The sequence below is a fragment of the Netta rufina genome, assembly GCF_964035555.1.
Source record: "Netta rufina genome assembly, chromosome: 22".
In the NCBI taxonomy this organism is placed as follows: domain Eukaryota; kingdom Metazoa; phylum Chordata; class Aves; order Anseriformes; family Anatidae; genus Netta; species Netta rufina.
In genome coordinates this window covers 8713009-8770851 of record NC_140146.1, presented here as the reverse complement: position 1 = coordinate 8770851, position 57843 = coordinate 8713009, and the positions used below count along the sequence as shown (strand labels likewise).

At 41.1% G+C, this 57843-nt stretch overlaps 1 protein-coding gene across 1 annotated transcript; it reads left to right on the top strand.

Annotated features, from left to right (window-relative positions):
• Positions 1-22781: 22781 nt before the first annotated feature.
• On the top strand, positions 22782-56749 carry PLCH2 (phospholipase C eta 2; the record flags this gene model as incomplete). The annotated part of the gene is given in 23 exon segments (XM_084299989.1): positions 22782-22902; positions 24976-25122; positions 26616-26875; positions 26877-26885; positions 27430-27546; positions 30818-30988; positions 33066-33159; positions 33965-34168; positions 34315-34435; positions 35307-35478; positions 35771-35878; positions 36650-36808; positions 38086-38178; positions 39176-39276; positions 40019-40116; positions 40949-41131; positions 41576-41683; positions 41869-41993; positions 42988-43072; positions 43569-43715; positions 43851-43930; positions 49874-50210; positions 55017-56749. Coding segments are annotated over 23 exon segments (4773 nt in total).
• Positions 56750-57843: the final 1094 nt, after the last annotated feature.

Here is a 57843-nt window from a genome sequence, read left to right as displayed (position 1 = left end):
GTGGAGGGAACAGAGGTTGCCTTTTAAATTAGAGGGACCACCCCACAATGCAGCGTGCTGTATTTTACATACCACTTCGTACTGTTGTTAATCATTGCTATCTGGAATAGAAACCCTTATGCTAATTGCCACAGGGGTCTGACGTACCTGCATCCTCTTGGTGGTTATACAGGAGTTTTGCTTTGTAGGTTCTGCTGATCAGATTTGCTTGTGTTGTCCCTCTTGGCTTAGCTATGGTACATCGTTCATTTAAGCCATTAGCAGATGTTTAAATCAGAAACTTATTCTCCAGCATTGTGTGTTTTCGTGGTTCTCTGTATGCACATGCCAGTTATGCATTTCATGACGAAGCATGTTTGTATAGAGGATGGTGTTACTTGTGTCTTCTGTTTGAGGGCAAATCTATCGCATCTTCAGTGGTGGTTGTTACACTTCAGGTATCGTGTGTGATGAACCACTTTGAGTAGGCAATTAGTCAAGTAAATGACTGACAAGTAAATTACAGCTAACACATGGAACACATCTAACTGTCGAAAGCACCCGCAGGCAGTCAGGTGCTGTACACTGCCAGGTCCTCAGCAAATGCAGAAGGGAGACCAGGGTTTGTTCTGAGCTCTGCGGAATGTGTACTTGCTCTCTTGTGGGGTGTACCGCTGCCTTCTTTTTCTTTCTGTGTCCACAAAACCAGTGACCTTAGGGATATCCTTCCAGAGGACCAGTTCTATTTGTGTTTTTCTTCTCTCTGTAGGTTTTATATATAACATTCCCTACTCTTCTAGCATCCATTTGCCACAGTACTATTGTGATGCTTATAATCAGTCCTCCACTGGGAGAGGCGTTTTAATAGTGCGAGTACCAGATGTTAGGTCCTACAGACATCTTACTGACATGTAGGATACGGATAAAGCCTGTATTCCCTGGGTATTGCAGCCGTGATGGCTCATAAATCAGTTCTGGTATCAGAATGATTTTGCCAGTAAATATCAACAGAGAGTCTGGGCTGGTTTGCTGCCTGGTTTAGACCATAATTTTATTTCTTACAGTGAATTCAGGTAATTTGACTGATAGTTCTGCGTGCAGTTTGCTCTTTGCTTCTCAGTAAAAGTTGTTAGCTGATTCTGAGTAACATCTAAGCTATGCAGCTTTCCCACTTCGATCAGAACAAAAAAAATCAAGGCAGTAATAAAAGTCAGAGGTTGGAGTGAGTTGTGTGACAGTCCTGTGCTATTTTTTCTGTTGTGAAACACATGGCATAGCTAGGTAATTCAGGGACAGCAGGTTGTGCAGTGACAAATTGTTCCACTTCATTTCTGCAACAGAGAAATAAATTTTCTCCAGCACCTGAACAGGTGATGCTTATGCTCTCAGTGGATGAGGCATACTGAAAAAGGAGGCCTTGGCAATTACCTGGACGCACTGTCCTGCTTCAGATGTAATTGCAATGAAACATCCACAGGACAGAACTAAAAGTAGCACTGCCAAGATCAACCTACCTCCGTGGAGGAAGAAAGAAAAATTGCTTATGTGTGTAATGCTGGTAGGGAATTCAACAGACTGGCTAATGATCAGGTATCTTTAGCAACACATCAGAGATTGTGCCCAAGGAATCAACGTAGCCAGTATAATCCACGACTACTTGATTTAGACAGAGCGTAATCAGATAGGGCGTGTAAGAATGAGCCTAATTCCCCTTACCTTCTCTTTGTGACATAAGAATGCTTTCTTCATCCTTTGATCTCTTAGGGAAATTTTGGTTCATTTCAAATCTATTCAAATTTTGGTCTAACAAGCTTTAATTGGATGTTCTAGGAATATACCTCAGGGTCGTTTTATGTGGAGATGCAGCCTAATGCAGTATAGCGTTCACTTTCTCCCCTTTCCAAAGACATTGTTTTGAAATACAGATTTGAAGATGTATTTTAATGTGGATTCTTTTTGCCTGAAGCAGCAGTAAGATCTCTACATAACAGAAATTATAAATTATTTGCACATGTGTTTAGAAATTTATGACATCTCAGAATGAACTACTAAGAATAACAAAGTTTGTGCTTTTACTGGGCATAGCTGCGTGGTTGGTTTGACTGGGTGAATATTGTCAAGGACTGTCTGTGTCTTTAGAATAAGTTTAGAATTACAGAAAATTAGAATGAATTTAGAAGCTTTCGTGAGTAGCCATTTTCCACCTGTGGTTTTATTGCAGGCTTTGTGTTTTCAGATTGCATCACTTCTTTCTTCTTTCTACCCACTTTCTTCATTTAGGGTTTAATTCTTTCCCTGTATTTCTTCCATATATTTTCTGGGCAAGCTTTTATGCCATGCCCCTGCTGTTTAGCCATTCATGTTCATAGAGTTCAGTTCTAGCCCTTTTAAAAAATAAAACCCAGCTGAGGTCAAACCTGATAGTAATGCTTTGATGCTTGCTGCTGTAGCACATCGTTCAAAGTTTGGTCCCCCACAGCTCTCTCCCCTAAGAGGAGTCTCTTCATTTATTCATATATTATTTAGCTGGTGATTTGAGTAACAGATGTGTATAGGGGGGTATTCATAATTTATTACCAAGAATGAACAAACCATGGCCTTTGGATACTGAGGACAGACTAAATTCATTGGGTTGTTGCGGGCAGTGGTTTCCCTTAAAGAGATGGCTGGAGAAGCTTGATGAAGCCATTTATTTGAATCTCTGTAGTTTCACCAAACATGAAATGTTTGGTTGCACATAAGTTGCATTTTACTGTTTTTCATTTCAGATCATACTACAGAAGTATTTCACAATGTTGAAATGAATCTATTTCTTCCGTTTTGGAACTAAACATGTTTATTTTTTGTTGTTCAGAAACATCTCATTTAAGGTTATTTTGCTTAGTATATGTTGTAATCCCGTGTACTTTTAGAGTCAGTAGCTGTTATGACTTGACTATATATAAACCAAATTTTAGCCTAAAGTACATGTATGATTTTGGGCATTTGCTGTTGTAGAAATCACGGAAGAAAACCTTTCAGAATTCTCTCCTGCAGTACTCTTCACTGGTATTTCTGATATCTAAAAAGTGCTGAGAGATATTCTAGGCAAATACCTTTGTTATAAGGAAGGAGATTTGTAACAGGAGTAGAATAAACCACTAATTTGTCCCACTGTAGCATTTTATCTAATCTCTTGTGGTGTTAGTCTGAATTTTGGTTTTGGAGGCTGGTTAATCTTCAGGAATACAGCAACTGATGTCGTATTATTATTATTATTATTATTATTATTATTATCATCATCATCATCATCATCATCATCATCATCATTATTTCAGTTGGGGGCTCTATGTGGTTTGAGAATTATTGTGTTTTCAATTCATCCAGTGGTGTGATGGTAAATCAAACTGAGGATTGCTGAAGCGCTGTTATTTGACGAGGCATTGTGTTACATAAAACCAGTATAATGAGATGATATTAAACTTTGGAATTTGTGGTTTTATTGTACCATTCTAATTGTGCCCTGTAGCTTAAGTGGGATGCAGTAAAACATCATCAAGGTGAATTTCATTATCATCTTTTGGTGTGTTTTTCTTCACTGACATGCTACCCAGCTTTAAGCAGAAAAAATAAGAAACCCCAAGAAGTAGACAGAGAAGCAGCCCTGCTAGTTTGGAACAGGAGTATCCTGGAATATTCAGACCCCAAGCAAGAGCTACGTGCTGTTAGCAGGCATTTTAGCAGTCACCAGGATACTCTTGCATGTCGAGTTTGGGGATGCAAAGCGGTCGGAGTCAGTTGGCAGGGAGGGGTTCATCCTCTTCAAAAGGCCAACCTTGCTCCAAGGTAGTAAAAACAGCGTGGGAAACTCAACCTATTTCCATTCATATGATAAAAAAGTACCTGCTGTTTCCGCGTGGGGTGGCTGTAGCTTTGTGTGGGGTGCTGGGGGAGCTGCATTGCCGCAGGGTGTGATAGGAAACATCAGGGTAATGTAGCATATAAATCTGTCTAGGACTGAAAACTACTCCTAGTACGTATTTTCACTTGGGTCAGATATGCAACAAAGTGCATCAGACTTTTAAAATAGCTGGCTGCTATCACAGATCTCGGATATTTTATTTACATTGTTGAGAGCATCTCAGAGGCTTCTGTGCACTTATGGCACGGTGAGGCATAAAATTGCTGTCATCTATTTTACATGTGGGAAACAGGTATGGAGAAAATCAGGCTAGCTGAACACTTTACTCTCCTACTGGAATAGCTACGGCTCAGGAACTGGAAGAGGTCTGGGACCTGAAGAGATGTTGTTGTGCTTGGTTAAGTACTTATTTTACTCCTGTGAAGTGGCTTTGTTCTGAAGAAGAACCAGAATAAAGAATGTTTTAGTCTACAGCTTGTAGCGTAGGGACAGTCTGTGGGGTTAATGCAAGGTTATCAAGGCAAAAGCAGATTAACTGTAATCTTCAAGTTACTGTACAAACTGTTAGAATGCTTTTTTAACTCTGTTCTCCTCAGCATCTTGTATTCATCCCCACTTCCTAATTCAGAGAGGTAAGGCAAAGATCTCTTCCTCTGGCAGTGACATGCTCTGAGCTGCAGGTAATGTTGCCTTAGTGGGTCACTGTTACACTGTCCCGCACGTCCTGCAGCCCACGTGCCATTAGGTGCAGTTATATTTAAACCAAAACTGAGGCCACTGAACTTGTTCCTGTCAAAGCTGCTGCATGGTCATGGCTATGGGACATGTTGGCTGTGCATGACTGAGGTCTAGAGAGAAAAAAAAAACACAATGCTCTCATTCTGTCATTCAACGTGATAAAATGCCAGCCTCTAGAGCAGCGTCTGCTTGTTGTGCTGCTCCACAAATGATTAATCTTTTTCAGTGTTTTTCCCTGTTGGTGATACTTGGGAGCAAGTTTGGAGAGAATTCCTTTTGTCTTCTGGGATATATTTGAGGTTATACAAAGAAATAAATCTCCTTCAACATGTGTGCCTCCAAACATGCCTCCAGATAAAAGGCCTTACTTGGTGACATTTGTTCTCAGCAGATCCAGTAACTGGGGAGATTGCTCGCAGAGTACTTCCATACAGCTTGCTTTTATTTTTAATACAGCATTTCTCATTCTGGAGATAAAGAAGTCATATTTTGCATATTAATAGAGGGCTTTTTTTTTTTTTTTTTTTTTTTTTTTTTTTTTTTTGATAACAGAGATCAAAATGTCACTTAATTCTGCTTGCATGACAGAATGTGTATTTAAAATCAGTGTCACTTTATGTAATTCTACTTCGGAATCAGAATTAGTACAGTAACAGTGATGTCTGCATGTACATGTCTAAGACAGCAATTACTGAACCACAGCAGCTTCTTTTATGAATGCTTACCTTCTAAAGGCTGAAGAAGGACATAACTCGTTGTCTGAGCAGGGCCTACCTGATTCCTGAGGACCAAACGACAAGGGAGAGCACATCATGAGCTGGAATCCTTGCCGTTCCTTTTCGGCAGCACAGCAGGAGTGACCTGTAAATGGGAGCGAGTCTGCCACTTTGTAGGCAAACTGGCATGGAAGATGTTATGGAGCTGTTTGCAGATGACAGGGCAAATGAATACAATTACTTTCTATAAAATGGACCTGACATTTTGTGGTAATAGTCTCTGACTGACAGCTGGGAGCAGAGAGGAAGGTGAACTAGTTTTCTGCTATAAAACAGAGCTTAAGACATGAGCCATATAACAGTTTAAATTCCACATCTCTCTGCATCTTGCAGAGAAACCTAATTTTTTAAATCTCCACAGGCTTCTCAGAGGCAGAAGATGCTAATTTTAGAAATGTGGCAGCTCGTCTTCCTCCCCACCCCCTTCTATTTGCTGCCAGAATGTTTAACAATCCAGTAAACAAGCTGTAGGGAGGAAAAAAAAATAAAAGGGAAAAAACTCCAGAGCTTAGGGTATTTGCCACTTGTCGTTGGCATTTCTGGGGAAGGGTCTGCTCCCCACTTCCTTCATGTGTCTTGAGTTTGAAAGCTATTTAAAACGAAGGAGTAACAACAGTTCAGCTGACAGCAAAAAGGAGCATTTAAAGGGGGAGTATCCAGGACTAGCAGCCTCCTCCCAGTGACCTGTTTAATTCCGCACCAGTGTTCAGGGTAATTTAAATTAAAGCATTGCAGAAAGAGTTCTTGGAAGTGAAGAATCAAGCCCTAAATTTTCAAGTAGGACTTGGATATCTTATTTTGGATGTTCATCTGTACTCTCACTCTGCAAATTGCACCCTTTTCCGCACATTATCTGTTGAACTGTATACTTTCATTTCTGTGATATCAAAATGCATTGAGACTTTTTGCTCAAAGTCCCTGTCTCTGTTACAAGTAGTTGCAGGTATTTGTAGGCTCCTGTGTTCACCTCTACTATATACAAGTCACAGAGTAATGTAGCTAAGGAATGCGTGAGACCGTCTTCTTTTTGGTTTTGTTATAATTCTGCAGCTGGTGCTGCTACTGGACTTCATTAATATATTCATATTATTCCATTTACATCAACATTTCCTTTCTCTGGCCAAGGTTTTAACTTTTTTTTTTTTTTTATTAAATTATGAGAAGTTTTTGCAACCCAAGTAATAGGAAGATGTTTCTTCTCATGTACAGACAGCCGATATGTTCTCTAGCAGAACATGACCGTGTTTTGTTCCCGCTGTCATTAAGATTGTGTCATTAGCAAAGGTCTATCAATTCACATACACCTGAGTAGCACATACCTAAGTTGGTACCATTGCTGCAAAACTTTATCTCAAGTTTGTCAGTTCAGCAAAGGGGGGGGAGCTCATACCAAGAAAATGGTTGGAAGAAGGCTTACCACTTGAACTGTTGAACTGAAAGAAGGCAATGACAAAAGAACAGGAGTGTAAGTAAATTTGGGACATGAATGCCTTGGAATTCATGGATCCACATTCAGTTGCCACAGGCTGTTTTTCTTGAGCCAACTCATCTCCCCTCTTTATATGCCAAAAGAGTCTGAGCTGGAAGCCAGGTTTGGAGACTTCTCTCTAAATCTTTCCTAAGTGTTCCATGTAGAAACCAGGTACTCAGAAAAGTCAGATTGATTTGGCCTGTCTGCTTTTAATAAGCTGACAAATATGCACGTTGAGTTAAACTGGTGGGAAGTAAATGTGGAATGTTGATACTTCTCTCATTTAGATACACGAATAGGCATTGCTAACTGCATTTTCTACTTATTCAATGTTTAATGGTATTACATTGCAATACTAGAAATGGTATTGGCATATCAGGATAAAATTGTGTAGAAAGTTTCTCAACAAACAAGAAATTCTGTCGTTGTTGATGGAGCTACTTTGCTGTAGATAATGTCAATTCCAGACTGTTCTGCACATTAGCAAAGACAGTGAATTAGTTATTCCATGGAACCTGTTAACACTTCCCACAAAGTACTTTAAATGAAATCTCTGGCCTTTTCATATTTGTGCTGCTATATTTCTGTATTTGTACTTCCATATATCAAGTTGTGCATATTTCATGTATGTGCTCATTGCCCTGCTCCAGGTACACTGGCATGGAAATCTGCATTGTAACAGCTGTTCCTTGTGTTGCTTTCCTTATTCTAACAACAAAAGCTGGATGCTCTAATTAGGGAGCTTAGAATTGTTTGCCTTTCACCTGTAATGTAAAAGTGCAAATTCTGTTGGAGTTTCTTTATCTTCCATTGTAGTAGAGCTGGCTGTGGCAATTCATAGTTGATAATTTCAGCTTCAAAACAAAATCTCACGTGCTTACAAATTCCTAACGCGTCAGGAAGTCTGTTTTATTCTGACCACTGTTGTGGGCACTTGGATTTGTATATGTGTAAACAAAATAAAATTCTAGGAAAACATTTAAATTAGGCATTTGTTGTTACAGATATAATCAGTGTGACTAAATTTGTTGTTGTTGTTGTTGTTTTCTGAAACAACATATAGGTGCATTTTCTCTTTAGGAAGGTTTTTGTATTTAAGCAGAAAATGCAAGACAGCGAAGCATTCATTACATTCAGAGCACGTGGATAATAAATCTGCTCAAATTAACACGCATCATAATCTTAAACACCCTCAAGTGTCTGGAAAGTTTAACAAAGCGTGAAAGCTTTACCTACTTAGCTCTTTTACAGAGCAATGCATTTCTCTTTTTCAATTTGTTTAGAACAATGGAGGTGAGTGCAACACAGCTGCTTTTATATATAAGAACACAGGTCGTCTTCTACTCTTAGTCATTGAGACTACCCCACTATGTAATTTTTCAGCCCTTCCTGGCTTGACTGCCTGAAAACTGCAGTGTTCAGAAATCACAGGAGCAGCTGCAGATTTTGCTCCAACTTCTGCAAAAAGTGTAAACTATCCCACAAAAATGCTTTTGCTTAAGCAAGGTGGAGCAGATGATGTGTCTCTCACTTTCAGGTTTTTACTCATAACTCTGCGAGCATATTGGGCACTTGTTTATAGGACATGGCAGGAAGCAGAAATGCCATGTACAGGCGTACTGGGTGTGTTGCTGGGGCTGTAATGCCACAGACTACTCAGCAAGGTGGTTGAGAGCTCAGCAGGATTGGATAAGTGGGGTAGATAGCTTGGTTCTTAAGGCTGTCTAAGACCTGAGATCCATTTGAACCTGTCTTTTTCGTTTTCTTCTATTGCCTGACCCCCTCTTTGGTTAGGCACAAGCATCTTCTGACTTTGGCCAATACAGATTTTCTCAGATGAACGTGGATTCCCTGAAAACACTGAATGGGCAGATGAATTTGTGGGTCTTGGGTGAAGAAAATCTGCCCATGAAGTATTTAAATTCTTCTCATCTCTAAATTAGAAAAGGAGCTAAGATGAAATTATAGAGCCGGCTCTTGCTGGTTCCTCAACAGCCTTTTCTCTTCCCAGGCTTGGAGGCCCAGGAGTGTAGGGGAGCCGCGAGGGCAGAGCAGTGAGCCTGCCATGGCTGCTGCTGAAAGGAGCGAGCTCTGCTGTCAGTACTGATTATGGGAAGATTGTGCATTAGGTTAGTAGTTCGTTTTCTTGCCTGAAAAATAACACGGGCTGTTCTTGAACCTACAAAATATCGCATCAATAATTTGTTTTCCTCCTGATCTCCAGCACGGTGCTGTTGATGGTTATGATACATTGTGAATTATTAGTATGATACTAAGACAACATCTTTTTCTATTTTGAAAACCTTTTACTTATGGGGTTCCACTCCTGCCAACCCTCACATCAGAGTATTTCTCCCTTCCCTGTCCCAGCAGCTGACCCCTGCCCGTGCTGTCTCCTGTGCACTTCTCCGGCTGCATCCAGTGGCCACTGCCAGCCCAGCATGGGTCAGGGATGCTGCAGGAGATGGAGTGGCTTCAGTAACACTACCACTCTGCTGACAAATGTGGCTTTTACTAGGGACCCTGGGCTAAATTTAAAAGATTCTTTGTGGCCTACAGTAAGCAATGTGGGTTTTAGAAAGACTTTAAAGCAGAGCCTGTTATCAGAGAATCCCGTAGGATTCTGGGAACTTTGAACAAGAGGAGTTGTCTTTAAAACTGATCTAAAAGTTGCACAAAGCAAAAATAGAGATGGATGAAGCTTCACAGCACTCCAGCCACACTGATTAAGTTCTGGTGTGTGCACAAGCTGTTCCAAACCTTTCATTTGCTTTTGATAGAAAAGTGCAGAGCACCGTGTCATGACCTTAGGAGCCAGGCATCTAGGAGAATCAGGGAAATTGCACATCGAATCTGTTCCAGATTAAGTCAAGACCAAATGGAGATTGATTTAAAAGTGTATATATACTGTTGCCTTATCAGCAGTGCCAGAGGGAGAGGATTATTACGTGTGGGGAATTACTATAGGACAAGAAATGAATGGGTACCTGGCAAGCTGGCAGATACTGGCCTTATTTACATTTGCTCTTCTCAAGACTAGATGGTTAGCACAAGAAAATCAAAGGAAATGTGTGCCTCAGATTAAAACAAAACAAACTATTTCTGCACTGGCATGTGCAACCCCGTGGCATCATCAGATACAAGGGCAGAACGTCACTTTACTGCGTGTGGTTGGATTTCCTGTTGACTGAGTAATAAATGTGTGGAAGGATCCTATGGCTTGCTGATCTGATCATGTTCGTCTTCGTAACTGTCCGTAAACATTTGGCAATAAAACCTTTATTTCAAACTTCCCAACTCTTCATATGATAAAAGAATGGAGATTTTGTTCTGTCTTAGCCACCTGCTGTTTCCTCCTGTGGTAAAGTACATTCGTAGCTATGGGAACAAAAACTAAAGAACTCTGACACCCACATGTGCTGAAGTTGATTTATAGAAGGGCTTGAAGTGGTGCCATGAATTGTGAGGTATGGAACTCGCTGGTGTGGAGTTGGATGGCTCTCGGTGAGTGCTCGGTGCCATGCTGTCAGAAGTTACTTGGAAGATCCGTGACGTTGTGGATGTTATGTTCTCCGCTTCGTCTTCATTGCACTAAAGCAATTGAAAAAAAAACAAAACCAAACAAAAACCTGATGAATTGTGCATTCAAATGCTTTGCTGATGCATATTCTGTGACCCTGTTCTAACTGCATAGTGAAGCTTCCAGAGATAAAGTATTTTATTGAATAGGGATGATGTATGTTCAGAATCGGTACTTAGTTATCATTTTCTAGGCTCACATTTGGGTAGTTGACATTTAAAATCAAAACTAAACCGAAAACCAACAAATTTTGATTGAAATTGAGTGGCCGATCAGTTAATTAGCCTTTTTAAAGAAAGGCAAGATCATTTGTAACATTTACATGGATTATTTTCCAACAGCCCAACAAATCAGATACAAATTTCATCACATTTGTGCTCTCAATGGATGTTGATTCATACTCATCATTCATTTTCATGCTGGGTTTCTTGTGGACTTTAAAATAATTGGCATATAGAAATCTGTTAGCTTTGAAAGATGAACTGCTACCTCCTGAATACTTATTTTCTTGGTATTTTACTTTGAATAATGCTTCAGGTATTGAAAGCCAGGTGCCCTCGTGGGCACAGAACTAAATGTGATGTCCCCCATAAATGTGTTTATATCCGTGGGATGCACTGTAGGAAGAGTGGCTCCCGTGAGGATTAGATGTGTTCATTCGGAATATATACAGCTGCTACACGTACTTTGCCTTTAAAATATTCTGGTCTGATCTAGTTTTTGACTTGCTTTTGCTGAGGATTGGTGTATTTTAATAGCAAATAACTCACCAGCGCGTGAAATGTGCACTGCTTTCTGTGTAGGGACTTACCACTGCTTATCCTGGAGTAACTGGTGCCTCGGCAGTCAAGCAGGCTGTGTCTGAAATGATCGTCTCATTCAGGAGCTTGGAGGACGTCTGCCAAACCTCAACCAAGTATGCAGCGTGTGTTTTTTTGTATGTAAAGTTTCATGGTGATGTGTGCAGTATCTTTGTGCCTCCTGCCCCACCATTGTCTTGTATGTTGTCAGCCTGGGTTTGCGTAGTACAGGACAGCAGCGAGGGTCCTGGGTGTTTGCCCTGGGAAGCATATATTAAATTGCAGTGGATGCAACAGAAAGAAAAGGAATGCAATGTGATGGAAATACAGGGTGCCCCAGGGGGCTCCTGCTGTAAATGCTCCTGAAGTGCACCTGAACCGGGTTGCTCTGGAGATGGTATCTCAGGGGATATACAGTTAGCAGTGAAAAAGAGTAAGCAAACGGAGTGTTTTGCTGAGCATAGGCACGGGCCAAATCCTGGAGTTGCTTGTTAGATGGCGAGGACAGTGGAATTCATGCCTAAATGAGAGGTGTAGGGTTTTCATGTCAGGTCCTGCAGACTATCGATCCGTCTGGAATGCTGACTGGTGCCTAAGGTGCGAAGATGAGATAGCATCGAGGCTGAGCAGGGCAGTCTGGCTCTCACAACTGGAAACTATGAACGAGACTTGACATTTCTGCTGTGGAAAGACTGAATCAGATGAAAGGTAATTGTAAGCATTGCACAGCCACTCAGGTACTTCAGCAGATCGAGACTGGAGCCTGACGCTTACAGGGCAGCATGGCGATGTCAAACGTCAGAAATGCATCGACCTCGCTTGCTGTGGTCGGCGTGGAGGGGTAAAGAAGAACAACCGTGTCTAAGAGCTGCAGGATGAAGGGCGGCAGCTTCTCCAGCAGCTGTGCTCTGTGTTTTGAGCTGCCTACTCATCCCTCTCACCCTGCTCCCTTGCATCAGTTTTCCTTATCTAAAAGAAACTACATTTTCCATTCATTTGTCAGGCTTGTTTGTTTAGATTTCAAGTTCTCAAAGGCACAAATTGTCTTACCCTGTGTATTTCAGTGGCACATAAGCAGGCAGGAGCTGTTTCTAGTTGGGATTTCTTAGGCAGCACCCTCATACTAAGATGCACCTTGAGAATTCTCTCTAGAATTTAGGCAGACCTGAAGGTGTTGCCATCTTGTGCCTGGGGACACAGCATGCAGTGATGTGCATCACTTGTTGGCCATTTTCCCTAATTCTTTATTAATCTTTCTCTGCAAGTTAATGAGGGAGATACATTGTCTTTGCCAAGAAAAAGAATCAGAAGTCTGAAGACAACAGCGTGCAAATTTTTAATCAGCAACTGTAGACTCGATTTCTCAACCTAAGCAAGCATGGGAGTATACCTTAGCAGTACGTGGGATGCTGTTTGAACACAGGGGAGGTATTCAAACAAACAGGAGATTATTTTTTTTCCTTCTCAAATGAAGTAGCTCCCCATTAATGTTGGTTTCCTACTGAATGAAAACCATCCCTCAGGAATTACAAGTGAGTTGTCTTTTTTACTCATTTCCTAACATACACAAGCATTTCCTTGAGTGCTTTTTTTTTTTTCTTGGAGTGAAACAAAATAGGTGCATGTATCTTATCTGAGAGTGGGGAAGCAAAGAGTTAATAAAAGATTATCCCAGGTGGCTGAACACTTGAGTTGCAGTGAAAGGCTGGTAACATTCATTTAGCTCCTGTGCTGGTTTCTACCTGTCAGCAGCTCCTGATACACTACTATACAGGGAATAAAAAATGAGCTTGCTCAGACCAGAAGCAGCCAGCATCCTTAGGAACTTTCTGATGTTGCATTAAAGACCAACCTGCAACGTAATTTTTTATGATTTAAAAAAGGCTTTGGAAATATCAGTGATGTACATATGGTCTTTGCTGCTTCCTCTGGTATTTTGTTCACTTGATTCTCTCACTGGAATATGGATGATGCAAGCACCATTAAATGCCTCAGCCCAGATAAAGGTAAGGAGAAATGTTATTTTAACCACCTTAATATTACCTTAAACCACCTCTAGAGCGAGTTACACTATGGAGAAAAATAGAGTTAAGAGAGCTTTTTTGGACGCTTGTTTTGTAATTCAAACTTAAACCCTTAAAACAAATACGTAGCAGTTTCTTAAGGCAGCCTTTTGCTGTACCATACCTTTGCCTCCTGTTACCTCCAAACCTTAAATAATACATGTATTTCCAATGGCTGCTGCTTCCTGCATGAGTGCAAAGAGGCACCAGGTATATTTATGTCCCTTTTCTGCTTGCTGAAGTAGCTAGCTGTCACCATAAAGAAAGGCTTTCTATTTTTAACCATAGACCTTCTGCTACCCACATTAGAAGAGAGAAAAGAGACTCCGGTATTATTGCGAGTCAGCTGTATTGTGTTTAATATGTGATTTGCTTCTAATTAGATGGCTTCTTTGCACCCAGCAAATGAGTGCATAATATCAATTTGGATTGACGTTGTCCCCGGTGGAGTTATACCGGGGATGAATTCAGTCCTCCAGTCCCCTCTGTGATCTGCCTCAGGCTCTCATAACTCTGCTGCAGAAGTTATCTGCAGCTGGAACTTGGAGGCCAAACCTCTGGCTTCTGAAGAAATTTGCAACAATTCAAGACCAATTCTCTAAAACCCTGCTTTTATTTATGAAAAGCTTTATCTTCTAGTTGATTTATTTAGGCAAATATTGGCAAAACCCTTAACTGCGGTATATTTTAATTTAATCAAGTGTCTACTTGCTTGTCTGTGCGTATTTTGTATTTTATGCCTATTAAGCATGTGGTTTTGTGATAGTTACACAACAAGCACTGTGGCTCCGGTGTGTTGAGAAAACCTGCTCCGTGTGTGCTGGGTGCCGTTCTTCCAACACCTGCACAGCTGGGGAAAGCCGAGCAGGAACTGCCTCCCGGTGTTTCCAGATAGTAGAGTACATCGCGACATGCTCCTGAGTATCCTGCTGGATCTGCTGGAGGACACACTCACTCAAGTTTGCTTTCCTTTTGTAATGTTTGCTTAAGGATCCTCACCAATGCTGTGCTGCTGCCAGGTGGTGTCGTTGTAAGCTGGGTGCTGGAAGCACGCTTCAAAGAAATGGTGTGGCTTAGAAGAACAGAGCTTCCAGGAGCTGAAGCTGCAGGCAGAACCTTTAATAGAGTTACTTTTTGAAGGGTGGCCACCTTCCTGCCACTCGTGGTCTCAAGAGGAAGTGCAGTTCGCCTCTCACTTGGTGTGAAGCGGTGGTGATGTAGCGTGGTTGCTGTCCTTGGGGTGAAAGTGGTCTCCACTTCCCCGTATGAGGAGGCCTGTGTTTGTGGTGAGCTGGCATTTGGTTACAGAATCACAGAATCACAGAATTTCTAGGTTGGAAGAGACCTCAAGATCATCAAGTCCAACCTCTGACCTAACGCTACAGTCCCCACTAAACCATATCCCTAAGCTCTACATCTAAACGTCTTTTGCTAGTATTATAATTTACTGATTTGGATCTTTTTTTCACTTGATCCAGCAAATACTTCCTAATATCACCATATTGTAAAACAGTGGGTCAGTGTTAGCAGCTGAGAGAAAAGTAATGTGTTCCTTTTTCATAGAAATCATTAGCTAACCTTGACTGTGCCCTGAGAAGTCTCCCTTCCTTCCTAACATTGCTTGGCTTTATATACTGCAGAGTTCTGAAATCTGTCATTTTCTGCTTGCTTCTACTGACATAGAGTTGGTTTATTCCATTACGAAACATCTCTTCCCATTGCCTTAGTTAGATCTGGAGCTGAGATCTGATGTCTTTCACCTGGAAAACAGAAGCGTTCTGCCTTCAGATCATCTGCTTGACATCAGGGCGACCTTATGAAAGTGACAGGATCCACATCATTTTAAAATTTAAAATTAGCTTATGTGTTGGTGGGTGACCGTATTGCATCGCCCTGGGACGGCCTCGGTGCACTCATTGTCTGTTGATGTTCCTATTTATGAGGGAGAGGAGCAGCTTTTCTTTCATTGATTTAGCAAGAGATTTAGGTTAAATATAATTAGGTCTGGAAGATGAAAATGTGGCCAGAACTCAGCTGAAGAAGCTGATACATCCAGCCTTCTTTGCTCCACGTGTGTGAGTGCAGTGGAGTGAGAGGAACAGTGCACATTGTATATTTGTTATGTAAAGGAAGGATCAGTGAACTAATTAGGTTAAAAAGGCTTATTTTTTTATTTAGAAAACACTTCAAGCCTGATTTCTTACTGACTCGCACCTTGTGCAGTCAATTGCACTTGTAAAAAGCAATTGAAACATGTATCTGAAGCTTAGTTCTTGACTCGCGTCAGTGGAAGAGCTCATCAAGCCCACTTCTCACAAGCAGAAATGACGACAAAGTCGTGCTTTGCAATAGAGATTTGAAATTTGCTGGAATGTGCCTTTGGCTTTCCTTATGCAGTCCTACCCGTTTGTTACTGAAGAAATAACATCAAGTAACTAACATGAGTCTAAAAGTGTGAAACACTGGGAAGTAGAAAATAGGGTTTCTTTCTGAAAGCTCAGTGATTTGCCATACTTTTCACGTAGAGAGACATTTATCCAATTAATAGGGGCCTTTAGCATAGGAAATGATGAATGTCTCGCTCTTAAGACACTTCTAACAAGGAACATTTTAGCCGTGAGTCCTTGTCTAATTCTAGGTGTGTTAATTGGGAATTCTCAGTTGAGGAATTGCGTTGTCCTTGGTATAAATCAAAAGCAGCTTCTGTCTACGGCAAGGCATATGGGAGGAAGGTGTTGCTACGGCTTGATGCACATGCCAGTTCCTTTCAGGACTTCAGGAGGTGAACGTGAACCTAGCTCAGCTAGCAGGGGTGGCAGAGCACAGCTCAGCTCTCTGGCATGATGTGGCCAGGCACAGAGGGCGGGTGGGCCAGCCCTGTACACAGCAAAGTTCAGAAGCATCATTAAATGTGGATCCCTGTAAAACGTTTTCCCAGGAGCTCGCTTTCAGAGGTGAGCCTGCAGGCCAGCTCTTTCCAGCCTTGTAATGCCTGCTCGCCTCCTGGTTCTGCGCCCTGGGGGAGCGAGGCTGGCAGGCTGCTTTGGGTCAGGAGGGAGGGGATAGTGAGACCACAGCTAAAAATAGGAATAACCTTTTCTGTAAAAGCCCAGAAGCAATTACTTCCTGTATCTTTACCCTATCTACTGAGTCCAAGACTAAAAAATATTGGGCAATAAGCAGCACTACTGACCTGCAGCCTTCAGGTGGCCCTCAGCTTGCCAGCCCTGTGCGGATGCTCCCTGGGCACTGCTTTTCAGCTTCCCCCTTGGGAATTTCAGCGGGTGGTTCCTGCATAAAGACAGAACATAATTATGATCATCTTCCAAGCCTGCAGAAAGACTTGCAATTAGCTTCTGAGATGTGCAGATGCTAGGTTCTGTAGAGTGATGTATTTTTGAAAGGAAGATGAGAAGCCGATGAGTGAACATGCTTTCTCAATAATAGTCACAAATGTTAAAAATGTTTACGACAAAAAATGAAATCAAACCAATCTCCTCTCACCCCCCCCCCCCAAAAAAAAAAAGAAAAAAAAAAAGAAAAAAGAAAAAAACACAACTCCAAAGTAATTGGAGTGGAACTTGAGGCAAGGATCTCACATGAAAGTGCATTTGCCTTATTTCAGCCTCCAGAGGACTGTTAACCTCCACCCTGCGCAGCCCACACTGGAGTAACAGGCACCACTGGAAATGTCAGTGCCCTCCATCTCTGAAATCAGGTTTCTGTCTTCATGGCTCAGAGCACTTCATGCTCGTGTTCAGAAGAGAGGCCGACTGCGTGTTGTGGACTGTGGTGTACATTCGGGTAACATAGTGATTGCTTTACCCATTCGTTTCAGTTTAATGAGCAATCAGCCATTAAAATGTTAACAAGGGGCTTGAACATGAGCTTGGTGTTTTCTTACAAGGCAGGAACAAGAAAAAAAAAAAAGCTTTATTTTCTGAGAATAGCTGGTAGTTAATGAAAAGGATGCTGTCACCTCCCCACTACTCCTGCTAGTCTAAGGAAAATGTCCAAAACCATTTAAGTCCCTATGAAAGTGTTTCCTTGTTAACAAAGTTGAAAGCCAAAACGTGGCTCTGAGCTAAATCTCATTTTCTTTAAGTTAGTGTGATACTGAAACGTTAGATAAATAATTCTTGTTCGTTGTGCCTGTTGGCAGAGGCTGGAGCTCTGCCATGGCCCCTGTGATAGGGAAGGGCCATGCCTGATCATCCTGATTCCCAGTAAGAAGCCACAGGGCTGGGAGGCCGATACGTTCCTGTACTGAACTTCCAGGGCACAGGACTTCTGGGCTCCCAGGTCGTTCAAATACAAGCCATCTGCTTTCTCATTTTTACACTGACGATCCGGATAGCTTGCTTTCAGCAACGGATGGGCTGACCAAGGGGCTGCAGAGGAAGCTGGCCACTCTGACTGGTTTGGGAGAAGTTTGGGATTTAGAATGAACTCCTTGTGATGATCCATCTCAGTAGCAGATGTCCTTTCTTAATATCTCTCAGTCTGTCTGGTTTCCCTGCACCACCCTTTGAGTTCTGGATTCTTAAAAGTATTTTCTTAGAAGGTGTTCAGTAATACCGATGGGTATCTTCCCTGCCAACCTGCCTTAATCTCCCTTTCAGTGTTTATGACCCATGGCACTGAACAGATGGTAAAGTGCTGAAAGATCTTTAAATGGAAAGAGTTTAAGCTCTTCTGTCAGCGTGGGGGGGTATTTTCTTGTACAAGCCAGAGGTTGGAAGCAATGACTTTAGAGCAACATCAAGTCTATCTCCAGAAGAAACTTCAAATCTTTATTTTACACTGACATTTGATCTACAGATGTACAAAATGTCATCAGTACAGCTTTGCAAGGAAAAAAAAAATCAAATTTTTCCCATGAGCTCAAGGGAACTGAACACCATGGAGGGAGACGGGCTGGCTGCTGTGATTACATGGGTGCGGGTGCCGCTAACAAACGCTTACTCACACAAATAAAGTAAGAGATTTGCGGATCAGTTCATTTTAATAATGCAGATTTCCAGGGAGCATTGGGAGGCTCTGGACGTGTCCGTGTCCGTGGTTGGTGAGCCAAGGCAGCTGTGTCGGGGCTGGCCCCTCGGGATCCATGGCCTCGCACAGCTGAACAGCGCAGCATTTAGGTAACACCTAATAGCTTGGCTCTGTTCAGAGCCTGTGCCGAAACGCTGCGCTTTGAAGCACGCAGGGTGGGAAGCAGAAGGCAGTAAACAACCGTGCTTCCACCTGCTGCCGCGCGGCTTTAATCCCAGCGGTGGATTTACTGCGCTTAGTGGGCTGCCCAGATGGCCTCGGCCGGCTGCTGTGGCCCCATGCCCACGCCAAAGGTCAGTGGAGCACTTCCCGGGGAGGCGAGGAGCCAGCCGCCCGCCTCGCTCGGGGTCGTGGTGGGGCTGCTGCTGCTCTGAGCGACCCCGGGGAGCGTGGTTCTGACCCCGCACCCATCCCGGTTTTCCAGCCTTGGAAGTCAGCGGCGCCAGCCCAAAGGGATTGTTTGGGGAATTCTTAATGCGGCCAATGTGGGGTTTAGTTGCCTGATGAAAATAGAAATGATGACAGATGTTGTCTGTGCGCTGGCAGCATGTACTCGCTGCATCCCTCGTGCTGGGAGGCGAGTGGTCTTCACCCGGTGTCTGTGGCCCCTCTTGGGGTGTGTTGGGCTCGGAGCTGTGCCGTACCTCGGGTGTTGGTCTAGGCTGTGCTGAGTGATGCGCCTCTCGACCAGATGTTTGCTTTTGTTGTCTGCCTTCTGAAGCATCTCAGCACGTGGTGCTTCAGTGCCAGGAGCAGGCATACCACAATGAAGATGAAGACCTCAGGCAGAGGTACCCAAGGTGCAGCGGTTCTGTGATTGCTGCAGGTTTTCCAGGCTTTTTGCCCGGTGTTTGCAGGAAGTACAAAGGTGAGGAGAGAAGGAAGTGGGGAGAGAGCACACAGATAAATGGCACTGCACCAGATGGCATCAGGAGCTGTTGTTTCCCCCTTTAATTTTAGTACTTCTGCTGTGGGTTTGCAATCGTTTTCTTGTTACTCTGCAGCCATTAGGAGGATGATTTCCCTGGATGGGAAATAGCAATGCCTGTATTAGAGTCCGTATCTGTGTCACTAATTGCTGCCATTGCTGTGTCTCTAAGTACTTTAGAGTCAGCCCTGGTGATGAGGTCAGGTTGGTAATCTGGTGAAGTGGGTCTGTAGTGTGAAGCATGCCTGTGCAAGGCCAGGCGGAGTGCAGAGCTGTGAAGTGACAAGCCTAATCCGGGCGGATTTGCTGGGCAGTTACAGCACCAGGCTGCAATGATCAATGGTCTGGCAGTCAATCTACCGACCATTAAAAACCAAATTATTACGTGCACCTGAGGTACCTTTTGTGCGAACCTCTGTAGCCAGCCGAAGGAGAGGAGTTGGCTCTGCACGCTGGTACCTGATGTACTTCCGGCTGCACTCAGCTGAATTTACCTCTCATGTTGCCTCTCTTTCAGTGCCTCATGCTTGAATCCTGATGTGTAGAAGGCACTAGAGAGAGCAGAGGCTGGACTAGGTATTGACTTTTCCTCCACTGCAATTTTTAGTCTTTTTAAGATGTTTCCCTTTCCTCAGCAGTAAACCATGCATGTTGGAAGTGAATCCACTCGTCCTGGTAGATTGCATTAATCATAAACCCATTGCTTGGTGAGGACCTTCATTTTACTCGCTTCCCTCTCCCAAACCATATTTTTGGCAAGGTGCTGTGTCTGTGTGGTGGAGCCTGGCTCTTCTGCCACTGTTAACGTGAATAAGTTCTTTGACGAGGCCTTTGTCATTGCAGCATTGTTCTCCAGGTCTCCTGAACTCCCCTTTTAGCTAAGCCACAGGGCAGCCTGCAGGCTCAAACACTGTCGGTCTTCAAATCTTTTTGTGCCATGAACACCCTTTGGTAGGTTTGGAGAATAATAAGTTTTTAAAGTGCCATGGGGAAACGTCTTTCATCTGCACATTTTGTCAGGTGAGTGAGACTTTTCTTGGGATGTCAAGTGAGGCAAGAATAGAAACCCGTTTCAATAGGCTTATATCCTAAGTGCTCAGCTCAGTAGCTTAGGAGCTGGGAGAGGGATTAAGTCACGTTTAACCCTTTGTTATTTCCTGTTCCTTTCCCCCGCAGTTACCAATATCCAGCCACAATCAGTACTTAGAAGGGCTTGTTAGAACATTTCATTTTTCTCTGTTTGTGATCATCTTAGCAGGCCTGAAGGATGAGTTGATTGTGTCAGCTGAAAGGATTTACATTAACCTTCTCTTGGTAGGCCTCAGATTGCAAATCTGCCTTTAACTTCAGTGCCAGCTGCTGACATTTTGTTGTGTGTGTAACCTGGAAGGCTGCAAGCAAGCTTTCTGATCAGGCTGCAAGGGGAAAAAAAAGGAGCTAAACAAGCACAGTACTACTGGTTCATCGCAGAAGGTTGCCTTAACTCTGCCTCCTTGTAACTGAGACCATCGGCGTTGAGTTGTATCTGCAGGTAGTTAAGCTGACCTTTGTCAGGTCTCGTTCTGGCCCGTGCTAGACCTGGCTTCCTGCCCCAGAGGGCTGGGATCTGTAGGGGCTCGTGCCTGTAGCGTAGCAGTTTGCAGCCCCACATTTATACACAGCTCAGCGCTGCACAGAAGGCACTCCTCCTCCAATGGCAGGAGGGTGATGGGCTTGCTGTTGTCTCACCAAACTCCTCTTGAGTGAGACATTAGGGGAATGGAAGGCTATTTCCCCAGCGTTGGAACAAAGCTGAAAGCAACAGGGGGGTACACAGGCATATTGCTGCCTCTGATCCTTAGCCCAGACCCACTTTGTTTTTTCTTCAGGATAAATCTGTGGCCGAGCTCTGTGGCCAGCCTAACATCTGATTGCTGGACACAGGCAGTGAAATAAACATTGTGTACTTGGGAGTCAGGCATCTCCACAATTAACTGCAGTACTGCTTTCTCACACTGCGAAAGGAGGAGTGGGAAGCATTTAATGAGTATGTTTTAAACGGGCCATTTGTGTTCAGCTTGTTGAGCTAGAAGCATGTTGGGCTCCTTGTACAGATCACAGATGGCAAGAGCAATTGTATATTGTACTTAATGCAGATTAAGAGGTTGTGATAACGTAAATGACAGATTTCTGTATCTGGAGTGTATTGGATGTGTTTCAAAGGGAATGAGATAGTGACTTAGTGCTTTTTAAAAATTAATACTTACCTGCTTTTCTCTCTGCCAGTTTTCAAGCATTATGTTCCTGGTTTCTGTGAGCAGCAGTTGTTCTGTACAGGGTAGCTGCCTGCCTTGGGTCCTAGGAGAGCATCCTCTATGGCGTTGTCTCAGTTTGCAGAGACATTTCTACACAGATTGTGAGATGGAAAGATGATGCTAACTAAGGAAAGGAAAAAAAAAAAAAAAAAAAAAAACCACCACGCAATTTTTTTTAACCTTCTTATTTTTCTACAGCTGTAACATGTGTCACCTAAATCCCTTGACTGGATAGGGCAGAACACGGCTTTAGGATTAGTGCATACGGTGGATTTAGGATTTCAAGCAAACATGTTGCTTTGTTTCCAGCACGTCTAGTTTTTCCTGCCTGGAGAGAAGTGTTCCTTCTTTTATCAGGCATGCCCGTTAAAATATTGAGGATAACCTTCTGAGGAAAGGTGAAGATTTGTACAGTGATATTTCAAAGAGCTGGATGAGAAGAGGAGGTGATAATTCTTTTGTTTCAGAACTGGGAAGAGAGAGACCGAAGAGCTTAAGCACCTCGACACATTCACAGCGCAATGCAAGGGTGGCTTGGGAGGGCAGGGAGGGGACGGATTGTGCTATTAACTTTGCACTTATTTACTGCGATGGATATTGCTGGTTGTTTCTGAAGAGCAAGTAAAGCCACCAGCAGGAGTGGGACTTGCAACTCCGTCAGTCATCAGATGTCGGAGAGGGATCCGGCCCGCTGCAGAGCCGCTGCTGCCAGGAGGAAGCAGCATGGAGAAGGCAACAACTGTGAGCAGGTTCGGTGGCTCGGTGGCTGCTCAGCACCTGGTAATGTAGCACAGGAAAAGAACGTCATCAGGAGGCCTTTCTGTCCAGAAGTGGGTTTGTCTGCATGCCAGCTTTGTCTCAGGGGCCTGAGTCCAGCCTGGGTTGTCTTTAAAATGCTGAACTGAAACTGAGCTCATCTTCCAAGCTAGACACATGGGCACGTCACCCCGAAAGAAAGGATTTTGCTGGTATTTTAATAGTCTGTACCTGAACTAGGAGGCTTGAATGTATTGTGAAACTGCTCTGTAACAGCCTGAACAATACCACTGGATTTTGGAAATCACAAATTATCCTGTAATGATTTTTCCTAACACTATTCCTATACCATTACACTGAAAAATTTGCAACTACTGAACCTTAATCTCTGCTAAGGCCTGTGGTGCTTGTGTTCACTTCTGAAGCTGCCTTTTGTCTCGGAAATGGATGCTCCAAAAAGTCCCTTGCTTCAAAATAAGTTTTCAGTTGCCCGCCTGGCTGAAGAATTTTTCTGGGTTGGCGGCAGTATCGTCGCTTCTCCTCGATGGAAAATAGGCCATCTTGGTAAGATGCAGGCTGAGCGCCTGCCACTTAATTGCTCAAGACACTATCATCTGGAAGGATTTTATGCTTAAATCTTGTTTAGTGACAACTTGGTCTAGAGCTGGTGGGGAGGAAAATAGGAACTCGAGACAAAGCCCTGGTCCCAAGTTATTTCACAGCATTTAAGTCTTTGCCAGGGTGCTATTCGGTCATCAAGAACCTCTCAGTTATGTTTCCGTTATTGTTTTCTTTTAATTTCTCTGGAAATGTAGCTGCAGTGTTGTACACTTTGGCTTGTGTGGACTTCTGAAATTTTCCATCTTCTCCCTCTCTCTCTGTACCCAGGAAGACAGGTTTGCCCTCTGGTCTTAGTTGGAGAATTTGTACAACTCTTCACTCTGTTTTTTTCATGCAATATTTGTCTTGTCTTCCATCTTTGAAGCAAGCTTTTGGAAGTATTCCTGTTGTCTTCTTCCACAGTAGGCCACTGAAGTCTTGTAAGGTTATTTTTATATATACTGGCGCGTAGTTGCAATGTCCTTAAGCTTCACAACTGTCTGAGAAAGGTCACTTTTTGTTTCCTAGCAGCCTTTCTTCTCTAAAGTTAATAAAAGCAGTACAGCTAGCTGGAAATGGCTAGAGAAATACTATTTTTCCTGTTCCAGTAGATGGATTTTAATAAAAGCCTTCCTGTAACACTCGTGCCCGGTGAGGCCATCTGCAGTGGCCTCAGTCAGGAACACCTGTTGAGCTGGGAGCACTTCTTGTCCCACTTGTCACCAAATATTTTCTCAACAAGAGAGCTGCAGGCATAGACAGCTTAGAAACTAATGGGAACTTCTGCAGGGGCTCAGAGATGCAGAAACAGCGCTGCGGCGTTTCCTCAATCCAGATGGCTGAGGGACTCCAGGTCAGGAGCGATGGAGAGCTGACAGGCTGACTTCCAATTAAGACTTCAATTCCAGCAGGATTTACAGGATCTTTTCTCTCGTTAACGTCTCCTTCTGTAGGGGCTGTGCATTTTCGTGATGGGCTCAGTCTTTTATTCCCACTGGTATGCAGCAAAAACACTGTGCCAACCATTGCTGGCAGAATTATACGGATATGTGTTCTTTCAAAGATATTGTGAGATTACTATGATACTTTCATTTTATTTTTTTGGCCAATTAAAAGAATATTAGAGAGTCCTGAAATTTAGTGAGTCTTGAGTCAGTGAGAGCAAGCAGATGAGTGAAAGTTCTGGCACTAATACTGAGATGGTTGGTTTAAAGGAGAGAGAAGGCCTGCTCACAAGGCTTTAGGAATGCAAAGTCCTGTGTGTAGACAGAAAACGCCTTGAGCTGACTCTTGACTATGCCACTGCTGCGTGACAGTGTCTGGTTGTCTGGGGTGTTTTGGGTTGGTTGGGGGCTTTCTGTTGTTTGGTTGGGTTTTGATTTTTCTGTGTCTCTGTGTGTACCGGACCTTGGTCATGCATCTTTTGACAAAGCTGCTCTGTGTATAAAAATACTCAAGTGACTTAATCCCTCTAACTTCTCCTTATTTTCACATGCTGAAGTACTCCCACACCTCCCCACATGCACACCAACTCCCCAAAACTACAAAAGGACAATAATGCTACTGAACCATAAATAAGTGACAGAGGTGAGAACATCTTTCTAACAATACATGTGAAATGGGGCTTTTTTTCCTTCTGTCAGGATAAATTGTAGGGATTTATGATCTGTATAGTTCTGTTATTATAGTTCTGTTATTAATTGTGTCCAGCAAGACTTCTACATATTGCAGCAGCTCAAATTGAGCACTTGGAATGGGAATGGAAGGATATGTACCTTGTGCCAATTCTGACCTAGGACTTCATACCTATTAATATGAGAATGGAAACTTTCACGTTTACAGAGTAGTTCACAGATGCCAAGAGTCTGTTTGATTTTGTGATCACATCACATAACCTCTTACAGCAGACAGTACAGGAAAGCTTACCCGTTGACTTGAATTGGTAATTGAGCAGCTTGTTGTTTTTTTCTTTCCTGTAAAGGTGATTTTAAGGGAAACAAAATCTGACTGACTGATATCACTTTATTTTCTTTTCAGTGGAAAGATGTATGAGTTCCATGCAAGCTGGCACCCAAATGATCAAGCTCCGTGGCGGTTCCAAGGGACTGGTCCGCTTCTATTACCTGGATGAGCACAAGTCATGTATTCGCTGGAGACCGTCTCGAAAGAATGAGAAAGCCAAAAGTGAGTGTCAGCCACGGAGCCTTTCCTCTGATTCCTCCTAAGATCTTTTAAGCAAGCCAGCATGAAAGGTTTGGTGCAGGTGATCAAGTGAAGTGTACTTGGATTTAAAGAATGTATTTCATAATGATTAACAGTTGATGATTTAGTTTCCTTATTCCATAAGTATGACCTAGTGCAAAAGCAGCAGAAAGCTGCATGTGTTCACAGCTTGTTCACACTTATTTCTTTACATTAAGTTGTCCATTATTTTTATTTCCAGTGCAGTGCAGCTAGGGTTTCCTTGTGCCGTACACTTTGGGAAGAGGTGATGAGAGACAGTACTGGAAGTTGTGTGTGAGTGAGTGTTGGTTCATTGTGATCCCAGTAAGAAATGCTCTCAGACTGCAGTTACTAGGCTATTTAAGGAGATGTGTGAAACTGCATGGGCAAAGAAGCAGTACAGGGGAGATGGCATGTCTGGGTGCAACATCAGCTGAAAATTAGTTTGGGGAGAGGGCCTATTACTGTTCTCTCCCTAGCAACTGCTAGTTACCTACTTTTGGCATAGAGACATTCAATAATGCAATCTTTGTTCTACTGGTCAGTTTTTCCTTTTAAGCTCTAGCCATTTGTCTGTGTATAATATTCTGTCCAGCTGCACAGTAGCCATACCATAGCAAACAGATGTCTGTTCCTTATAATCTCCAGAGAACAATGGAACAAAGCAAAACAAAATTTGTCCTTTTTTTATAAAAAATTATTATTATGATTAGAATTTCTCTTCTCTCAGCTTGGGAACAGGAACATTACAAGAGAAATAAATTGTTCATGCAATTATTAGATACACAGGCTGTGAATGTTTATCATCTGCACATCTCTACATTAAACCAAAAAGTAGAACTGGAATTTACTGATAAGATGAATCACTGTTCTGACCAACTGCAGTCTTTTTTATGCTCTGTTTGACCTCTCAAAGAGGTAGAAATTCTGATCTTAAAGAAATGCGTGGAACTGAATTTTCATCTGTTTTGTCCTTGTACCTAGGGAGGAAGGAAAGTGCCTGTCAGATAAAACCACCTTGCCTGGACTGGGCATGCCTGATCCTCTCTGCCCTTAGCACGAATTAGGGCAGGGATGGTATTCACAGCGCAGTGGACTTTGACTGTGGCCCATTCTGAAGGAAATCTACAAGAAAATGAAAGCTAGAAATATTATCCTGTTGTATTAATTGCAGATTGTTTCATGTCTCAGTTTTCTCAGGCTCAAGTAAAATCTGAATCTTACCTAGGCTAATTTTGTTATAGATGATTTTTCTTTTTGTTCGAATTGGAAGGTAGGCTCATTTGTTATGTTCGTGGCTAAGCACCAGTGTGATTCAGCAGTGTGATTAAAAGAGATAACTTGCATCAAGACAAACAAAAAGGGATTTATTTCTAGGACAGTCTCACTGTAAGCCAGCCTTCATGGATATTCTCCTACAGTCACTAATGAGCTACACGCTTTTGTCATTCTAGTTTCCATCGACTCTATTCAGGAGGTTTGTGAGGGGAAGCAATCAGAGATCTTTCAACGCTATGCTGATGGCAGTTTTGATCCGAACTGCTGCTTCAGCATCTACTATGGAGATCATATGGAATCTCTTGACCTGGTGTCTTCCAGTGGAGAGGAAGCACGCACTTGGATCACGGGTCTAAAATATCTGATGGCAGGAATTAGTGATGAAGACAGCCTCGCAAAACGCCAGAGGACCAGAGACCAATATCCTTTTTATACTGCTTGAAAGAGTATCTCCCAGTGGTGAGGAACAATCAGCAGCATAAGGATTCCTTTAAGTATTTGTTTGACTAAAAACAAACTCTACACTCAAAGCTTCCAAGTGGTTTCTGTTGCAGTCCCTGTTTCCAGAGACAGAAGTGCTTGAAGAGGAGTGGTCTGGGAAAGAGAATGGACTGAGAAAGGTGACTGGGCAAGAATGGACTGGAATACGTACGGGTATATTCCTTCATCTTTTGCTCCCTGTGGAAGGTTGTCCCTTTTATTCGGTTGTACAAGACAAAATACACTGCAATGTTTCAATTTGCTCAGAAATCAAAGTTGTGTGTAACGTTCTTCTTAGTGTGGGTGAATAGCATGTGTTGAATAATGAGCACAACAAATCTGGAAACTGCTATAGATATAACACAAGTGGAATTAGTTTGTGTGTTACCTTGAATTTTCTTATATCCCTAGCCTCATTTACATGAAAAAATTCCTATATACGTAATGTTCTGTAACGTGCCTTGGTATTCCATTATGGTCCTTAACTCCTGTTTAATGTGGTTGAAGCAGACATTTGATGAAGCAGATAAAAATGGGGATGGCAGTCTGAGTATTAACGAAGTGCTCCAGCTGATGCACAAACTGAATGTGAACCTACCCCGACAAAAAGTCAAGCAAATGTTTAAGGTAAGAAATTAAAAGATATTTTTTTCTAAGAGAACGGTGCTTAAGCTCCTGGAGATTTAACATGAAGCCTTAATAGGAGAGCTTGTAAATACCTCAGCAGCTGGTTCGTTTCCACTCTACTGAGAGATGCTATATCGTGCATTTGGTAAATTGAACAAAGTTCCAGAAACACGTCATAAATAAATTGTTATTCATAGAAAAAAGCATTGTACCAGGTACTTTGTAGTGTTATATAACATAAAGACAGTGCAAATGTTGCTTTTTGCTGCATTTGTTGATCTGAAATTCAGTCACGTAGCTTCCTCTGATTATATTCCCTCTAGTAAAGTATCCAGTATCCTCCAGTAACTGGTACTAATGAAACTCCATGTATGCAGTCTTCCATGTCCGTCATGTTTTTTTCCACTGCTAAAACCTATTTGTTTGACATTTGGTTTTCTGCTGGCCTTGACACAGTTTGTTGTGCAACTGAACTGTGAAGTTCTGTGTGCTTTTGAATTCAAAAAGTCTGGTGCGTGAAGGACCCAAGCAGAAGTTGAATCAATAGTTCTTAGTGAACTGCGATGATTTTGTGTCTGAGTCAGGAACATCTTAGCACAGTTTTCCAGCAGCTCTCTATTAAAAAAAAAAAAAAAAAAAAGTATTGGACATGCTGTGAGAGATTGCTTTAGAGAGAACTAAATACTGGGATTTCAGTAGAACTGGAAGGAATCAAATCATATCTGTCAATGGCATCTGGGTTTATTGTTTTGTTGTTTTTTCGAAGTCACAGTCTAAATCTATTTAAGGCATTGTACATAGCTGAATACATAATTTTGGTTTAGTTATTTGAATGGTAGAGAGATGTTATAATCCCCGTTCACAAAGTTGAAGCAGAAGTAAGTGAATTGCCTAAGGTCACACAAAGAGCTGTGGCACAGCAAAGGTAATTCTGTTCTCTGCAGGTGCCTGAAGACTGAACTGTCTTTTATTTTAAACATTTATTGTGGTTGTACAGGTCCTTTGCAGTTTGCAATTGATCTAAGACTGATTAAAGGTTTCTGTAAAGTTTACATCTTCACTTTTACTTGCTATTGGGATGAATGATTGTGATCTCTGCAGCAGTGCTTGCTAATGTGTTAGCTCCTGGTTGTTTCCACGCCCAACTTTGTTACCTCCAGGGTGCAGGCTGTACCCTGCGAAAGAGTATGGGACATGATGACACTGCAGCTGTTTCAGTTTTTCTGATGCAATGTATGGACAGTGTGTATGTATCTTGAGAAACATAATGTACATGTAGGTGCCTGAAGTCTCACAGATGGAATGGCAACTGTTGGAGCACTGCTTCGTGTTTACTACGAAGTCATGCTAGTCTAGTGATCACGTGAATTTAAATAATTAGATCTGGGACACATTCCAGGCTCAAAAACCATTGAGATTTGTGCATGTACTGCCTAAGAAAAACAAGGGTTTTTTGCCTGTTACTTTTTATTCATTTTTTTCTTTTTTTTCTTTCATACCATCAAATGTTACACTTACGGATGTAGCTCAGTGAAGAAAGTAAATTAAAAACTCATTAAAATCAGTAGATTACAGCGACTCTCTTTCCAGTAGGAGCCATTAGGTTTGCTAAATTTTGACTAATTTTTCTATTAGTCAAATAGAAGAAAGCAGGTAAAACTTTTCTGCATAAAAACATTCACTCATTGTATGCTGTGTTCTGGCTTTACTGCTTGTAATCAATGATAACTATTATTCATATCAAGTGCTTTGGAAAACATATTAGCAAGGAAGAATGGATTTGCTTTGTCTCTGTGCAGTACATAATTGAACTCAACTGGTCTCAGCTGAAGACATAATTGCTACTTGATAGCTTAGAATCAGAATATTAAGCAGCCTTGAACTGAACAATCAAATTTTTCTGTTAATGAAATAGCTACTCCAAGTATTTTAAGATAAAAAAAAGGGTACATTATATATAGGCACTGAAAAAAGTTACCTTGAATATTAATTTTCTAGTTAAAAATAAAAATGGTTAAAAAAATCTTGCCATAATTACAATGGGAAAAGTGGATTTTAGTAGCTAATTCTTGCTCATGAGTGCTTTCATATTTTCACCTGGGGCTCTTTTCTAAAGGAGCTCCACGATTCCTTATTCTTCCAGCCACATCCTCCATAGCAATGGCAGCTTCAGCCTTGTAGCTGATACAGGCTCTGAAACTGCTGAAGTGGGAGACTGGAGAGGAGAAAAAATCGTGAGGTCTGTCGAGGTGAAAGAGGGGGGCAGGTGCGGGGTGTGCTTTGGGAACGAGGAGGCTGCATAAGGTTTTAAAATCTCTCTGGGTCCATTAGAATAAATTGCAGGGCTGTAGAAGTACTTTGTGCTTGGGCAAATAACTGTGAAATGCTGTTAGCAAACCAGGGCGGAACTGTGCTGTGAGGGCTGCTCAGCGTTGCTGTCCATGGTTGTGAGAGCTTATCGGCAGCCTTTTCCTCAGCTGATCCGCCTGCCCTTGTGTGGCAGTACATGAAGGAAATTCAGTGAAAAATATGAAGATTTGGTCAGTAAGAAGATGCCTTAATATACTTCTAATTTTCTGGCCTGAAATGTGTTTTAACTTGTCTCCGGTGAGGCTGAGCAAAGCAATATGCTGACAGCTGATTTACTGAGAGCACACGGGAATGCTGGCAAAGCATTTTCAGCAAATATGCAAGTACTGGGTATCCTGCTTGGGAAAGTTGCATCTTTCATTTTCATACTTGTCCCCTGGCAGAATTTCCCATTCATTTTTTCACGCTTTTAGGAAATTTTGCAGATTATTAGTTTACAGCCATGGATTTAACAGAGATCCTCCCAGATCCTGGATATAAAATTCATTTTAGAATGAATGAGTTCTAATGATCCTAAGAAAATAAGAATGGGTAAATCTGCCAGATATGTGCATGCTCTCTTCTGTGTCCCAGGGTACCCTGTCTTACTTCATTGTTACAGATAGAAGAAGCCCTTCTGGGTGCCCCATGGAACAAGAAAGGCCGTAAAAATGGTTTCTTGGCTCATGCACTACTTCATACATTTAAAAAGTTCAAAGGGGAAAGCATTTGTATGACAAACATCAGTCTGTAAATCGGTCTGTTCTATCAGACCCTGCAGTGAGTAGCCATGTCAGGCAGCAACAACCTGCATTTAATTTCAGTGTTGCTTACCCTTGTGCAGGGGTTTGTTTATTTAAAGTTTGCTCAGGCTGCAGCTGGGCAGTTGGGTATCTCATTGCTGTATTGCTGTGTGATGCAGGAGGCCGACACAGACGACAACCAAGGCATGCTGGGCTTTGATGAGTTCTGCACCTTCTACAAGATGATGTCAACACGACGTGATTTGTACTTGCTGATGCTCACCTACAGCAACCACAAGGACTACTTGGATGCAGACGATCTGAGGCGCTTTCTGGAGAATGAGCAGAAGGTAGGCCTGACCCAGGAAAAGCACTCCAGTCTACGTGCCTGTCTGTCTGCCCCGGGCGTGCCTTGCCTTTCTAAAAGGCTGGGAACATATATGAGAACAGTGAGCAGCTACTCTGATTTTAGCAGCTTCGCTCTGGAGGGCGTGAATGTTAAAAATAGCCAGTTAGATGCCTCTTGGTTTTCACCTTGTAGGCTGGGAAGACTGTTTCCTGAATCTTCTTGCCCTCACTACTTCTTTCTTCTTGTAGGCTCTTTGATTGTGTCCAGAACTGTAATGTCTACAGTTACTTTATTTATCTTGTGTTCTTTTAGGACAGTCCCATCAATATCTTTCTCCAATGTTAAACGTCCCAGTGCAAAGATGTTGCTTCTGGCTCTGCTTTTATCTTAGGGCACAGTCTGCGATGAGACACTGAACTACGTTGTCACCCTTTCTCAGTTTGCAAAGTAGTAGATTATGTTCCCTGGAGCTGCTGAGAGGATTATTTATGTCTGGGGAAGTGTTTTGAGGATATGTAGTAGTGCAAATTAGGTTCTCTCTTAGTGCTTTAACATTGCATGGCTGGAGTGAGTCTTAAAGACTCTCTTCATTGCACTGATCATGATAGGAGTGTGAATCTTTGTAAACCAAGCTGCCTGGAAGTCCAACACACTTACTCCTATCCCAAATAGCCCTTGGTCAGAACAAGTTTGTTTTTTTTTCTCAAAGATGGTAACTTGGAGGGCCAGAAAGTGGCAACGCATGTGGTATCTGTAATCTAAGAAATGAACAGATGATAAACCCACATCTCTCTGGCAGTTATGATTTTAGATAGAGGGGTGTGTTTCTGTTTCATTGGCCAATCGATCCTCCCCATGGTGAGAGGAAAATGAGCACTAGCCAGAGGACACAAGTCAGCTCAGCTAATCGCTGACATGGACAGCACATGCCTCTAGGGTTTCTCTCCCTTGTCTAGCTCTGCCCTTTCTTATGAGGTACATGCAGGGAAAACAAGTGTTCATTCTGTATGTTTGAAGCTGTGCCAGAAAAATCTGTTGTTTCAGAACTTTTTCTTCTGAACCTGGCAAGCCTATAATGTGTGGACAAATAAAGGGTTGGTTGAGTTTTATTTTGTTTTGTTTTTTCCTCCTCTTTCACGTTTGTTTGTTAGGTTTTAAATTACTCCCAGAAAAGGCGTTGATCTTGTAGTAAACATGTTGTAGTTTGATTCCCCCCCCCCCCCCCCCAAGCAAAGATTTCATGTTGCCAAAACCATCAATGTGGCCACTTGGCTCTGGTGACCATTTTCATGTGTCGTGTAAAGCAGCCGATGGAATAGATCTGCTTCATCACTTAGGACAGGAACATTAAGTAATAGCAGGGATAATAATTTGATGACAAATCAAGAAATAGCAGGAATATTAAATTATACTGCTTATCTTCCAATATGTTTATAATTCAACTTTTAAGTACAGATAAAAATATAGCTATCATAAATTGTCTTTTTTTGTAAATGTTAACATTTACAAACATTTTTCCCTTTGTACCCTTTTCTTTTTTTCAATTGAGCATGCAAAGAGACCTTGAATTTAGCAGATTTTCTTCAGCTTTCTGAGAGCAGTATGTCCTGATTTCCTTTCACCCTGCTAGTTAAAACTGATTTTTCTGCCCACTGCATAAACATATGAGCTGTTTTCTTTTTTTCTTTTAAAGTGAAACTATTTTGGTAATGCAAATTTTGATAAGGCAAATCAATCATTAATTCTACAAAAGAAGAAATCCCATTGGTATGTGACAAAGTGTGTTCAGTTTGAGCGCTCTGTGTGGCTAACAATGCTAATCAGATTCGACCTACAAAGTAGACCTCTGTTTTATTGGATGTGATCAGGCAGCTGCCAATAGGACAGAAACTTTTCACAAAGCAGTCTAGTTCTTATCTGACCTGACACTGACTGGTGGGAGTGAGAATCTCCCTGGGTAACTGGAAATCCGTAGTGCCACTCTGGATAAGTTGGCCAGTTGATGAACTGTATACAGAGAAAAGAGCTAGGAAAAGCTGTGACTACTAGTTAACACCTCCTTTTTGCTACTTCTACAGATGACAAATGTGACTAAAGAACAGTGCTTGGAAATCATCAGCAAGTTTGAACCATGCCCGGAGAACAAGAAGGAGGGAGCTCTGGGGATTGATGGTAAGCTGGCTGCTGTAGCTGTTGCAGGAGAGGGTCAACAGTGTTTAAATTCTTAAGAGAATATCACGTTTGTTTGGATAATAGAAAGTCATAGAATTTTATTATGTTGTATAGAGTAGTAGTGCATGGTGTTTTTTTTTTTTTTATTGTCTATTATTTGTGGAGTTGAAATTGGAAGATTTTAGAGGTATGTATCACGATGAAGTAGGAGTCATTACAGGTCGGCTGAAACTGTGTGTGTCTCTATTTGTGCATTTGGAAAATACAATAGAATTGAGTTTTATGATTCCTGCAGGTGTTTTTGGAATTTATTTAGACTTTAATAAGAGAAGCAGTCCAATCCCTTCCCTCAAACTGTGTTCGGCCACTGGAAACTGTCTCTAGGCAGTGCAGTACTGTACATCTTTCAACTCATTTCACTGAGGAGTGATGCCAGGATGTGACCACAGATGTCAGGAGGCTTTTATTCACTATCCAACCTAATGTCCCACCATAATCCTTTGAATTGTAAACCTAAAGGTTTAAGTGAAGAGGGGGATGCAAATGAAGGGTGGATTAAATACAGACATGGTTTTTAGGAAAGTCAGAGTGGGGAATTGAACAAAACACCTGGAATGTTTTTGAAAGCAATAATCACAGCTGGTCTTTGTGACAGATAGAATACTGTGGTTTTATTTACTTATTTTACTTGTCATGTTCATGAATATGTTGGTAAAATGTCAGTATGCATTTTTAGGCTAGTTTTAGGAAGGCTACAGCAACACAAAGGACAAATTGTATTATTTATGGTATTGTTTATTTACAGGTTTCACCAATTACATGCGGAGTCCATCAGGGGACATATTCAACCCAGAACACTACCAAGTGAATCAGGACATGAGTTATCCTTTGAGTCACTATTTTATTACCTCTTCGCATAATACCTACCTCATGGGAGATCAGCTGATGTCCCAGTCTAGGGTGGACATGTACGCGTGGGTGCTACAGTCTGGCTGTCGTTGTGTAGAAGGTAAAGATCAAAGAGGAATCATCACTACTCTCCATACTTTTGTTTCTTCTGTAAAGGGACACCTGTGACTTCTGCAGAAGACTTAGGTCCCATGGTCCTCCATAGATGTTATTTGTCTGACGGGTGTCATTGTTTCTATTCTGTAGTTGACTGCTGGGATGGGCCAGATGGGGAACCGATTGTCCACCACGGATACACTTTGACTTCCAAAATTCTCTTCAAAGATGTGATTGAAACTATCAACAAATATGCCTTTATCAAGAACGAGTATGTATACAGTCTGCCAACTTTTGAAATCAAGCTCTAAGCTGGAGTAATCTCCAGGAAAAAGGAAATGATTGAAAATCTAACCTGTTCCTGCATATGACAAACAGGCACTAGAATTATGAGTTTTCTGTGGGGAAAAGGCCTTTAGAAAGAAATAACAAGACAAAACTGGCTGAGCAGGGGCATTCTGTGCAAAGTTTTGACTGAATTTTTCTAGCAAATAGATGACAACTTAGCCACATATCTCTGGATGTGTATTCCAGTGATGACATGGTCACACTTAGCCAGGATAAGGCTGAAGGCATAGCAGTTGGTCATCTGCGAATTCAGCTAAGGAGCTAACTTCAGGCAAAGCTAGGAAGTCAACTATAGCCATCAATTTGGAAAATTTTGTCCTGCAGGCATTGTCTGGCTGAAAGATGAGGAGCTAATTCGGGCCAGATGTCAGGATAGATTTCTCTTTATTCATAATTAGTTTTTAATTAATGAATCCCTCGTAATTCATACTTAAAGTGCATTGTATAGTAGCTCTTGTTCTCATTCTAAAATATATCCTTCTCTTCCTCGAACCTCTCTGGCAAGAAGTGGAGGTTAGGACTGGGTAGTGTAGGAAAGTGAAAAGTGTGCTCTAGAAAAAAATGCATCAAATCTGATAGCAGAAATTTAATTATCCTGTGACTGTCAAAAATGTGTGGTTTGGAGTGAGTAGTGGGGTATCAGTTCTCTGCCCACACTGATAAATATAACCCCTGTGGATTTCACTGGTGCTGATTCCCCTTGTGGGAATAGCTCTGACAGTAATAACCCTTATCCTCTTAATGCTATAAAAGCTACATTTGTGGTTGATAATACTTGCTTATATCTCTGCCAGGTACCCTGTTATCTTGTCAATTGAGAACCATTGCAGTGTAATTCAGCAGAAGAAGATGGCTCAGTATCTTACAGAAATTCTGGGAGACAAACTGGATCTGTCTTCTGTGCACAGTGATGATTCTACCAGACTCCCTTCACCAGCAAGTCTTAAAGGGAAGATACTGGTTAAGGTAAAAACATGCTCAGTTTGTTCCATCCATCCTTTTTTGTGATGATTACAATCTCTGCTTGGTTATCACTTATACACTAATTTAAATGAGGTCATGATAAGCTTTCACCTCCCTGATCTTTAGCGAACATGGATGAGTCCAGAGAATTTTAGCGTTTGCTTGGAGTATTATGATTTTCACTTCTGTAGGAGTTGATTTTTGTTTCACATTGGTGATGTGTTTTTGTTTTGTTTTAATATGTCATAGCATGAGCTGTGTGTTAACCTGCCTGTGTATTCATTTCATCCTCTAGGGGAAGAAACTTCCAGCCAACATTAGTGATGATGCAGAGGAGGGTGAAGTTTCTGATGAGGACAGTGCTGATGAGATAGATGATGACTGCAAACTAATGAATGGAGATGTAAGTTCGGTGATCGCTTGAATGTAAATGTATGTTCAGTTTTCCTATCCCAGGGAGAACAAACCTTGTGTGAGTTCTCTGGAATGTGGATGTGGTCTAATCTTTGGGTTTCATCACAATTTTTTAAGGTTTTAAGCCTTCCTGGGGACAAATTTGGCAGAAGTGCCTACTAGACGGCACCAGTTCTAGTTATAATCTTTCAGTTTGGGAATTTTTTGCCTCTTAATATTTTTGTGCCTGCAACTGTGTATTTATGCCAGATTCTGAAGCTTTTCCCATTCCATCCAGAAGAATCCTATGTCTGCTACAGTTGTAGAGTTTGCTGTGATGGGGAGTCATCTCAGTAATTATTTCTGTTGGCTTATAACAGAAACGTCCTCTGAGTAGCTGAGTCAAGCTAACAGTCTTGATTTATTTCAGCCATTTAAGAACTGCATTAATTAGTTTTACTTTCTCATGACCTCAGACACTCTGTTTGCACTTCAGATCTAACATCTACATTAGGGCTTCACATTCTCGCACATCGTGCATGAAGTGTAATATTGAGCTGCAGGTAACTGCTTCACATTATGTAAATGAAGAGATTGTTTAGCGTGCTCCGAAGCAGTTACTAGTAGTCAATTAAGGCAGATCCTTTGGCTAGTTTTTTCTCTTCACTCTTTTTTTCTTTCAAATAAAATTTTAGTTTTCATTAGTCCTGTTTGGAATTATTAAGCCTTTTTTTTTTTTTTTTTGTCAATACTTTGATTAACAGTTCTGTTTTGTTTCTAGGCATCTACTAATAGAAAAAGAGTGGAGAATATAGCAAAGAAAAAGCTCGACTCACTGATAAAAGAATCCAAAATTCGTGATTGTGAAGATCCAAACAACTTTACAGTTACCACTCTACCATCATCGGGAAAGGCTGGTCAGAAATCAGATATTAAGAAGGTGAACATGTCTTACTGTGCTTCACTCACCCCCTAGGCTTGACTACTGTTTTGCTTGTCTCTGTAGCCACTTAGTACTATTATTTCAGAACAACATTTGTTCTTTCAAAGGCTGTCTGAGGTTGGGCTTATCAATGTGTTTTGACACTCATGAAATTGTATCAGCTTACTGAATAAATTATATATTATAGACTTCAGATTTCATAGCTGAATTAATTCAATTAATGGTGATGCCAGGTGAGCATCACTGTCAGATATGCAAAGCTTTTTTTTTTCCACTCAGCAATTAGAGCATGAAATGTACACAAGAAATGACTTTTCAACAGAAAGAGTTTGTTTCCCATTATATAAAAAAGTGAATATGAAAGTTGGGCTTTTTTTTCCCTCAGTTCTCTATGTTCTATGCATTTATATTTGTATTTTATACTAACAGTTATTTATAAAAATGTACTCAGCCCACAGAGCACACTTCATGAACTTGAGGCATTGTCAGTTTAGAAGTTGTGATAAGCCAGAAAAAGCTTAGGAAGGTTGCTGCATACAAATGAAAAACATTGGAGGCCTGCCAATAAGCAGGTGTACTAACTGGGGATTAAAACTAGAGAGCTAAAACTCAGCTTACCAAAACTTTCTGTTTCTATTGAGTTTTGTATGTACTTTTAAGCTTAATGATTTATGTGAAATATCAGACAGTATTCCTGTAAGTTCTGCCACTATGCTGAGACTTCTGGGTTAGCCAGAACAATCTGTGTTCTGTTAGACTGGAAAACAATGAAACTGTAAGGTCGTATTAAAGCCTAGTGGCACCAACAAATTATATACATATTTAGGGTTTGCAAGAATTTTGCTTCTTTCTTACCATGAAGAATTTGCGGAAAACCATGTAATTGAGGTCACATCTCATGGCAGGATTAAGTCCTGTTAAACCAGACTTTTAAAATATTAAGCTACAAAACAGTCTGCTGTCAGTGAATGTATGAGACTTGACACTCAAACCTTGCGTGGATTAAAATAAACTTTCATGGTGCGTGGTATTAGGTATTTTTGGGGTTTCTGTCTGTTCTGAATGTTTCTGTTGACAAAAGTGGTGTCAGTTATTGCTGGGATAAAAGGTCTTGTGCTCAGCTTGTGTTTAAAAAAACCTGCACTGGTCTGGTGAAGTTCTGTTGATGCTTTAGGGTGGGTTGCTTCACAAACTATTTTTGATTGTGTTTAAATACGATGTCTATAGCACCTTATTTGGTCTACTGCATTATTCTTTCTGTTTGATTACTTCAGAATAAACTTGAGGATGATGCAGAATCTGGGGAAGACTTCAGTACCAATAAAAGGCATAGCCGAACGTTGATGGGCAGCTTTTCTAAACGTAAGGTGAGCCACTCAAGAAGATTAGGTCTACACTAAAGATTGCATTCTTGGATAGATTCTATATTTGCTCACAATGGTGGAGAGGAATATCATAGCTGGATTGTCCAGCAGAGGCTTGCCTTCAGACTCACAGAAGAAACAGGGTGGATAACTGGTTGTAGTTGTGCATAACAGGTAGTTTCAAATTACATCAAAGAATAAAGCATCCAAGATTTAATCTGAAAACATTAAAACTGGTTTGCACTTTTTATGTGAGGCTCTGCACTTCCTTAATAAAAAAAACTTAGATGTTGGGCTGAGCCATCCTCATGTGCATGCATATCATTCTGCAGTACTACAGATAAATGGATACTCAAAATCAATAGTGCCTTCAAAATGCTGAAGGTTTTGCAGAATCACAATGTGACTGAGGTTGGAAGAGACCTCTCAAGGTCATCTTGTCTGCCCCCCCTGCTCAAACAGGGCTGCTTAGAGCAGGCTGCCTGGGACCACATCCAGGCACCTTTTGAATGTGTCCAAGGAAGAGGACCCCACAGCCTCGCTGAGCAGCCTGTTCCAGTGTTCGGTCACTTTCACAGTAAAAGTGTTTCCTGATCTTCAGATGTAACCTCACATGTTAGAGTTTGCACCCACTGCTTCTTGAAAAGCAAGTTTGCTGACACACATTTACTGACACATTCGTTTGTACCACCAATATGGAAGTGGTTTGTACCATAACAGCTTCTGTGTGCTACCGCAAAGCCCTCTGCATACATGTAACTCGTGTTGCTATTTTAACACCATAGAACTTGTTAGTAGTTTCCTTGATTGCTTTATTCAAAACAGTTCCTCACAGAAAAGAGCACAGAAAATTTTCTCCTCAATTTTTATTACAGACTGTTTTAAATGTCTTGAGTTTATTTTTCTTGTTGATTGTTCCACATCATTTGTAGAAAAGGGTGAGTCTCTCTTGAATATTAATATCAGTTTAAAACAATGGTTTTATTTCATTCTGGCACAGAAAAAAGGAAGCAAATTGAAAAAGGCAACCAGTCTGGAGGAGGATGAAGACGACATGGATTCTCAAGGAAATGTAGCCAGAGGCTCTGTACATTGCACCAGGTTTGTTACAAGTGGTTTTGTTTCTAAAAAGAAGATGCCTACATAAATGTGCCCACTAAATAGACATGCTACAGCTCTAGAAGCCAATTTGTTGAGGGCTGTCTGTAGTTGTGTGACAGGAATCTGGTATAAGGGTATATCCGTTGTCTGCCACATTATCTCAATGATCTCTTGGTGCCATTTGGCCTAATTAGCAAAGTACAGTGGACCTAATGTGTCTTTTGAGCTCTTACCATCTCATCCAGCTGACATATAGACTGTTTGATTGGTAGCCCAGTGAATTCATTAAGGTTGATTTGCATAGTGCATCAGCTCCCCAGCAGATTTTTGGTTTCTAATTTGCCACGTGCATCAAGGTTCGTGTGATGTTTTTGAATTCTCTTTGGAAACTGCCTTTTCAAAAATCCTGACATCAAAGGTCCTTTGTGGAATGGCTGCATAAGATTCAGGCTATAAAAAAAAGAAATCAGATCAAGCAGTTCTCTAGGATACTTTGGGAGATTAGTTGTTAGTGATAACCTGAAGCAAGTAAGGAGGATCAGAGACTTGTTCTGTATACTTTAATGTGGTTGTTTCCATAACTTCTGTGCTTTGACAATGAAGCTCTGTGGTATAAAACTGTTAAATGCTTCCTTGGTGTAAGATAGACTTCTTATTTGTCTTTACCCTGATTTATTTTTAAATATGAGAAGGAAAATTTATTTCTTAATTCACAGAAAATTGATTTGCTTTATCGTTCTAGGATAAACCGACAGAAGAAAACAATGAAGCTGTCTCGGGCACTCTCAGACCTGGTGAAATATACAAAGTCTGTTGGCATCCATGATGTTGAAACTGAAAGTAGGTTGAACTAAAAGTATCCTAAAAGTAATTGCTTCGTAAAGAAGTTGAAAGGTTTATGTTATCATACCTATCCGTATTAAAAGCTGTTTATCTGTTTGTTTCTCCCCTGCCCTGAGAAGAGTTTAACAGAAGAGCTGCGCACAATAAAGCTATACTATTTCAAAGTGGCTCACCACTTGCTATTCAGAATCCACAAAATGAGTCTAGAGTTGTGTGACAGCTTCCATAAAGGAGGTAAAGCTATAACAGGTAGTAGTAACACATGTAGTCTTCAGTAGCTTTTATAAAGGTTGCTCCACACTATTTACATCCTGGGAAATAGCAGAGGACTTAGTTATTTTCTTGGGAGGAAAGGTCTGAAGAGCATTTCAAATCAACAGAGGTGTCTCCAGAGTTTGGATTTTACTTCAAACCTAGTGAAATGTCCACGTTAAATTTCTAGGATATTTCAGTCCTCTTCCTAAGTTTTCTGCATCTGATTTTGACAGGAATCAAGATTTAGTTAAAAGCGTCAGAAAAAGAAAATTGCTTGCCAGAAATCAAACTTTCTTTGAGCAAATTCAAAACATCTTAGAGAGTGTTTTTTTAAACTTCTTAATGAAGATTCAGGTCGTTCATTACATTCAGCTTCATTTTCCCAGCTATAACTTCTCCAATTAGCACAATTATTCTTCTGTAGTATAAGAAAAAGATAGCACCCAATGAGTTGGAATTATTCAAATTATGATAGATCATTATAAGTAATTAGTGCTGTCTTTGTTTGAATGCTTTATTTAGATAATAAATAAATAACAAGATGACCTCTGATCACCTCTTGTCGTCTTTGTAGTCTCTTCTAGCTGGCAGGTTTCGTCTTTCAGTGAAACAAAAGCCCACCAGATACTGCAGCAAAAGCCTGCACAGTATCTACGTTTCAACCAGCACCAGTTATCCCGCATCTACCCATCTTCTTACCGTGTAGACTCTAGCAACTACAATCCCCAGCCATTCTGGAATGCTGGCTGCCAACTTGGTGAGCAGAAAGAAAGCTTATTTATTTTTTTGCTTTATTTTGGAAGGAACTTTTTAATGGGAGCTGCAGAACTAACTCTCAAATATGAGTTCTCTCCTCATCCAAGTCTACTGACATTTGAGTCCTTCTTGTTATTTTCTATATTGTTACCTAGATAGATTACCTCAAAAATGCGTCCTACATGCAGGCAATTGTCTGATAAATGAACATCCTTTTCAAATGCAAGAAGACTTCAGAGTTCAGACTCTTTCAAGGAGCTTCTCTCCCTGAAGCTGTGATGTCTGCTATATAAGAGAAATCTTTTTCAGAAAAATATTTGAGTCTTTGCATCCAAGAAGTCAAATGTCAAAACATATTTAGGTCTTCTTTCTTTAACTTGTTTCTACAAACAGAAATGTTGTCAATGTACTTTGGTAGTAATATCACTTTTTCTTTTTTTAACAGTGGCATTAAACTACCAGTCAGAGGGGAGAATGCTGCAACTAAACCGGGCCAAATTTAGTGCCAATGGGAACTGTGGCTATGTCCTCAAACCAAACTGCATGTGTCAAGGTAAGAAAAATCAGTAGAATAAGTGGATTACTTATTGCCTGAGAAGAGTTTATGTGGATCCTTATTATAGTTTGTTGAAAAATACATTTCTGATGCTAGAAGCAAGTAAGCCAGAAGGTATCGGCAACTAAAGCTATCCCCAAAATTGCTGCTCTTTCACATTCTGTGGCTTCTCATTCTTTCAGGTGTCTTTAATCCAAATTCGGAAGACCCATTGCCTGGTCAGTTGAAGAAACAACTGGTTCTACGAATTATCAGTGGTCAACAGCTCCCAAAACCAAAGGATTCCATGTTGGGAGACAGAGGAGAGGTATTGAGCTATTGGTGACTGTTCTTATGTTGGTGAAGGTTTATTTCCAATTTAGCTGAGCTAAGTGTGAGGATTTAACTTCCTGCAGTTATCTGTTGGGAGACATAAAACATTAATAAATGAGCACTTAGTATCCTAGATCTTTAGGTGGTTTTCATGTCTACTAAGCATCACAGCAACAGCCTGATTTTTTTTTCCTCCAATTGTCAATACAGTTCCTCCAGGACAAGCAAAAACAGGCCAATAAGCTCATCATTCTACTCACAACAGTACTTTAAATACCCTCCAAACCCCTCTGCTTGCATCAATCTGCTCCCAGTCCTTCATTTAGCACAGTATTACATGTTTTCTTTCTGTCCTTCCTTTGGCTTTCTGGTGTATGATTTTTTAAAATTATTATTATTTATTTTGTTTTGTGATGACCTTTTTTTGTTTGTTTGTTTTATAATGCCCCTGGCAATTCCACGTGAGGAAATACCAGACTGAAATGAGTCAAATTTGCAACTCCTTGGTACCTTTTTTAAGACTTTTGTTAATTACTTGTGTTGTTTATCAGTGTTGCAATATCATTCACATGACTTTATTAGTCATTAACAAATGATAGGATGAGGCAGTTTTGTTGAATTAAAATTTCCTTTAAGCCTTTTGCCTCTTAGAAATAGAATCAAACCTCTCAAATGAGTTCTTACATGCTTGGTTTTTATGTGGATGTTGCAATCTGCTTCTAAATATTCTTTCTCCACAGAACTGTTTTAGGTAAACTACCCTAAAAAATAAATGTGGTAGAGTCATACTTAAGGTTTGTTGAACCTGCTTGGTTTCGATAATTTATTTCTTATTTTTATTAATATCACATATGTGACAATATGGAATTTGTCCTAATTCAGTTTACACTCAGATTTCAGAGGATGAAGAATAATCTTTTAAACTGCCATTTTATCCTGAACAGTAGGGGAATTTCTTTTCTTTTCAATATTTATTTTCTGTTTTCCAGATCATAGATCCATTTGTTGAAGTAGAAGTTATAGGTCTGCCTGTTGATTGCTTCAAAGAACAAACTAGAGTAGTTGATGATAATGGTAAGATCATATGTGTTTTGTTTGTTTGTTTTGTTTTTTTATGGTTGAAACATCCTCTTTCAGGCAAGCTGTTCATCAGGAGACAAACAGATGAAATTATGTGCCTATTATAGAAGAAAATGAGAAATGGATTTTTAATCATTTTTGCTGTTTATCATTCTTGGGTCTTAAATTGTTCAAATGAGTTGGTATGATGTTGTGAAGGTCTTGGTGTGATATGAGCTGTTTGTCTGACTTCTCACTGAGTATGAGAAAAGGCTATTACAAGCTAGTGGTTGTCAAAAAAGTCAAAAGAAATTCATCTTGTTCAAACACAACTTCTTGTGCTGTTGCACCTCCTACTGAAGTGAGTAGGGGTACTGGATTATCAAAAAACGATTAAACTATTAGGAAAACTAGAATGTCATTGCAGTTTAGGCATTCCTTATATAGGCAGTCTTCTTTCTTCATCTGTCTTGTGAACAAAATATGTAAAAGCTAATTCTTTCATTCCTAGGTTTTAACCCAATGTGGGAAGAAACATTGGTGTTCACACTGCACATGCCGGAGATTGCACTGATTAGGTTCCTTGTGTGGGATCATGATCCAATTGGACGTGATTTTATTGGACAAAGAACAATAGCTTTCAGCAGTATGATGCCAGGTAAGACATAAATGGGGAATTACCAAATCAGTTGGCTAGGATTTTTTTTTTTTTTCGCAATTTACAAAAGGAAAGTCTTTAGATGCTTTTTCTAGCATCTGTTTCTCCTTGTCAGCTTTGCTCACTCTGTTTCAGGTTACCGCCACGTATACCTAGAAGGTATAGAAGAGGCATCCATCTTTGTTCATGTGGCTATTAATGACATCTGTGGTAAGGTGAGTGCTGTCAGAGCAATGCAATTTGGTCTGCATGTGTAAATGAACTGACAAGATTTTATATCACACGAGGGAAGCCCAGTGGGTGAGGGTCCAAACTAACTTACTTATTCTAACTTCATCTCTGTGATTGTCATGGTAGCCTGAGATCTGTCTGAATACAGACAAAAAGACAAAGGTTACATTATAAAAAGAGATTCTTGCAGCACATTTTAGAGGGAGCCACAGGGGGCAGGTTATTTCATTGTAGTGTATGCACATTAATATGATTAAGTGTGGTTATGTCCAGTACAGTCAGTGCACCTTGCTGAACAAAAGGTTATACCCCTGAACCGCGTGTGCTTTCTGTCTGCAAAGCTTATTCTTTGAAGGCTCTGTCTGCCTGATGTTCTTGCATTTTAAATTTAACTAAATTGTTAGACATTATTTGCTTGGGGTGTTTTTCCATAATAGCACTTCAAGTGCAGAGGAAAGATGATCCTCATAATCATTGCTGGGCTTATTCTTCACTGCTTATTTGTTAGTAATAGTGTGTTTGCTTCATGTGCAGGAAAAATACAACTTGATGGGTGCTGTGCCTATTAAAATAAAGCCTTAACTTTTCTTTGGCCAGCTGGCAGTGACATGGCTTATTTCCTCTCGGTGCACTGGATTTAGTTACTTTCATGGGATTAATTCCAATGAGTTTCAGGTAGACTTAAGTATGTTGTAGTGCCTTGAGAACCTCAAAACCAGTTTATATCCACTCACAATGTAAGACTGAGCCATCTTTCAACAAGCTGAAATTTCAGTATCCTGACAGCAGAAGGCACCATTGAATAGGCCAGGAATTGTGAGTTCTTTTTCTTGTGGTGTGCTTCATGCAAGAGGAATTAAAGTAATTCTTAAAAAGGAAAATATCTCTTTAGACTGCTAGGTTTTAATGGGGTGAAACTAAAATAACTACAAGGAAAACATTTTATTTTTATAGAACGAAGGGCTGTTTCTGGAAAGAAGGTCACTTCAGATATTTCAGTTAATGCCTGTAAAAGGAATGAGATATTAAGTTCAGCTCCTGCTTTTTTGTCTGATGTCTAACACAAAAGCCTTTGGGCAGATATAGCTTCATCAGGATAGGGATGGGAGTACTGCCTGAAACTTTGTATGATGGCATTATGAATCTGTTTGAAGGTAGCTCTGTGGAGCTACCAAGACTTTGCAAGAGACTTTAAAAGCTTTGGGTAAAAGAGAGAGTTAGTGTTGGTCTGAGTAAGACAGAAAAATTTTTAATTTCTGACTGTAGGGTCTGTCAGAAATAAAAGGCTAACATGGAGGTGATGGTAAAAAGACCAGTCCAAATCTTGAGGGAAGAGTGATACCAATCTGAGTATTTCAATGCTAAGATCTTTCCTGACTTTGTTTTTGGGTTCAAGGGAAGTATATAGTGTGTAAGTCATGCCTTTTATTGGCAGTGGGTAGGGATGTGATTCTGTCTGTAACGTTGCAGATGCTTGCTGGATGTGTGCATTAGCACAGATTCAAACAGCTTTAAATTTTATTATGGACTTCTTTGGAATTCCCGTGTTAGGCCTACTACTCTTTCTTGAATAGCTCTATCAGACACTCCACGCTTGTAACAAGAAGGTCAGGTAGCTCATTCTTGGGCACGAGGCCAGTGGGAATTGATCTGATCTGATTAATGGCGGTGTCCTTCACCTCGGTCCTGTGTTTGCTGTGTGGCTCCAGCAGAGAGGCTGACTGTCCTTAACAGCCTTACTCATCCTTTTGTGAATTCTTCTTCTTAGTCAAAATCATAGAGAACAGACAGGTTCTCTTCTACCTCCCAGTGCTGCTGTATGCAGTCTTTATGCTCCAGTTTTTCACTGCTTTCAGGTGATGCCCTCTGTGCTGATATTGTAAGGATAGCAAATATTTTGGTATTCTTCATTAGCAATCAAAGCCGGGAGTTTAGTATCCACTGTCAAATGGGACAAAGACAAATTGGGTCTGCCTGCTGTAGTGGCTGATAGCTGCATCAGCTTCCAAGTCACTGCTCTTGACTGCAGTGCTTTGTGAAAGAGATCATGTTCACAGTTGTGTGAAAATATGAAGAAAATATTGAAGAAACACTACACAGCCCTTTCTGCTTTGGTCTCTAGATCATGTTCTGCTGTGAATTTCGGTTAACAGAGTTTTGCTAAAATAAGAACTGTTTCCCCTCTTCTAATTATTGGCAGAAAAATCACCACAGTTATCAGTCTAATTTAACCCATCCTTTATTAACTCAGATATTCTACTGCAAGCATTTGGGGGCTTTTTTTTCTAGATGTAGATATTCCACCCTCAGTAGCTTAATATCACAGAAGCACAGTTAGATTTCCTTCACCTTAACTAGTGTTTAACTGATTATTTTTTTCTAGATTGCACTGTTTTCTTGGAGACACTTCTCTTTGTCTGTGTCTCTTCCATAGTCTATTAATGTATTGTGGAATTTCTTGTGTTTTTCTAGATGTGCATATCTTTGAGATTCTCCTTCGCTGCTGTTTTGTGTCTTATTTGCCTTTACTCTGTCTGTTTGTGATTTCAGTGGGCTTCTCTATGTCAAAAAAAGTCTACTTTTAGAAGCAGAACATTTTTAGACGCCTTGAAGGTACCCCTCCTGCCTCAGGGAGGTGTAGTGACCACCACCACACACCTGCATGCCTCTAACTCTTTTAGCATCGGTGTTCCCTTAGTAGCATTTTGGAGCTCTTCAACTCATGTAACGTGGATTGTGACATTTGGCTTGGTCAGTTCTATTGGGTCATTGATCAACCAGAGAGCCCTGAATTTATGAAGTAGATCCAGGATAAAAGTCCTTCTAGATCCTTTCTTTCTCTCTTCTTCGAGTCTCTACTTACTGTCTTTTCTCTTACATGCTGTAATTCTTTTACATGGAAAAGAACATTCAACAGTGAATTGTTTGCTAAATTGTGGGAAAGCCTCGTGCTGCTTTGTAAGTCTCCTGAAGAATTAAATAGGCCAGTGACAGCTGGAGTAGAGGCTGAAAGCACATATTCTGGATCTCCGTCAAAATGGCTCTCTTTTTCCTTTTTTTTTTTTGTAAGTTAACCAAATTTGTCTTTGCATTCTTGAATCAGTCCATTGATTCAAGCAATAGTGGCTAACTTAACAAAGATGCACCAAAGAAACCAGAATGATACCTGAGGTCCTGCACTGTGTGTCACTCATTTCATCAGTGCTTTTCTTTCTTTTGTTTTTGGGGATATTATTTGTATGTGTGTATGACAATTTTTGTTCTGGATTTTGCAAACATTTATATTGTGTGATTTTTGTACCAATAAATATGTGTACTTGCCAACTTGCAGCAATTGGAGCAGAAGATTTTTTGCTTCGCTCCTTAACAAATGCTGAATCTCATTTTGAAGCTTTCTGGTGGAAGCTGGATCCACTGTGATCCAAGCAGACTGTTCAATAGCCTGGCTCTCACAGGACACGTATTAATATTTCAGTTACATTTTCTCTGCCATGTATTATTGGCACTTTTTCCTCCACAAATGGGGGGAAAAAAAAAAAACAATCCCTAACTTCTTTATCTTACCCTGTACATATTTGTAAAGTCCATTTTATGTCTCCTGTTAGCCATCTCTGTCTCACACTGGGTCTTGGCATGTTGTAGCTAAACTTCAATCAGAAACTGCTAAACTTCCAGCCTGAAATAATATTCTGAATGCTTTCACTGGGGTTCATCTCAGGCGAATAAATCATGATTCCACATGCCGGATTGCACAGGACACTTATGAATAAAAGCAGCTTTTAAGCTAGTGCAGTTAACTGTACAATACAACTAGTTCTATTGGTGAGTTCCTATGAAGCAAAACTTGAAATATGTCAGCATGTACTCAAATATTTTGGGAGTGACCATTGTAATTTAAATGAGATCTTTCTGACCCGTTGTTTAGCACTGCAGAAAAGTGGCCTCACATGGGACATCACGGGGTAACAGAGTTGAACGGACAGCAGATGCCAACAAGTACTGATACTGATCATATTTATCATGGGTTTCTTACAATGCTTGCGCGCTGCATTTTTGTTCATTGTTTATGCTTGAGGAAGAGAACTACTGATATTAAAGAATCTGATCTAACTGGGAAATAAAGGGAACAAAGGAGGAGAAGATTAGAAAGGAAAAGTTTTCTCTTTAACTGATTTTTATGTATGGGGCTCTATGTACAGAGCAAAGCCCGTCTACCCTTTATCATACATCATACATCAGCTTTAAAAGTTGGCAAGTACACCTGGAATGTTTACAGGAATGCTGAGACTCTTTCAGTTTCACTGAAATGTAAATCTGCCGGATGAAGGTGGGAGATCCTTAACAGTTTGTGGTTATATATATTCAATGCTTAAATAAGAGCCGAAGTGTGGGAAGTATTCTCTTACCAACCCGACTAACTTCCTTTGTTTATAATGTGTTTCTTCAGTGATGAAAACACACGTGAGTGTCTTTGGATGTGTTGTGTAGTAGGAAATGATCAAATGTAATCGCACAGGAGAAAAAAGAGGACTCTTTGAGGATCCTGTGCCACACACCTAGTTGTAACATGTAACTGCTGCTCGTGGTAGTGCTCGATGCAAGTGCAGTGTCAATCTCGTTTATGCTGAAAGCCAAAATATGATACTTTTATGTCCACTGTGTATTTCCTGACAGCTTCTAAAGAATGTAAAGCTCCATTTGAACATCCAATTTGTTATTAGATGTATTAAGTCAAGACTATTCTTTAGCCTAAAAGGTCACTATCATTTAAATTCTGTAACCACCCAATGTTGCATGAAAATTAAAATTGAAATGATTTCAAAATATCTTTTTAAAAAAAAAAAAAAATGCTGCCATTCTACAGCCTGTTTTGTGTGTGCTGTATTTTTTTTTTTCTTTCCTTTTTTAGTTTTGTTTTTGTGTTTCCTCCTGTCATTTATTCAGGGCATTCTTTTTGTTCCTGCTCGGACCTTGGTTGCATGCTACAAAGTCCTTGTCTAAAGTATGAGCGCTAGTTGATATCTCCAGTGTAAGAGTCAGGAAAAATAATTGGATTTGGCAGGATCTAATGTGCAATTCTGCACAAGTGTTGTGTCCTGCACAAGTTGGGAAATTCAGCTCTGTGTTTCCAACTAATTTAATTCTTTGGCAATTCTAATTGGCCCTATCCTAACATTTTTAAGTCTATGAAATTGCATTTTTTTAAATTGAAAAACATGCTCGATTTTTAAAGACTGTTCTATTTTCCTGGATTACTGTGGTGACTTGATTGCCTGTGCCTCCTCCATGTTGTGCTATGTATCCACATGATGAATCTGTTGGGACAGAATTGTTTTAAACATGCACATTGTGTTGGGAAAATGGCCCATACCTCACAGAGCTTTGTGTTTAAAAACAAAACAACAACAAAACCAGGAAGCTGTATTGCTTGAAAGGAAACCCTTCAACTTTAATCTTAGAGTCTGAGTTGTGTGGCATTACGAATACCTGAGTTTTGTTGCTTTCCACATGCACTGAGAAACTCTTCAGCTTTGAGAACTAGACCCTTATACACTGACATATTTCCTTTTTCACTTTTTCTGTTCAATATTTTGTGATTTTATTTTTTTTGTTGTAAGTAGCTATAAGCTAGTAAGAAAATTATGACAAGTACAGATATAAGGCTGGTTGGAAAATTTTATGTAAACACGGTTCAACAAAAAATGTGAAATTTTGCAAAACTGTTGCTACTGATCTCTTCCGTTTTTAATTCTTGTCCTATTTTTGGCTATGTTCTCATGCTGATGGTAGGCATATGGCAGAGGACTCCTTGTGCATGCGTGTGTGTGGTGCATGAGTCTGTGATTTGATCGTTGAACTTGAGCTCCTGTGCCCAAAGGAGGAGACTTGCACTTCCTAGTAAGACTTTGTTTTTCTTATTTTTCCAGGTCAAACAAGCTCTAGGCCTAAAGGGCCTGTTTCTCAGAAATCCAAAGCAGGCATCTCTGGACAGTCATGCTGCTGGTCAGCTCCACCGCAAACACTCCTTTAGCAGCCACATCTTGAGACGGACAGCAAGTGCCCCCACCAAAAGCCAGAAGAAGAAGAAGGGCTTTCCAGAAATTGCTTTTGACACAAAAGACAACAGCTCTGAAGGGGCCAGCGAAGACCGTGAAGCAGAAGCTGCCTCACAGCCTCGCTTTGAGCAAGAGGCAGAAAGTGCTCCTCTGTCACCAGCTCCCAGAGATGGTGCCAGTGGGGAGGTACATGGCAAAGGGTTGAAAGGTAAGGCCCATAGTTCTCGTAAAGCCAAAAGCCACAGTTGTGCTCAAGGGGGTGCTGCTTTCAGTGAACCCATACAGAGGTCTAACAGGGTCCGGCTTCAGGAGCACCAGAGCGAGAAGCAAAGCGTCTTTGCACGCTGCGCCATCAACAGCTCTGGTAGGATTGGCGTGGCCACCAATTGCATGAAATGCATGATTGGTTCCAAAGAAAGCCCAGATCTAGAAAGCAAGTGGAGCGACCATCCTACCAGGCCTCTCGCTAAAGATATGCTTCACCATGAGCAGTATAGCAGTATAACTGGAGAAGAGAGGTTAGAGCTAAAAGACTGGGGTGGTACAGGCCAGCCCAGACCGCAGTCAGATTTGCAGTCTTGCAGCAGCCCTGGAAATGCCGATGACCTAACAAGGAGCACCCAGTCTTTTGTGACCCCAGGGAAGAAAAATGTTGAATCTAAATGCCATGGAATAAAGGCTCATTCCCGGCAGCGGTGGCAGTGCCAATCAGGTGGCAAGTATGGAAGCACTGTCAACTTGGTTCCAGCCAGCAATGGCTCTATATCCTCCAACTCCAGCAGTCTAGAAAGCCTTGGAAGCCCAGAATTCCCCAAGCACTGGTCTGAAGCTTCTCGAAGGCAAGTGGGCACCCTACAGAGGGAAATGAATGCCTTGTTCGTTCAAAAATTGGAGGAAATTCGAAGTAAATCCCCTATATTCTTTACTGGTAAGACTAGATTTTCTTCACCCTTCTCCACCTTAGATCACATCATTGTCTCAGCTGCTACGTAGCATCTTAGAACCTGCTCTGTGTTGCTTTGCTATCAAGAGCGCTTTTTCTTTATTTTTTGCAATGACAAGAAAGGAATTGCATAAATATTTTTATTTTACTTTTTTTGTAGATGTGTCTGGTTTAGATTAGTCCTTCCCACACTTAGCTGACCATCTGCAGTAGTAAAAACTGTCAATAGTCCATGAATGTTTGGGTCGCTTGTTCAAGGTTTTTTTGTTTCCTTGTTATTTTGTGTTTTGTTTTTATTTTTTAGCGAACGTGGTATGATACTAAGTAAATTTTGAGATCCAAACCAGAGCATTAAGTAGAGATTGAATATGGGAAAACCGTGTTAACAAACATTATTTCCACTACCAGTGTTTGTGTTTTATTGAGCAATAACCACAGCAGAGCTGCTATTTAATGTGCACTCCTCTAACAACAAGCCAGTCCCTTCCTCAAAGAACTTGCAGTTTTGTATGTAAGTTACTGACATCAGTTCAGGGATCAGTGGATGGAATTCTATGGTCTGGGTTATTAAAGAGATCACACTTGACCGTTCTGGCCCTTCACATATAAATTCTCAGTATGCAAACACTTAGATGTGCTAAATGTTGTTTGTGTGATTTGACTGTGACCAGAGGGCACAGAGTTACATAATATAAAGCAAGCAAGGTATGTGACCTGATGTTACTTGACATCAGCCAAGCTGTGTGGACTGTTAACGTTTCCCAATTGCAAAGTAAAATCTGTGCATTTAAAGGAAGGCTGCTTAAGCTACAGCATTTTATTTTAGAGTTGTTTCAAACCAGGGATATGCATGTGCTCACTGGGATCGTGTGGCTGTGTCTTTTCAAATGAACTGTATGTGAATATGGAAAATAGGAACAGAGGTTACTGAGATATATATATTTTAGTAAGGAACCTGGCTTTTTTTCTCCCCTGATTTGGCAGAGAGGGGAAGGAAGGGAAGAGATTTTGACAAAATTTCCTCTCTAACAGAACAACTGTGAAAAGGAAGTAAAGAAATACAGCTTTTCCCTATTACTGCAGGAGTGTCTCTTTAGATTCCTTCCACTTAGTTGTCTAAGGAATATGAGCATTGATGATTACATTTTCAGGAACCCTTAAGTGACTTGGGTGCTTCTCAAAACATAATCCCTTTTTTAGTAATATGTTCTTGTCCATCTGTAGTGGGCTTCTTTGAAAGCCTCATACAGAAATCTAAAATATTCGGTGATCAAATTTCTTTCTTTTTTTTAAAAAAAATTTTTTTAATTTTTCCCAGTATGTGCTTTGAGGTTTTAGGAGAATACCAGGGCAACAGGGGGAAGGAAGAAGTTTGCCAATTCCTGTCACTTGAAATTAATCCAAAACAGCAGAACCCTTCCTATGCCTAACTTACTAGCATTGGGCTTTTCATAGGCTCTGAGTAGCGTGACATACGGAACCATTTCCCATTGTCAGTGCCAGCTCCCCTGCTAGCCCCCTAAGTTAATAAACAAATATTGTGATACGCTTGAAATTTGATTAAATCCATCTGACTTCTCACGCATGGACTCAGCAAACCTTTAAAATTGTGCAATAGTCACTTGGCCTGGATGCTGACGGTCCGGTGACAAGCACTGTTGCACAAACAGCGTGCTTTCCCCATCCGCCCGCTCCTTTAGTGCCCTGGGCCAAGGCACCAAGGAAACCACTAAGAGCAGCCTAACACGGCTGCATTTCATAATTCACATTCTGCTGATGGGAAGTGCCAAAAGGGTGAGGCAGGAAAGTATAGTCTCGTCTGTCCTCTTTATGGCAACAGCATTACAGTTTCCAGTGTTTCGCCTTGTCAGTGCACCTTAGTCTTTATAGGTGACCTAGCCTGGATGGGAAGAAGGGGAGCTTATCAGCTCTGGACTCCTCCAGGTCCCCCCAGTTTGGCCACGTTGTGAGCGGTGGATGCTTACGTACGTGTATGCCTTCAACAGCCAAGGTGCCTTCATCCCTTTTAAGACTCCCGACTAATGAAGTACCGGCTGTTCAGCGGCCGTCACTTGTTCAGCTTCGTGTCACTTGGAAAAACTGCTGCTGAAAAGAAAAGACCTAGTATGCTCTTGGCATTTCCTGGCAATACAGGTTGTTTTGTCTGTAGCACTGGGAAGCGGGTTTGGTGCTAGCTTCCTTTCCCTGTTCTGGTGGAGTTCTTTGCTCCTCAGTGTTTTCTGCTCTGGGGCTCGGTGAGCAGGTGGCCAAACAAACAAGTAAATGCACAAGTGTTTGGTCCTGAAGCAGTGCTGCCAGTGGAAGCTTTGTCATTACTTTCAGTGGAGGAAGAGTTTTACCTGAGTGAAAAAGAGCTGGAAAAGAGAAGACAAAGCTCTTCTGGATACTTATTTATTTATTTATTTATTTATTTATTTAATAGTCATCAAGTCTGATCCTGGTTGGGCCATAAAGCTTTTGGGCTCATGCTGGGGTCCTCCAGCCTGGTCTTACTCGAAGTGAACATGGGCTGTCAGTTCCTGGGAAGCAGGTGTTGTTATATTTATGCCTCGTCTGACATAGGAACGTGCTGTAAACGTGCGTCTCTTCTGTGGGGTCTCCAATTTGTCTCATTTCAGTGGTACGGCTTTGTGCTGCACTGATGTCTACCAGGCTCCAGTGACGACAGACATCTTTTGGCCATTTTATTTGCACCCAGTGTAAATGTAGGCTTTATACCAAATTCTGTGTGGCAGGTGGGAACAAACTCATATTATGTTACTAAAGTTTTCTTCCATGGTAGTAAAAATTGGTTTTTATTTTCTATAGCAAAAGAAGTGGACTTAAATCTGTCCATTTATGGATTCCACTGAGTGCTCTGGTTGGTCAGAAATTCTTAGGATCCTACAAAAATGTGTGAATATTTGTTTCCCTTCCCTCCCTCAGCACTAATTTATCCTGTTATGTGCACCTGCCTTCCCTACATTAACTGGATTTTTCCTCTGTTCTGTCCCATTATTCTACATGCACACTCTCCCTGTCTAGTTAAGGACTGAAAGGACAAGCAAGTTAAAGGTAATTGTCAACTGAGTGTCACTGATTCGAGCACCTTGTTGCCTGTACTCCTGGTTTTTATTTGCTTCCTGCCTTAAAATGATCTGCTCCAATACTCCTGAGGTTGTGGTCTGCCCCGGTGCATCGCTGGTTCTTGCTGCATGTTCGTGTTGTGGTTTGGAGATGTGGGAGCAGTCTTTTTGGCATGATTGCTTGGTTTGTGCGATACAGGGCAGAAACACTGCAGGTGGAGTGGGTTTTTTTCAGGTAATTGGTGGATGTAGTGAGTCTTCAGGGTTGTGCTGTTGGCTTGGTGTTCACGAAGCATGCTTGTGTGTGTGAAAAAGAAACTGCAAGGTTTTAGGAAAACAAAGTCACTGTGTCATGTTTTTGGTTGGTTGGTTTGGCTTGGTTTTAAAAGCAAATTGACCACATTGCATTGTACATACACAGATCGTTTTACTACTAAGCTGCTTTGGAAGTCCTATGGTGCTTCTCTTTTGAGTAATCAGTTGTTGGAATCACATCTATTGGTCAGGCAATGATGTTCTGATTATTATATATAGTTTGATTATGATCGGAGGTACTGTCATGTTTGAGTGCTGCGGAGAAGGAAAAGAGCAATTCAGCTGTTGCTAGATGGTGGAGGACGAAAAGTTGTATTCTAAGAGGGGATACAAGGGCAAAAAGAAATGGATGGATACAGTTATGCTTTGAATAAGACAACAAAAAATAGTGTGTTGCTAGCATGCATGGACTGAGATTTTTCAAAAGCAACAGGCTTTTGGGGCAGCTCAAACTGAATGAATAGAAATTTTTGCTGCCTTTAGCTAGGCATTTGAAATCTTAAGTTATTTTTAAAAATCATTATTACTATATGCAACTGCTACCTTAAATACAAAAGGATACCACATAAAGAATAGATCTGCAACTAAACTGGCATTCATAATGGTTAATTAACCATGCGTCTGTTTTTCTTCTTTCTTTCTTTTTCCTCTCTTTCATGTCTCCAATTAGATGTCTGCCATTTCTCAATGCAGAGGTCGGTCACTTCTTTATGCAGCCTAGAAACTATCACTGAAGAGCCTGTTGTTGCCAATGAAAACCATCATGCCAGCCTCTTCTTCCCCCTGCCCATTACTTACAGTGATTCTGAAGAAGGGTCTGTGTCTGATCATTCCACTGAGTTTCAGTCCAAAGGAAGCAATGCATCCAACCAGCCTCGAGAAGTTCTTCTCACTAGAGAACAAAGACCAAATCTGGCTGTGGAAGACCACGTGCAGGCAGCCACAAGAGCAGTTGACACAATTATATCCGTCCAAGAAGATGAGAGGACAAGCATGGTAGGACCTCTCAAAGAGGAAAATGGTTGGACACAGGCATGCCGTGAAGCCGAAGATCAGCGTAGTTTGGCAGTGTGTCCTCAAAAAGCCTGGCCAGTAGTGGCAGCAGGTAAGGCTACTGGTCAACCTGTAGAAAACTGCCAGAAGCAAAATGGCCAGACAGTTCAGGTACTAACAGACTTGAAAAACACCACTGAATTAAAAGGCCAAAAACTTGGTGCAGCAGCCATCCTGCAGCAAAACAATGTGATTAACGGCACACAGACAACTTTGCCTCCAGATGTTTTCCAGAAAGCCCAGGCTGTACAGGCTCTACCTTCTCAGATGAGCTCTTATGTGTTAGTAAGGAAGTCAAAGAGTGAAGGGATGAAGATGTTGGACTCCTCAGCTTTAATAAAAAACCCAAGTAGCATATCTCCAGCAGCAGAAGTATACTTTGATGCCACAGTTAACGACCGGATCTGGAGCAAGCTAGATTGCAGCAGTCATCGTGACAGCATGTCTTCCTCCTCCAGCATGTCCTCCAATGACACTGTGATAGATCTCTCTCTGCCCAATCTAGCTCGCAAAAGCCTCCCAGATCTTGGCATCCGTCACGAGAATTTTGAGCCCCTTGCAGCTAGAAGGGGGATGCGCCCACGTTCTGCTACAACATCAGGTAACGAAATGCCAATGGTGAGCAAGAGCAAATCCAATCCTAACCTGAGGTCTGACCAGCTGCCGGCAGATGAGCTCTGCCCCCGTTCTCTTGCCAGGAGTCCTCAAGATGCATTCTCATCCATTCCTAGGAGGCACACCTGGAGCAGGCTGTACATCGAAAGTCTCAGGCAATCTTCTAACAAATCCAAAGCCCAGGATATGGTTGGGAACAACCAGGCAAAATCCAAGAGTCTTGGAGACCTTACCTCGGATGATATCGTGTGCACTTTTGAAAGCAAATACCGTAGCATCAGCAGGAGTTTTGTCACTCGATCGATGCGGGAGCAGCGCCGCTCTTCAGGCCTGAGATCCTCAGTCAAATCCCAGGATGAACTGACTGAGCAGCTAAAGAAGCTGACGGCCTTTCAGCAGGAAAATGATATCACTTCCCCCATCAGTCTTGATCCAACGGAATCTGAAGAGGAAGGGGAGAGCCTGGGACTCCTGCGCAGGTCCTCCTCTCGCAGCCAGAGCAGGGTGCGGTACATCGCCAACAGGGCCAAGCAGGCTCAGGAGAGGCAGCGGCTGCAAAGCCTTGGCCAGCTGGGTGGGAGCCCCATTGAGGAGAGGGGGAATCCAGAGGGAGCCTGCAGCGTTGCTAAAGCAGTTTGCATGGATATAGCTTCTCCTACCGTGTTTACAACCCAGCCTAAGAACCAAATCGATTATAACACTGACACAGAAGTCTTCTTTATGCTGAAACTGTAATTCTGGTGAGCACTGAGTAAGGTGATGTTTACATTTCTGTCAAAACAAAACAGGGACCTGAGGGGCACAAAATGTCCTCATACAGCTTAGTGCTTCCTGGCCCTCCCTTGATGGTAAAGGTACTTTAGACCACGACTCCAAAAGAATAGCTGAGTGCTAAATTTGTCATCAGTCTGTGGAATTAGAACAAATGAGTTTAATTAGAGACTTACATTTTTACAGTCTTAATGACCTGACCTCGCTTTTGTATTACACTTTCTCCAGCCTCAAATCTGGCCTCCTTTGTGTGTGAGCATTGCTTGGCACTTGCAGTTTGCTCTGTGCAAAACTCATATTCTGTGCTAATTTCAGTAATTGCTTTGTATAACAGCTAAACATCAACGTGATGTCCATGACTGCTAAGTTAAATGTTGCTCTTACAAGTTAGGGATCCATGAAGGGAGGCTGGATTTAAAATCATGTCCCTTGTTTTGTTTCTTTGAAGAGTTTGAGGCATCTGGGAAGTGGTCAAAATTGCAGTGGAATTGTTTCCTTATTAATGTAGTAGATAAAGCCTATCTTCCATCACGGACTTGATTATTTCAGTGAAAATCCATATTTCCTCACTCTTTGAAGAATTCTCACCGTGTTCCAAAGCAATGCTTTTTTTTTTTTTTTTCTTTTTTTTTTTAATCAAGCTTGTTTATGTATATATAAATATATATATACACATCTGTGTGTATGTAGGTATGTATGTCTGCCTATACATGTACACATGCACACACTTAAACTGAACTGTGACTGTTCCTTGTCTCAAAGCATAATCTTAGGGAACGAGACAAGAGGAGGGAATTAGAAAAAACAGACAGGAAATATCTTCTGACACTAATTCAGAAATGGCTAAAAAGCACACTAATCTTTCCTTGAAAACAGAACCATTCCTTCTTTATGGTATTTTAACAATGCTGCTGTACATAGCACTTTTTGGATGAATTTTACTACTTCTGTATTGCACTGCCATGCAAAATTTTCAATGATATGTTTTAAAAAAAGATATATTTAATTTTTTTAGATGAACATATTTAGAGTTATATAGCAAGCTGACGAGAATAATA